General features: G+C 23.0%; 2 protein-coding genes across 2 annotated transcripts in view; both read left to right on the forward strand.

Moving 5' to 3' along the window:
* The first annotated feature begins 16,971 nt into the window (after positions 1–16,971).
* Positions 16,972–25,709, forward strand: LOC145836375 (modulator of macroautophagy TMEM150B-like). Its single transcript, XM_082944184.1, has 8 exons — positions 16,972–16,979; positions 18,313–18,387; positions 18,696–18,752; positions 19,323–19,390; positions 19,663–19,790; positions 20,817–20,957; positions 25,183–25,344; positions 25,542–25,709. Exons 1-8 carry the CDS (start codon positions 16,972–16,974, stop codon positions 25,707–25,709), a joined length of 807 nt encoding a protein of 268 aa, XP_082800310.1.
* Positions 25,710–71,003: 45,294 nt separating this feature from the next.
* The window catches only part of LOC145836376 (transmembrane protein 150A-like), a 5,813-nt gene continuing 4,727 nt past the window's right edge, over positions 71,004–72,089 (forward strand). The window contains exon 1 of the mRNA XM_082944185.1: positions 71,004–71,011. Within this exon, the coding sequence (XP_082800311.1) occupies positions 71,004–71,011 (8 nt within the window). The remainder of the gene's footprint in view (positions 71,012–72,089) is intronic.

The raw sequence follows: 72,089 nt of genomic DNA on the forward strand, positions 1-72,089 counted from the left end.
ATGGTAAGTTTATTAAAGCATCATTTATTTTTTTTTACTTGAAATTAAATTGTAGCTAATAAAGCTGATTGTTTAAAACAGTCATTGTCTGCTAAAATTATATTAGCTTTAAGTTTGCAGGTTTTTGAGTATTTGTACGTACACGTTATACGTTAAAAAAACCATAAGGTTTCAAAACAATTTTGGTTTAATGTTCGCACTTAATTTTCATTAAAAATTTCTTTGATTTTGTAAGTTTACGGAAAATATTTAATCAAAAAATAGTTGTAATTGCTTGAATAGTTTAAATATATTTTTTTCAATTCTCGAAATTTTAATAGAATATTGCTTATACACTAGCTAGTTCTAAAATGATTAAAATTTATTTAAGCTGTTAACGGGCAACTAGTTAAAAAATTTAATTAACATAAATAAAGTTGCTTAAAACATATTACAAAACATTTACAATGATCCATAGATTTAAGTCAACGTCATTTTAAAAAGTTTTTAAGTCTTAATCAATTCTAATATACAAAATATTTTAAATTTTTTTACTATAACAAGAAATTTGTTTAAAAAAATAGCTAAACTAAAAAAAATAAAAGTCGTTTACTCCCTAGAAGTTGTTCAAACTTTTTATGATTGTTAAAAACTTATAGATTTTATCATAAATATACAACCATGTTTTAATTTGTTTTATATAAAGTTCTTATAATTAAAATAGATTATTCAATATAAAAAGTTAAAAATACATTAACCTGAGCAAAATCTATAAATATACTATGTTTGTTAGTGAATAAACATTTTTGTAACTAAATATAATTACTTTTTATCATTAGATTACATTAGTATATTATTAGAGCTACTTAAAAAATCATAAAAATAAGTATAAGTGTTTTAACCACTTCAAAACAATTTTATAAAGTATTTCTATGTCAAAATGCTAATTTAATCTAAAAATTATTTTTATTCTTTTTTGATTATAAGTTAGGTTTTCGGAAATACTATTTGAAACACTTTACATGTGCATAATTAACCTTTCTTTGAAGTATTCGTAATGCAAACACTTTATAGGTCACTTTAAACATAAGTCAAACAATAAAGTTTGATAGAAAAATTAATAATTATTGAAAATCATATACCGATTGGCATGTTGTAAAGTTTAACAGCATTTATAGTAGTGTTTTACTTTTTACAGTTGTTGTTTTTGCATCTAAAATTAAAAATCAAAGCATGCAAAATTTTTTTAGCAAGTACTAGACACATTAGGTTCATTTTAATAAATATTATAAGATTAATAATATTCAACAACTAAAACAGCTGATTGCTAATATAATAATTAAAGTAAATACAAAATATAAATTAAACAATGGTTGACTAAAACTAACTGCTTAATAAAATTACTAAAACTTTTCAGCATTAAAAAAATTAAATATGATTAAAAAGTCATTAAAAACGATGTTATCTTGTTCTGTCTCAGTGGTTTTTTGTAACGTTTGGTTTATGAAAAAAAAACCTCATTTTTATATTTTATATATGATAAAATCAGTTTAATCAGTTTTGTTTAAAGCATTAGTGTAGTTAAATCCTTTGAAATTGCAAAACTTTTAAGAAATGTTTACAAATATTTAAACTAAATCATTTTTTTTGGAGTATTAAATGATAAAAAATTACACTGACATAAATAGACCTAGACTTTTTAAGTTTTGTTTAAGATTATTGATTTAGATGTTTAAAAATGTACAAGAGCATAATACATTTTTGTCTAAAAAGCGTAAAGCAAAATGATATTCTACTTAACAATAAACTTCTTAATAAGTATTAATATAGTTTTATTAATTATAAAATCTATATCAAAGAAAATAACTTTAAAATAGTGACGTAAGATTGTTTTAGCTTTGGCTAGAGCTGTAAATTTAAAATCACAAATTTGAACAAGCAACAAAGGTAAAAAGTTTTGTTTTCTAATACTGATTTTCGTAATCTTTGTTTACATAAAATATTTTTCATACGAGTTCTGTTTTTTAAGTAACAAATAATATGTTTTCAATCTATATCTAATTAGAAAATAAAGTGTTACCTTTTAAATTTCAATAGGTCATAATTATTATTGACATTAACATTTTACTTTAAAAAAAATCTATCTTTTTTACCTCATTTAGTTGTGAATGTAACAACAACACCTTATATCTGTATGCACATATGAAAACATACAATTGACTTATACTTTTTTAGTTCAAGTTTGAGTAAAGTATATTATCATTAACTTTAGTTTTTTAAGTTCATAATATTAGCATTAAAGTTTTAATGATTAATAAATGAAACTTTTATAAAATCTCTAACCAATTTTGCTTTTAAATAACTAAACTATTAAAAAAAAAATTAGTTGTAAACAGAAAACATGATGTAAGTTTGATGTAAAAATTATAAGAAGTAAGTTTGTAATCAATAACACAATTAATCAATTAAATTTTTTAAAAAAAATGCATAAAAAACGCAACTTACAATATGATCAAAGTCAAACGTTAAAGTTATAAATAAAATACTTTCAATAGGTTATAAATTTTAATTATAACGGTAATTAATTAAAACTGATTTTATAACCTAGGACTTACGACTCTTTTAGTTAAACGCTTATGATTGAATATAAAATACAAAACATAAAAATGTAAAAGGTAGATAAACTCCTTAAATTTCTTTAAAAGTTATGAAATCGGAACAAAAAATATTTTTATTTAAAAAAGTTAGTGCAGTGTTGAAACAATTTTCGAAACAGAAAATTTTAACTATTATACTACTTAACAGCAAATTAAATCTAAAACAAATTGTAAAATTAAAAATAGAATTGCTCCTAGAAAATATGTTTATAGTTAAAATAGTATAAAACAAAATAAGATTAAAAATAATAACTATTGTATTAAGAGGTTTTTTAATAAAAAATGTTATTTAAGAAATATTAAAATGTACCAATAAAAATAAAAACAGTTGAGTAAGTTTTAAACTAACACTAAGAAAAAAATTACAATTTTAATGATAGTTTCAATTAAAACTCTACTTAAATTTAATTTAAACTAAAAGGTTGTATATAGTATACAACATTAGGTATATATTTAGTCAAACTAGTAATACAAAAACCATGTAAAGATTTCGAAAGTTTTTATTAAATCTTTACCTATTAAAGATTTTTTTAAATTTAAGATAGCTTTGTGGTAAATCATCGATAGTTTAAAATTCTATTTAACTTCTAGGAAACAGTGAGTCTAAAAACTCACTAATATTCTAAGAACAAAATGTTTACTTGCTAGAAAATAAGTGTTGAAACATTAAATTTTTAATAAATACTTATTCTACACGATATTTAATTAATTCAAAGTAAATATTTTGTAACAACTTTTTTAGTCAAAAAAAGAAGAATTTTTTCTTAAAAAATTAATCTTACAAAACTTAGTTACGTAATTATTATTTTATTTTAAGTAAAAACAAAAAAACTTAGTTTTTGTATGCATACTTACTTTTATGTTTTTAAGATGGTCGCTTTTTTTAAAGTGTCAAAAAGTAAACAAGCAAATATTAATTTAGTTACTGACCTTGATTTAATTCTATGATGCTAAGATAATGAAAAAGCCAATATTAACTTTTTTCAAACATTTTACAGACTAGATTAAAGTTTAAATAAACATTTTTTTGTTTTCATAAAAAGACATATATTTAAAACAACTTAGATAAAATAAATTTAAGTACACAAAAAAACTGTTTTATAATGTTTAGTATTGTAGAATAAAAATAAAAATAAGTAAATCTAATTTTATACGCTTTGATATACGCTTAACTTGTTCAAACTATTTATTGCTTAATTTTAAAAAGTATTGAGTCAAAAAAATCTATAAAATCTAAATATGTAATAAAATATTCAATGATGTACAAACAGTGTTTTTAGAGCTTAACAATACTTTTAAAATAAAAAAATTAAAATGAAAACCTTTACCTAGTTTTAAAATTAAGATTGTTATAAAAAACTTTCAGTTTTAATTAACATATAATTTTTTGCTTATTCAACTTAAAAAAGTACATGAATTGTACTTAACAATCAATCAATCGTTTTTTTTTTATTAGTATATAACTACGTTAAACGTAATATATAATCTTGTAAGCATATAAGCTAAACTAATACAAGCTATATTTTAACATTGTTTCTTAAAGTTATAAGTTTGTCATTTAAATTGGCTGTAATCATTGTTAACTTTTTATAAATAAATTAAGCAGATTTATAAAATTTAAAATTAATTTTCTCAAATAAATTTTATTTATGCAATTTTAATATCATAGACTAGATTTTCTAATAAAGTTTGATTATTTCAATTTGTTTATAACCACAACCAGACACGAAAATAGACATGTTATTTTTAAAACCTACGGTATCACAGCATTACTGCATTTATTTAAGTGTAATTAAGTACGAAAATAAAAATCGAATTAAATAAATCTGAAATCTTTTAAAAATCAAAAGTTAGGTTATTTTTTAAAGTGATTGTAGAGGATACCAGTCACGTTTATTAAAAACTAGGTAAAATAAACTTAAAAATATAAGCTTAAAGTGATAGTTAAAAAGTTAAAACAAAATACTTTAAATTACTAATTTTACCATTGATACTGATTTACAAAGTGAACTTTCCTAGAGAAGTAGAAAAAAAACGTAATTCGTTTTTACTGTTATCTTATCTTGTTAAAAACCAAAAGTATCTTAAAGTCATTTTTCGAATTGACAAGCTCACAAGCGCATTGCATCACCATAACATATACAACTACAATTGTACTTCACCATATGCCTGTGTAGATCAGTGCGTAGCCGACAGACTTACGAGCGAAAAATACCTAGATCAAAAATCTGATGTGATACTTAGAGAAAAATTTTAGACACAGGACAGATATAGCTTATAAAGCTTTTTTATAACAAAAAGAGTTCTTTTAGAATTAGGCGAAATATTTTGCATTGTTATGAAACTTCGTTACTAATACAATGGAACATTTTTTACTTAAAATTTACTTACTTGAAACATTTTAAGTTAACTTTAAAAGTAGTTTTAAACCTTTTTATAAAGCAATAGAATTAGTTCATTAATTAACTTGTATACAGTAAGTTATTGTATATTTTGCTGAAGTTGTTATTTAAATCTAATATTTGGTTTCAACATGTGAAAAACATGCAAAGTAAATTCAATTCAAACAAAAGTTAAAACAGCAAAAATATATTTAAACTATTTTTTATTTAACAGTTTTTTTTCAAATAAAGCAAGCTAAAGTTAGGTGATTTTTTTTGAAGTTTTATTTTAAAAATTTTGATAAGCAGTATCTTATCCACATACAAAAAGTTTTCTATATAAGCAAATATTTAAAACGTTGTATAAAGTGTATAGCAAACATTAATTATTTACATAAACTCAGATGCACTCTAAATATCGCTTTAAGTTTAGGTTGTTTGCTTAAATTCTTAAATTAGATTGTTAAATGATAGTTTTGATACCTTGAATTTAAAAGTCTGATTCATTTTATTAAACTTTTTGTGTTATACTTATATTGTTAACACAACATTCTAGTTTAATTGAGAATGAAACTTAATTTATAGATATATATTGATAACATTTTGTATCGCTAACTTTTAGTTAGATTCTTTACTGTCTAGATAGTTATATTTTTATATTACTAAACCTTATAGTATACCCAGATCTAAGTTAAACGTAAGTGTTACAGTTCCTTAATGCAAAATGATAAATAAAAAAGATCATAATTAGTATTTTCTGCGATTTCTTAAAGTCTTCAGCAATATTTAAGAAAATTTTTAGAAAATGTTTATCTACAATAGAAAAAACTTAAAGGTAGTAAAAATAAGTATACTAAAAAGAAAAAAAAAATGAGTATCATAATTTTTAGTTAATATACATAACTAACTAAACAACATCTGATTTTGTAAATATTTTTTGTGCTTTAAAAATTTTGTTACATTCAGTTTTACAAAAGCGTTATAGTGCTGAGCAAGTTTTAATTTGATAGAAAATAGTAAAAAAGTACTATACTTTTTTATTCTCCTTTTTTCGTCTTCTTACTCAGACTTTGTTTAGTTCACTTTAGTTTACTTAGCTTGTAAGTGCCGTTTAGTCTAAAGATAAAAATAATTGTTTAAACAACAACAATCAGTAGAAGTGTTTTAAGTAAATTTAGAAAATCAATTATATGTTATCTTCAACGATCTTTTTTACACAATTGTAATAAAAACAAAAACATTTGTTGATGTGAGCAGTTGTGTTATATTTGTTACCATCAGAATTTTTAAATTACTTTAAGTCTTTTGAATTTAGTTTTACTTTTTGTTTATTTCATTAGTAAAAGCTATATCATATAAGACAAAATTATAAGGTAAAATTAGTTTTAATAAATATGTACATATACTTGTCAATCAAGTTTTGTAAAATTAATTACAAAGATTTTAAGTTTTTAACCAAGATTTAAACTTATCATAAAAAATTTCTTTTAAAATAAATTTCTAAATGTTGGATTACAATAGTATCGATTTCAAATACTTATGATAAAAGCTGAAAACTTATGATAAAAGTAAATATAAGCAAAGTAGTTATATCTTTTAGAGGAAAACAAACATTGCTATCAAATTATTAACTAATCTTAGCTACAAGTTATTTTAAAAAGTTAAATTGTCACTTTGATTACTTTTGGAATTTTTTTTTTATATAATAATTCTAATACTTTAAAGTTTCGTTTTATGTCATTCCGGCTTTCAAATGATGGCCTCTGCTAATATATACTTCAGTTTTTCAGGTCAAAATAAGTACAAACAAGTTATATAACATTAAAACAAACTTTAAGTATAAACGTGAACTCAGCACAAAAACAGGCTAAATACTAAAGTATGGCTTTTAATTTTAACAGTTAGTTTTAAATTTCAATAGGTGTTAAGACAGTTTTGTTTTACTTTTTTATAAGAACAGTCACGTAACTATCACTTGTTTTAGATCTATTTTTTGTCTTTAGGTACTTTAAAAGTGTAGCTTAAAAACATCTAAATAACTATGTTTATTTAAAGTCTTTAAGTTTTTATAACTTATAGATTTTTTTTTCTAATTTACATTTAAAACAAACATAAGTGGTTTTTGTATTAATTTTTAAGCAAGGGGTTTGATAACTATAACATTATAAGCTAGTATTAAAATGGTTAACCTTCTATAAATTTTACTAAAGATAACATTTTTATTTATAAATTGAGACTTTTTTTATGTGACAACAAAGTATTTAAAAATCTTTAGCTAGTTTATTAAATTTAAAACTATTTGGCTTTATTCTTTAAAGTAACGACTATGCCAAGGTTTGTTGTTAACTTTTGATCTTTAGCTAATATTAAACACAACACCAAGTTATATAGTTTTTAATCATATTTGCAATTAGAATACGCAACACAAGCTTATCAACAATCATAATTAAAACGAGTTTGTTGTTTTATGCTTAGTCAAAACATTTAATAAAAATACAAAATATGTACCTATCTAACAATTTTAGTCCACCCCTAAAGGTGTTACTAAGTTTAAAATTGTTTTGTGTTTTGATATTAGCAACACCTCAAATGGTGTTTGAACATAATTTAATGTTTAAGTTTCAATATGTGTTTTGTTGAATACAACTTAGTTATTTATTCAATAAAGATTTTGAAAATTTTAACTGTTTTTGTTAAAACACTTAAAAGAACTAATACATTTATTATTTTTGTATTAAAATGTAAATCTATAAATTTAATCTTGACAGTTAAAACTAGCAAAAATAGCAATTTTATCTTAAAAAACCTTTGAATTTAGAAAAAAACAAGCTTTACGTACAATACTCTGCAAAAGCAGTAAAAATCATTTTTTTTACAAATTCAACTTTTAAAAGTTGTGAAGAAAACTTCGCGAGTATTTATAAAACTTGTTGATTTATACAGCTGCAATTCAAATGGTGCATAACAAATCGTAACTTGATATGAAGGTTTAGATTTTCGTTTGAAGTTTTCATTACATATATTTTGTTATTTATCCTAAACTGTTAAAAGATTTACACAATACATATGCACAAATAAAAAAACGCTTTAGTTTTAAGAAGCAAACACCTGTTAAGATTGTTGTTTTCAACTAAACTGTTAAACTTCTTACGTTTTATTTGCGTATTAAAACTGTATAAATACACATATCGCTAGCATTTATTTAAGCGCTTTTAAAAAATGTTTTTTTTTTTAATTTACACTCTATAAGAACCGAAAATAATATCTACTAATTTAATAAAGTTTGTCTAAAATTTATTTAAAATAAATAAGTCTATATTTACTACATATAAGTTTAAATGCACAATTAAAGATTTTACAAGCATTTTTCTAATATAGTCTAACAAGTTTTATTTATAAAATTTATAAAAAAACTAAAATAACTTTAAGAAATCAATTCTAAAGACGAAGTTTGTATATAAATAATAACTTACCAACTAATAATTTTAACAGGTAAATTACAGTATAGGAGTTCATTATTTTAGTGAATTTTTAGCTTTTATACCTGGAACTTTATACACTATACTTAATGCTAAACTCAGTATAAAAACATCCAGTTTATCTAAAGTGAAAAATATCAACAGAATTAAAACCATCAGGATTTCATTGGCTATTGTCATGTTTATATCATCGATTTCTCGTTAGTTTATTTTTCAACTCACTACAAAATTTAAGCTTAACTAAAGTATTAATTTAAAATAAAATTTTCAAGTAAAACTTAATTAAATTATTTTTCATAATTTATTCTTTAAAAGAACCCTTGTTCGACGTTTTTTAATAAATCATCTCTACTCTTTCATTAATTAAAAAAGCTCCAGATAGTAATTTTGTTAAGTAAATATACTGAAGACTTATAGTTCTACGTTAAGAAATAAATTAATTAAATCCTTTTAAAGTTTGATTTTACATTTTTTGGTTTTGTGTTTTGGTATTTTCAAGAAAATCATCAGTCACTACTACAAAAAGGTATGTAATTATAATTGTCTTTTTTAGTAATAAAACGAATATCAAAAAATAAATTGATATATGTTACAAAAGTTTACATATAAGTAGAAATCTTATTGTTCAATTTAGAAAGAAGCATCTTATAAATGTATCTACATAAGGCCTAGCTAATAAATTAAGATATGACTCAAAAGCAAGTTTAAATATGTAGATAATCTCTAAAAAGAAATATCAAAAAGGGTTGCGTAATGTTTTTTTTAATAAACAATTTTATCAAATAAATAGTGTAGAATATTATAAAACTATTGAATTTTTTTAATTAAGAGACATATAAATTAAACAAAAATCGCATTAAAATGTAATGCTTATGTCTATACGCTTTATTAAAAAATTTGATTATAAGTATTAACTTGTTTCACATAAGGAAAACATAGACGAAACACAATTGCTGACACAACTAGAAAACGGAGAATGTCCCTTTTATCTGAATACAACCCGATAAATGGATCTATTTGGGGCTTTAGTAGAATATATTTTGACAATTTGGATCCTTATTTGTTTAGCTCTTTACTATTACGAGTTTCAGGTTTTGATAGTTACTAACAATTAAAACATGTCAATAAATAAAAATCATTGATTATTGAGTTGTATTTTACTTTAACTAAACATTTTACGCAATTTCATACATAAATGGTATACTTAAAATTTCTTAATTAAAACAAAAATATGTTGTACATTTTCTAATTGTTTTATACCAAATGCTTAATAATTTATTACCAACAGGAGTTTTCGGCAGTAAAAGTAGTTCTAAAGCAAAAAAACAGAAACATTTTGATGAATAAGAATTCCGAAAAAACTTAAATTTTAGAACAGTATATTGACAATAGAAGTGATTTATACAATCATGACAATAATACTTTTTAAAATGTTTTGCATAAATATTATTTTAAAAGTACAGAACTTAATATGAAAACTAAAGAAATTATTTTGGTTTAATAAAAAAAAACCTGAAGAGTTTTTATTTTATAGTGATTAAAATATAGTTTTGAATTTTTTTAAACGTTGACTTTTACAAATTATTATTTATTATTATTTTATAATTGGGAAAAATTGTTTTTTAAAAGAAGTTTACTAGTGTTTAATTATCATTTTATTCTATCTTGCTATCACTGCCACTATAAAACATTTTATTTAAAGTATTAAGAATATTTTTATACAAGTACTTATATATTTCACTACTTTATAATATATTTATTGCGCGCTTTCGAAAATTTTATATAAAGTTACTATTGTTTTTATAATTATTGAAAAAATTAAAAATTTTGTATATTGTATTTGAGTAAACAAAAAAAGTTAGTGTTTTCGTCTACTTAACGCTAAAAAAATTTGTATAATATTACAGTGAATTTATATTTGAACCATCTGAAACTTTTAAATTACATATTTTGAAACTTTTCTGTTTAATACGTTACTGAAAAAAAAAGAAAAGAAAAAAGAAAAAATGTTTTTAGAATATCACTAAAAACGTTGTTAATTGACTTTGTTTTGGTTATTTGGTAAAAGTATGAATAATTAATGTTGAATTTATAACACTGTAAGATTATAATTTTCCGTAACAACAAATACTCGTTTTTGCCCAGCTGAAATAGATTCTAAATAAAATTTTAAATGTGACGTGATAGTAGGTAAAAGTTTTAAAGTAACATTTTTTCTGGAAACTTTTTACTAAGTTGCTTTTAGTTCCCGTTATAAATTGTTACTTAGTGTAAAAAAACTTTTGAATAAGTATTGTTTTTAAACTATTAAGTACAATTTTACTTAAAAGATGTCTAATACAACCATTAAAGTTTTATTTTACTTAGTTAATTGTATATAATAATGGGTTATGCTTGACTTTAGGTGAGCACCAATATCAAACTGAAATTATAATACATTAGATGTCTTTTTTAACCATGACATTTTTTAACTAAGCTAAAAATTAAACTTGATTATCATAAGTTAACAAAATTTTGATATTTGATCGCTTTATTTTACCTACAGTATAAAGTGATTATATGAATACAATAGTTTATATTGATGATGAGATTGTATAATAAAATTGGTTAATCTTTTAGTTTATAATATATAAATTTAGTTCTTACTATGTATTTATTCAGCTTGTTTAAAACAAAGTATCAGTTTTTTAGCTTAAAATTGTGGTTAAGTAAGATATCGAATGTATTATAATTTCAGCTTGATATTGGTGCTCACCTAAAGTTAAGCATAACCTAAAAATGTTGTCTGAAGCTTTTAAACGTTGAAAAATTCAATTCAGTGAGTTTTCAAAATTATCTTTAGACCATTACATAACCTAGCAATTTATTCTTTTATCATTTAATGGTATTTTTATATTTCCATTCAAGTTAATTTATTTTTGTATATCTGTTAGCCACAAAGTTTTTTCTTGATTTTTTGAAATTTTCAACTCAGAGAGATTTCAAAACACCATTAGAATGTCTGCACCATCAGGCAAAAATTTAATTATACTTTAAAGATATTTAAATTTTATTAGTCTACAGATTCTTTAGCAAAATTTCAAATTTTGTTGAAGTTTTTTTAATTTTGTATGTCTGTTGGCCACAAAACTTATACATTTTAATTTTTATAGATTAAATCAGGGGTCGGCAAACTGCGGCCCGCGGGCCAATTGCGGCCCGCGAAGGGTAAATCTGCGGCCCGCGAGCATGTTATTTTTTTGAATGGAATGCGGCCCGCGAAAGAAATTTTTGTGGCCCGCGAGCATGTAAATGTGGCCCGCTGAGCAAAATTATATTTTTAGTTAAATTTTTTGGTAATTCGACTTAATTTGATTAGTTTGATTTTAAGTCTCTCTATAAAATTTTAAAATAATTTCAAGAAATTACTGCTTTAGTTTAAAAATGTGAAAAAGACAGATTAGGGTTCTAACAGGATATGTTTCTCAGTTTCATAATTACTTCTTTTTTACAGCAGTAAGTAATTATCTGAAAAAAGAGTGTCAAGAGTGCTTGGATTTAATAAGTCGGTTATATAATACCTATTTTTAAATAAACTTAATGCAAATATTTTCCATTTTGTACAAAAGTAATGCACAGTAATTAACTAAAGTGTTATTTCTTTACAGCTTAGATATTCTTTTTCAAAAATTTTTTATACCTCAGTTTCTTTTATAATTTTTTAATTTGTAAATGTTATATTAATGTTATATTTTAACATTTAAAATAACATAGTAATAAGAAATAAGGTTCATTTGATTTTTGTTTTGACACATTTTAATTTTTTATAAGTTTTCTATGCACACCAACTTCAAAAAATGCTCATACTTTAAACCACTTTTTGTTTAATACTTTAGTTAGTTTAAGTTTAGTTTATGCATACTTTTCTAACATTTTTATTTATACATGTCATATCTAAATTTGTACAGACACATTTAAAACAATATATATGACATAAGTTAAGATAATTTTTGTTAGGTATACATTCCATTTTTTAAACATTGTTTTTTTCAAGCTAAGTTAATTTTTATGCTTTGCATATCAATACACACAATTGCTGTTTTTTGGAGCTACCTATTTAATATAAACTAGATATAGGGATTGTAAATTTATAAAGTTTGTACATTGTTAATCAAAATAGTTCAAATTCAAGCAAATAAACAACTAAACATTGCCACACATCACTACTTGAAGACTTCAAATCTCAGGCCAACTAAGCCATTTTTTAAGTTTTTGGCTAGAATTGCTTTTTGTATACAAAAATATATGGAAAGTTTTTAATGACTCAGGCTGGCTTTTTTGCTTGAAAGAATGGCAAATTAAACTTATGATGTATGTTTTGCTCAATCCACAGTGTTAGTTTGAGTTTTAATATATGTAAAATTTTAAGTCTTGCAGCTGATATAATTCAAAATATTATTTACATTATTGTGTACATTAAAGAATGAACAATCAGTGTTGCCAAAAAAGTTGAATCCCGGAAAAGCTTTGAATTTGTAAATTTACGGTTAAAAATTCTAGAAAAAAACTTGAATTTAAGAATTTTTGAAAAAACTTGGGATTTCAAACAATTTTTACATAAAAAGTAATGAAATTTCGATTTGACTCAAAAAAAAATTACCAAATAAATGTTTTTTTATTAAAAAATATATTATAGTAGCTTAACATTATTTTTTAATATTGATAAATGTTATAAGACATTTTTTTAAACTTTATACCAAAAAAAAAAAAAGAAATTGTACTTCCAAAAACTCCGTATTGGTACATTGCACCTTTACTTGAAAAATTTCACCTATTGTTGTGCTTCGCGTTGGAACTAAACCAAGAAATTCTACTAAAATGTCAAAGTTAGTAAAAATATCTCTAATAAAAATTCTCAGATGACCAATAGTTTTTCTATCAGTGCTCTCATGTTAACAGTTTAATTAAAGTCCTAGTTGGATTTATGCAACTTTATAACCTTAATGCATTTCCTAAACACGACTTCATGTTGTCATCGAAGAAATAAACAAAAGTTTTTCATTACCGCCAACATCAATTCTTTATAAAAGTCTTTAATTATAAACGATATCTCATTTTAGGTAATAAATTTTGCTACTTTTTTACTTGCCTTAACAATTTTTCTGATTATTCTGTAGTTACTGAAGATAATAATGTGCTCAGTCGATAATGCCTTTGGTGATTTTTTTATTATTTCTCGCAATAACTCCTAACTAACGCTTTTTTTATTCTTGTAGCTCGTCTTATATTTTACAATTAATATTTTAAAATGCAATATTCTTATTGCAAATAAAGAATTGCTATCATGATTAATAAAAAAAAAGTTTTACTTTGCTAATGACTCAATAAAATTTTATACTTTTGTTAAACTTGTTTAAGAAACTTAATTGTCCATTCCAGCTGACTTATATATTTTTGGCATGTAATTTATTTACTGTTAATAACCTTTGTTATTTCTTTATGTAGTGAACTTTATATTAAACTGGGTTGCTACACAAACAGGCTTTTTTAAAAGCTTGAAAACTCAGGTGTGTGTGAAGCTTTTATTTCAAACACTTTGAAGAAATCTTCCAATTCTCAGAATAGGTTTTATGACTGTTGTGTATACTACTGTTGTGTATAGTAAACTGTAGTTTACTAATTGCATTTTTTTCTTGTTTTTTACACTTTGTGTACTTTTTGATAATGATAATATTTTAACTAGGTATTTAAGCTTGATTAACAACTATTTATTAGCTTTTTAAAATTTTAATAAATTTGAGCTGGTTTGATGCATCTCAGACATTTTTGCTTTTTAAGTGGAAACCATGTAAAAGTCTAATTACTAATAAAATATTTAATTATTAAAGTATTTGAGAATAAATTATGTTAAATCAAGTGTTTCAGCTTTCTGGAATACTAACAAAGATTAATTTTATTATGTTAACTAATTACTAAATTTCTTAATGAGTGTAAATTATTTAACTCGCAAAAACTTTTTTCGGAGTAAATATTCTTAGAAATATGAAAAAGTGTTGATGATATAACAAATGTATAAAAGTAACCCATGAATTATCTTTCAAGTTAGGTTTTTATAGAGAGTTAGGTTGTAAGTAAAATTAAAAAAGTATTAAGTTTAACTTATTAAGTGCTTATGAAAGTACATACTTTATTAAAAATATTAGTACATATTTATTAAAGTATATTAGTCAATGTGAATCATAATCAATATTATTTTAAATAGGCATTCTATGTAAAGCTAAAAGTCATTTTAAATAATAAGGTGAATAAAAGTAAAAGTTTTCTATAGTGTGACTAAAACTAAAACCATAAGATTATTGAAATGTCACTAAAACTAAAACTGCGGCCCGCGAAGACTTTAGAAACTTGAAATTTGGCCCGCGACCACCAACTGCCTGCCGACCTCTGGATTAAATACTTGAAAAAAATATTTTTGTTATAAATAGATATATAAATGTAAAGAGTTAAAATTTGAAAAAAAAAATGTAAGTAGTTTGCTAAATATTGCGCAGTACGCACAATGAGTACTTAACTGGCAGTGCATACTTAAGATTATCGTACTAAAGTGGCAAATTAAGAACAAAAAAAATTGAGAAACCCCTTTGAAAAAATGTCTAGACAGGCCCCTGATTAATATTTATACTGATTAATACTTTTAAAGTAAAGTAAACTATAATAAAAAAAAAACTTAAACTAGTTACTTAATCAGATATCTTTTTATAGGGCTGAAACAAGTAGGGCAAGATATTTCCAAAGATAAACTTATAGTTTTATTCATAAAATATGTTCAACACATTAAAATATTAAACTAATTTATATGTTTTAAAATATAACTATAAGGGTCTAAAAAACAATCTAGTTATTTATCAAGCTTAACTAGAAAACGAAAATTAAAAGCTTGTATTTGAACACTTTCAACTAACTTTCACACCTTTATTTTTTTTTTGCTAACATTTTTTTATTAAAAAAAAAAGTTTAGGTTCAAAAGCATTCTTTACCATAAAAACAAATTAAGCTTGTTTTAAAAAGGTACAGTTAGTTAAATAATAAAACTTAAATTATTTAAGATTCAAACATTAAGGTTAAAAGTTTAATATAATTTATTTTTTTGATTAGCAGCTATTCTTTTCTAATTTAAAAAACACAGCTAGGGTAAATAAAATTAAGAACTAGTGGTACTTATTTAAAACTATATCTTTGAAACATATTTTAAATAATTTTGATTAAAACCAACTCACTTAATTAGAAAAAATATGTTATAGATGTCAATGTACATCTTTTTTAGTTTAGACTAGTTGTTTATGAATGTAAATATTAAAAAAAAACTTTAAAGTTAATATTTAAAATATACTTAAGTTTAAAAAATCAAGTTTGTACAGCATTCACATCAACCAAAGGACTATCATTTAAAACCAAGTGTAACTCTATAATTTTTTCTCGTTTGCCTGTTAAGGAGAAAGAGCTTGCATTTTTTCCTTGTTTGTTTTATTCTCTTTTCGTGTTATACACTAAGACTTTGTTGTTTAAATCATTTTGAAAAGGTTGCAGGCGCAAAAGTGACTAAATATTCTAAAATATAAGTTGTTTAAATTTTTTAATTTAATTAGCATACTATAGATGAAACTATAAGCAACTTTAGTTAGCAGTTCTGAGAAAAATTATCAATTTTCGTATATTTTATAAAAGTTGAATTTTTATAATGATTGATTTACACCTAGTTAATACTAATAAAATTATTTTAAGTGAAAGTTATTTGTAACATTGTTTGAATAGTGTTTTTATACAGTTTTTCGTGTAATGAAAATAATTTGCTTATTTAGGTTTTTTTTTCTGTGACAATCTAATAAGTAAAACAAGGTATATAATGAATTTATAGATTAAACAAACTTAAAAACTGTACACTTAAAAAATTTAACAATTAAAAGTAGAAAGAAGTTATTCCTAAGGACTAATCCTAGCTTGTTGCTTAGTGATTATTTTAAAGAATTGAAAAACAATCTTATAATATTATAAAAAACAAACTTTTCCAAATTAAGCTTAAGTATAAACTTTATATCCAAATTCAATATGAAAAGTTTTGTAAATATTAAACAAAGTTTGTTAGCTTGTATCTTTGAGTTTTTTTCTTCTTTTCTTTTTTAAGCTTTGTTTAACTTGTTTTTTTAGCAGTGATAACTAGACTTTTATATTATAAAAAAGTTTTTACAGTTGTATTAGTAAAAAAAAACAAACTACAAAAAACCTTGCTTAAAATTAAAATACTACACTAAATTTAAACTATAGTTTTATAAGCTTATATTGTGTATAATAATTTTTATTTTGGTATTTTGTTTGTATTCTACACTTTACTTTTTTAAGAACTCTTTCAGAGTATGTTAAAATAAAGTGTTTATTTAATTTTACAGCTAGTTCATAACTTTTAAATTATTAGTTTTATTTCATAGAAGGAACACAAGAATGCCAAGGTATGAATTTTTTATACTAAACTTTGAGTTTAAAATAATATATTATTCTTTAAAAGATGGTTAATACATAAAGTAGCTTAGAAAATTGTATATAAAAGCTATACAGGAATATTGCTAACAAAATATTATTAAACAAAGAATTTGTTATTTTTTAGTTAACTTAAAAGATATTTTAGACAACAAAAATGTATATTTTGTAAATATGGGGATTATCTTAAATTGTACTTAAAAGTACTATTTATTACTGTGCTAATCAAATAAGTATAAATAAGTTGTATACATTTATAACCTTATAATTGAATTTAATAGGTCTATAAGTGTTTACCTATTTCATAACAATTATTAGTAATGAAAACGAATAAGTAATTAGCATAAATTGAACTCTAAAGTTGTTTTCTATTTTCATGCTGTTAAAATTAACCTGTACTGTAAAAAAAAAATATTGATTAAACTTTTATTTATATTTTATAAACCTTAAAGATAAAGAATATAAGCATTAGCATTTATTAAAAATTCTTAAATATATTACACTTAAAATATTTCAATTTATACCAAGCTACTGGGTTTTGTAAACATAAATTACATCTGATTTTAGCTTAATAATGTAGTTTAAGAGATTAAACAAGTTTTGAATTTACAAACATTAACAACAATTAAAGTATTTAGTAAATAACACATAAAATAGTTGATGTAATTATAATTAAAACATTAGAAATTTACAATTTTTTATGATTATTTCAATTATTTAAAAGTCTTAAAAAAAAAAAATTGAAAATATAATAGCTAAGCTTTTAGCAATGTTTTATTTTCATTTAAGGTGTCAATATGTATAAAAAATGTTATATTTTATGTTGATAAATTTAAACATATAGCATATACAGTTTGTAATTGTTTTATGTTGTACTGAAAAAGTATTATTTACTATACACATAAATACAGTACTTAATTAAAAAGCTCAAAACAATTTGGTATGAAAGACAAATTAAAATGTATAAATTGTTGTGACATGGCAAGGTTCAAAATTTCTGAATATTTAGTTGAATCTTCAGAAAACTATAAACTGTTGTATATATATATATATATATATTTCAATAACACTAGTTCAGATTAAATATTCAGAAATTAGTATATTTCTTAAATTACAACAAGCTGTTTAAGACAGTTTTATTAAATTAAAAAAAATACATTGAACAACTACATGTCACTGTTAATCTGAAAACTACCTGTATAAAAATGAAAAAGCCTAGATTATAAATTTTTGCTGTATAAGTATAAGTATTAAAGGTTCTTGAGTAGTCTAGAAATTGACAGTAATTATTATTTGTTTCAATAGTAAGAAAGGACCACTTCAATGGAAATTTCTTCCATTAATAGCTGGTATTGTACCTATGATTGGACTTGCTATTACGTTAGTATTAATTGTTTTCATATGAGTTAGTCTTTATACTGGCAAAAGAAGAATGGTTGTTTACTTATTTTTTTTAGTTTTTTAACTTAGTTAAAAATTGCATAACAAGCTATACTGTATAACAATAAAATGACAATACGTGAATTGTTTTTTAAAACCGTGTGCTAAACATAAATTTTTATTAGTTTTAAGTTAAAAGAGATACTAGAGTAAATAAAGTAATATAATATATTATATAAATAAGTAATTTTGAAATCTTTGTGTTTAGTAAAATATACACTTCAAATTTTATTCACATATTACTTTAGGTATACGATTGCAAAGACAAGTTGCCACGTGGAAAAATGGTATTTTCCAATGGTAAGGTAATATAGTTTTTAATATTTTATTTAAAACAAGCTTTAAGCCTTCTAAAAATATTTTTTTTTGTCTTACTTTCCTTAAGTAAGACAACAAATTGGTGATAACCAAACTTGATACTAAAATAATGTTAGTTATAGTAATTTCTAAAAAAAAAAACTTTTACTACTTGTAATATAAAAAAAAAGTTTTTTTCTACTAGAAGTAGTTACTTATAAAACAAAATAAAAGTAAACATCATCGATTTCCATTTAATTTAGTACAAAATATAAGCCACCAGCAGGGTTTCCTAAAGTTGGCAATGATCACCAAACCAGCTAAAGTGAGAAAGGAGGGAATAAGCAATTAAGGGGCTACAGGTCGATAATAAGGTCTTAATTCGAAACTTACACTAGGTATTCTGCAGTTGTTGATGATGAAAAAAGGTGTTAGGCGTTTTTTGAGAAACTTTCTTGGAGGGGAAAAACTTTTTAAATTTCTTTAAAGGGGGCATTTTGAAAAAAAAAAACTTGGATATCCTGGCATAGACAGAAAAGATTTAAAAATTAAATAAACGTTCAGAATATTTTTTTCAGCTACACTGGAACAAGATTTCCAGAGCTGATGTACTTTGGACTGATTCTGAACCTAGAAGGATTTTTAGGTTAGAGTTTCTACAATAATTAGTTAAACAGCACAGCTTAAAATCACTAAACATGAAAGAAATATTTTAAAAGTTGTTTTTTTAATTCAATAAGTTCTTACTAACTGTTAGAGTTCAACGGTATTATACAATATAAAGAAACAAAAAAACAAACAAGAAACAAAATGTTATTAAGGATAAACTTATGTTAAATAAAATTATATACAGTTTTAATTTTCTTAAATAAATTAAATCTTTTATTTTCAAAAAAAATTTTAACCTTAACTTAACAGGATTGATGGTAGTATTTCTTGCATGGAGGTATTACCGGCATTTAGGAGAAAAATCAAAACTCAATAATATAACTTTGATAATTGGTTTCGTTAGCAGTTTTGGTATAATCATTGTTGGCAATTTTCCTGTAAGTTGTTTGTACGTGTTTGTTTATTTTGTTATTATTGTTTAAAACGCTAGTGCTAAAAGACTATATTACCAAAGTAAAATCTATAAAAAATTAGTTTTTTTTTTTTAAACAAACAAAAAGTTTATGTAACTTAAATATTTTCAAATAGTTGTGAAGAAAATTTGGCAAGTAAATTAAAATGTATCAAGTTAAACAGCTGTATTTCAAATGGTGCATAACATTACGTAACTTGATATCAGCGTTAATAGTTTGGTTAAACATTTCATCATACATTTTGTCGTGCCTTAGGGGCTGTTTATACAAAATACACACGCAGAACTCACATACGTGCGAGTCTCAAGTAGCAAACAAAACCTGTTTATTTTTGTAAAACATATAAATTCAATCGTTTAATTTCACACGTTTTTTGTCAATGAACTGTCAAAAAAATACAATTTCTGTAGCATATTTTTGTAGCGTTTGTGACGGTTTTAGTTCTTAACAATGTATATTTCAAATAGAACTCAATAAAAGTTTTTTGTGGCTATCTAACACATTCTTAACAAGCTTATAACTAATATAAGTTAGTATAAATATGAAATTATTCAATTTTTTACACTACTAAACTTTAGTGCTACGCACTTATACATGTAAATAAAGCTGTATAACTCACAAAGTTGAATGTTAAAGTATAGTACATAGTCAAGTTGGTAGCACAGAAACTTAGTAGAGTGAATGTTTAAGATAAGATTAACTAAGTTTTTTTTACCAGCAGGAGACTTTACTTATGTTTAAAGGTCTGAAGTTTCTTACCAAATATACTACTATATCTCAACTAATTATTTTTCAATTGGTATATTTTAAGAAAATTTGTTAGAATAGTACGTACTTTTTTGTTTTGTCTGATGTTTAAGTGGTTTACTATTCTTTCGTTTATAAACATATTTAAAAAAACAACAAATTTTACCTTTATATTTTTGATGTAAAATCCTATTTAAAACACGAAATGTAATCATCTAACACAAGTAAATAAAATATATTTAGGTAATTTTCAGTAAAGTAGTACATTATGTTGGTGCGGGTTTAGCATTTGTACCCGGGACTTTATACACAATGCTTACTGCTAAATTGAGTAGAAAAACATCAAGCTCATCTAAAGTGAAAAGTATCGACAGAATTAAAATCGTCAGAATGTTCTTAGCAGCTATCATGCTTGTTGCGTTCTTTTATTGTTAGTTTTTATTGTTTTTTCACTCAATCAACTAGTTATAAATATCTAAAAATTGAGTTTTATCATAATATAGAAATTTTGTTGAATTACACTAAAACGTATAAATTCTAATTTTTTATCAAAATATTACTGATTTTAAAGTATGTTTAACAATATATAACCATTTTTCATACATTTTAAGGTGTAAAATAAACGAGTTTTATATACTTGGTGTAAAAACAATTCAACTAAATTTAAAAAAATCTCTAGAACTTAAAATATACAATTATAAAGTAATTTTGAAAATTATCTGTAGTTAGAAAAATACAGTTAGTATCGTTTTTGAAAATATTACTTAAAAGATGATTAGATAAACTTATTTCAGTTTGCTGTTTCGGTTTTTTCAAAACATTTCTCAGTCATCTTCCCAAAAAGGTAAATAATGATTTTTGTTTTTTTTTGCTGCATAAAATATTATTTTATCACATAGTTAAGTTGTAAGAGTATTGATATCTACTACTTTCAAATTGAAACTAGAAATTTAAAACTCAAACATTTATTTTTTTATTTGTCCAAAAACAGTATATATAAGTATTTAGTTGAGCAAAGTAAAACAAAGTAAGTGAAAAAATATGTTTTATATTGCTTAAATTAATTTTTTTTTAAGCTATACTTAAAATGAAAAATAAGCTAGAACATTTTCATTAAATACTCTTTAATTTAAAATAACTTAAACCTAATTTATTGTAAGAAAAGTCATTGTAAGATTTTTTTAACTTTAGCTATGAATTTTACAGAAGTAAAATAAAGCTCTTGCAGTTAATACAAAATATGAAAATATAAAACGTTCATGACTTTTCTGAAATTAAACCAGGGGTCGGCAAACTGCGGCCCGCGGGCCAATTGCGGCCCGCGAAGGGTAAATCTGCGGCCCGCGAGCTTGTTATTTTTTTGAATGGAATGCGGCCCGCGAAAGAAAATTTTGTGGCCCGCGAGCATGTAAATGTGGCCCGCTAAGCAAAATTATATTTCTAGTTAAATTTTTCTGGTAATTCGACTTAACTTGATTAGTTTGATTTTAAGTCTCTCTATAACATTTTAAAATAATTTCAAGTAATTACTGCTTTAGTTTAAAAATGTGAAAAAGACAGATTAACGTTCTAACAGGATATGTTTCTCAGTTTCATAATTACTTCTTTTTTACAATAGTAAGTAATTATCTGAAAAAAGATTGTCAAGAGTGCTTTGATTAGATTTAATAAGCTGGTTATATAATACCTATAATTAAATAAACTAAATGCAAATATTTTCCATTTTGTAGAAATGTAATGCACAGTAATTAACTTAAGTGTCATTTCTTTATAGCTTAGATATACTTTTTTAATATTTTTTATACCTCAGTTTCTTTTATAATTTTTTATTTGTAAATGTTTTTTTTTAGTTTGAATACATTTAAAATAACATAGTAATAAGAATTAAGGTTCATTTGATTTTGGTTTGACACATATTAATTTTTTATAAGTTTTCTATGCACACAAACTTAAAAAAATGCTCATATTTTAAACAAATTTTTATTTAATACTTTAGTTTGTTTAAGTTTAGTTTATGCATACTTTTCTTACATTGTTATTTATACATGTCATATCTCAATTTGTACAGACACATTTATAATAATATATATGACATAAGTTAATATAGTTTTTGTTAGGTATACAGTCCATTTTTCAAACATAGTTTTTTTCAAGCTATGTTAATTTTTATGCCTTGCATATCAATACACACAATTGCTGTTTTTTCGAGCTACCTATTTAATATAAACTAGATATAGGGATGGTAAATTTATAAAGTTTGTACATTGTTAATCAAAATAGTTCAAATTCAAGCAAATAAACAACTAAACATTGCCACACACTCGGGCTATCACTTTTTGAAGACTTCAAATCTCAGGCCAACTAAGCCATTTTTTAAGTTTTTAGTTAGAATTGTTTTTTGTATACAAAAATATCAGGAATGTGTTTGTTGACTCAGGCTGGCTTTTTTGCTTGAAAAAGTGTCAAATTAAACTTATGATGTATGTTTTGCTCAATCCACAGTGTTAGTTAAAGTTTTAATATATCTTAAGTTTTAAGTCTTGCAGCTGATATAATTCAAAATATTATTTAAATTATTGTGTACATTAAAGAATGAACAATCAGTGTTGTTAAAAAATTTGAATCCCGGAAAAGCTTTGAATTAGTGAATTTACGGGTAAAAATTCTATAAAAAAACTTGTACTTGAGAATTTTTGAAAAAACCTGGAATTTCAAACAATTTTTACATTTAAAGTAATGAAATTTCGATATAACTCAAAAAAAATTACCAAATAAATATTTTTTTATTAAAAAGAATATTATAGTAGCTTAACATTATTTTTTAATATTGATAAATGTTTTAAGACATTTTTTTAAACTTTAATTAAACTTTATACTAAAAATAAAAGAAGGAATTGTACTTCCAAAAACTCCGTATTGGTACATTGCACTTTTACTTGAAAAATTTCAACGATTGTTGTGCTTCGCATTGGAACTAAACAAAGAAATTCTACTAAATTGTCAAAGTTAGTAAAAACATCTCTAATAAAAATTCTCAGAAGAGCAATAGTTTTTCTATCAGTGCTCTCATGTTAACAGTTTGATTAAAGTCCTAATTTGATTTATGCGACTTTATAACCTTAATGCATTTCCTAAACACGACTTCATGTTGTCATTGAAGAAATAAACAAAAGTTTTTCATTACCGCCAACATCAATTCTTTATAAAATTTTCAATTATAAACGATAACTCGTTTTAGGTAATAAATTTTGCTACTTTGTTATTTGCCTTAACAATTTTTTCTGATTATTCTGTAGTTACTGAAGATAATAATGTGCTTTGTCGGAAATAACTTTGGTGATTTTTGTTTATTTTTTCTCGCAATAACTCCTAACTAAAGCTTTTTTTATTTTTGTAGCTCGTCTTATATTTTACAATTAATATTTTTAAATGCAATATTCTTATTGGAAATAAAGAATTGCTATCATGCTTAATAAAAAAAAATCTACTTCGCTAATGACTAAATAAAATTTTATACTTTTGTTAAACTTGTTTAAGTAACTCAATTGTCCATTCCAGCTGACTTATATATTTTTGGAATGTAGTTTATTTACTGTTAATAACCTTTGTTATTTCTTAATGTAGTGAATTTTATACTAACTGAATTGCTACACAAACAGGCTATTTTAAAAGCTTGAAAACTCAGGTGTGTGTGAAGCTTTTATTTCAAACATTTTTAAGAAATCTTCCAATTCTCAGAAATTTTTTTTTGACTGTTGTGTAGTTTACTTATTGCATTTTTTTCTTGTTTTCTTACACTTTGTGTACTTTTTGATAATGATGATATTTTAACTAGGTATTTAGGCTTGATTAACAACTATTTATTAGCTTTTTCAAGTTTTAATAAATTTAAGCTGGTTAGATACATCTCAGACATTTTTGCTTTTTAGTGGCAACCATGTAAAAGTCTAATTACTAATAAAGTATATTATTAAAGTATTTTAGAATTAGTTATGTTAAATCATTTATTTTAGCTTTCTGGAATACAAACATGACATTACTAAATTTATTAATAAGTGTAAATTATTTATCTCGTAAAAACTTTTTTCGAAGTAAATATTCTTAGAGATATGAAAAAGTGTTGATGATATAACAAATGTATAGAAGTAATTTATAAATTGTCTTTCAAGTTAGGTTTTTATAGAGAGTTAGGTTGTAAGTAAAAATAAAAAAGTATTAAGTTTAACTTATTAAGTGCTTATGGAAGTACATATTTATTAAAGTACATTACTCAATGTAAATCATAATCTTATGAATATTAATTTGAAAAGGCATTCTATGTGTAGCTATAATTCATTTTAAATAATAAGGTTAATAAAAGTAAAACTTTTCTCTAGTGTGACTAAAACTAAAACCATAAGATTATTCAAATGTCACTAAAACTAAAACTGCGGCCCGCGAAGACTTTGGAAACTTGAAATTTGGCCCGCGACCACCAACTGCTTGCCGACCCCTGAATTAAACCATACAATAATACAAACAAGTCTTAGTTAAAAACTTATTGTATTTAAAGATGTACTAAAGTTATATATCTTTTTGAAATAAACATTGACTTAAAATAAAACTATAGGAGAAAATTGACGAAATAGATCTGCTTAAACCACTAGAAAACGGGGATTGTCCTTTTTATCCGAATAATACGCGGGGAATCGACCTTTTTGGCGCTTTAATGGAATGGATTATGACATTTTGCATGATGATTTGTCTCGTACTCTACTACTTTGAATTTAAAGTTTGTTTATTTCTAGATTTCTACTACTTTATAGAAACATAAAAATCATAGAAATAAATTTTACATTTTAATTGTGGTTAAGGTGTCAATACTGTTTTTATACAACTGTAACTTGTGCTTCACACGAATTGATGAAAAAAAAATTATTAGAAGTTCACATTTATCTGAAGTTTTTAGAAAAACAACTTAAAAAACAGGAATTTTCTTCAGTGAAAGTCGTTCTTAAGCAAAAAGACGAAAACATATTGACTAGTAACAATTCAGAAACAACTGAAGTTTATGAAGATAATATTAACAGTAGAAGAGATTCTTACTATGATGATAACAATATAAAAAATATTTACTGCGAACAAAATATCATATGATAAATCTTCTGCAAAAGAACAACTTAGAATATAACAATTGAGATTTCTTTTAGATTAATATAAACATTAAATGCTACAAAAGGTTTCTAGTGAATTAATTTGAAGAAAACTTTAGTTTTAAGTACTTTAAAAAGCTTGTTCTGGAAGTTAAAGTTTTTTTAATAAATTATCACTGCCGCCTTCAAACGAAGCATTCTCTTACTTAAAATAAAATAAAAAACTTTTAAACAAATATATTTAATTTACTTTTAGATTGAATTTAAGTCCTTTTTTTCTTTAAAAGAGGTTTAGTTATAACTGTAAAAAATTGTTCGTTAAAAAAATTAGAAAAATAGTTTAATCTTTTGTTAAAATTATTACGATAGTTCAGTAAATATTTAAAATCTTGTAACGGTAGTAAACTGTTATATAACAAATAAAAATTTTTCATTAATAATTTTGTAAACTATAAACAAAAATATAATTTAGCCCCTGAGTTTACTCATACTTGATTTATAATGAATAAAACTAATTTTTACTTGACCGATAAAGCTTTTAGCTAGGTCATATTTATTTTATTACAATGAACATCTTTTCAATCTACACCCTTAACATTTGTTTTAAAAGCGTATAAAGTTTTTTTGTCTTAATATTACTTTTGTCAAATGTCTAAATAAAAGTTTAAAAAGAAGTTTAAATATTGTAAAACGACAAAAAAGCGCTAAAAATAATTGTCCTAGGACCTGGTACACGGAAAAACCTTTCGGTTATCGAATCGCACACAACGGATACCTCTTAACGTTTTGTCTAGGACTGAGCAAATGATATCTTTGTGAATCTTAAAAAAGTATATAATAATTAAAAAAAAATACAGTTTAACTTTTGTAAAAACAAGCTATTTATAAAACAACCAATTTTAATTATAGCGCTTATGTTATTTTTATTACATAATACCTCATCAAATAAATATAATTAATAATATGTTTGTATCATTTAGTAAACGAAAATTTATATTACATTATTAGATATAAAAATATATTACAAACTGCTATGAAAACTTTTACTTTTTGTTTTTTTTGACCTGTTTCGCTTTAAGTTCAAGTTAAATTTTCTGTCATTGTACGAATATTATTTTATAAGTGACGAAAATTCGTCATTCCCAATTGTTCTAATTTGAAAAAAAATAGCGTTTTTTAACCAAAAGTTTATTTTTGTTGGTATAAAGTTAAAAAAATATTATGATACATTATAAACAACAGTTTTACGTTTATACCGATTTTAACTTAAAATAAATAATTTTAATAAGAGCAATAAGCTTTGTTTGAGACCATGAATAAATGGCAAAGTATTATGGGTTTTTTTAAACGGGAAGAAAATTTTGTCTAAAAGTTATATTTGTTTTTTAAAACTTTAAAACTATGTCAGTCTAAATTGTTAACAGTAATTGCATACATTTTTATTAAGGGTTGCATGACAATTAAAATTCTAATAACTCAAATTCTGACTATTCAAAATCTTAAAAAATATTTAAAAGGCTATAGCCCAAAAAAAATTATGAATTAGAGTATTAGACAAATAAAATACAAATATAATATCTACAGGCCACTTTTTTTTCGCAAAATCTTAAACACTTTTACTATGTTTTTTGGGGTAGCTGTCTAAATTGCGCGAGTGTACAAAATTGCACGAGGGGACAAAATTGCACGAAAACACAAAAATGCAAGAAGATACTTTTGCACGAAGACTAATTTGCGCGAGATCAAAAAGTTGCACGAAGATAAAACTGCACTTAGACAAAATTGCACGAAGGTTCACTTTTGCACGAGGGTATATTTTTGCACGAGCAGACAGTTTGGCACGCAGACACTTTTGCACGAAGGGTCTTTTTTGCACGAGTGACAATTAAGCACAGAGGGTCAACTTTTCACGGGCTTTGTTTCCTTCCCAGGGACGGGTCAAAATTGCGCGTAGAAATTTTTGCACGAGGGTACAAAATCGCACGAGAAGACTCTTTTGCACGAAAAATTTTATAAAGTATTTAAGAAAGTAAAAAAATCAGAATTAAAAAATTTAATAACTAAATAATAGAAAAATACAAAAACAATTATAAAATATTTAAAAATATATATAATCTGATTTATAAAATTTATTAACTAAATAGTAGAAAAGTAAAAAAAAAAATTAAGTAAAAAATTTAAAGTAAAAAATAACAAATCAATTAAAAATAAAAGAAAAATTATAAATAAATATTAAGTAAAAAGTATAAAATCAATTAATAGTAAAAAAAATAATAACTAAATAAATAGAATACATAAATATATATTTTAAAGTAAAAGAAAAAATGTTCAAAAGATTAAAATAGATAATAAAAAACGTCAGATTTAAAACATCAAGTAATTAAATAATATTTAAATTTCATAACGATCAAAAATCAATAAAGATTTAAAAAAAATAGAAGTTAATATATTAATTAATAAATACATTAAATAAAAGTCAAAAAAAAAAGTTAATAAAATTAATAATAAAAGTCGAAATAAATGAAATAAATAATTAAATAAATTCAACTAAAAAAGTCAAAATGAACAAGTTGTATAATAAAAAAAAAAAAAAAACAAAAGAAAATTGTATAAATAAAAATAAAATCTACATTTTACAATCAGATTCTAACAGTTATTAAAATATAATTACCAAAAAGATATTTGTTTATACTATTAATTTTTTTTTGTTAAAAATAGAAATTAATTAATTGTAGCTGTTGTATTATTTTGTTTCTAGGATTTTAGTCAAAAGCTTTTATCTCCTTTTTTTTTAAAGTAGAAAGAAAATTGTTTCTGACAGTGCTTTGTCGCAAGTCTGGGTTAAATAAAGAGAAAAAACAGAGCAGGAGAAACTTAAAAGCTAATTAGAGAAAAACGCGTGCAAATAGTGATGAAACTAAGATTAAGTTCAGACAAGTAGAAAATAATGATACATAAATTATGTTTTAAAGTTTTATGTAAAAAAAAAAAATAAGTATAATTTACGAAAGTACACAGCTATAACAGAACTTTCTGTACAATGCACAATAGAAAATTAATCAGACAGAGATTCTCCTTTTTAAATTTATTTAATTTTCTCACTATTTTGCAAGCTCGTTTTTATCTGTGCAAAAGTATCGTCGTGCATTTTTTCCCCTTGTGCAATTTTGTACACTCGTGCAATTTTAACACCTTCCCATGTAAATATTATTTATTTATTTTTATTTGTAAATTTGTTTTATTTAATATTGAAGTTTAGTATGATTTTAATTCAATTTAAGTTTACATCAATACACGCTTATTCTTTAAAAAGGGATGTTTTTCTTAAAGAAAAATTCTAGTTTTATTATTTGAAAAAAACTTTTTAAACTTTTATTAGTTTTTAAACACAATAATTTACTTTCTATAAAAAAAAAACTAAATAAATTTAACAAAAAAAAAGTTAACATAATACTAATTAAATTAAGATTAATTACACTAATACATGCTTTTTTTTTTAATATAAAGGTTTTAATATATTATTTATTTATTTTAAGTTAGTATTTTTCTTGCAAAATTGACCCCCATGCAAAACTGTCTGTCGTGCAAAATTGACCTTTCGTGCAAAATTGTAACTCGTGCTAATTTGCGCTTCCGTGCAAAATAGTCTTCGTGCAATTTTTTCGCCTCATGCAATTTTGTTCTGGTGCAATTAAGTCCCCACGTGCAATTTAGTAACCTCGTGCAATTTTGTCTTCGCGCAATTTAGACCTGTTCCCTGTTTTTTGATTGGTAAAAATAGGAATATTTTTTTTACTTTATATAAGCCGTATCTCGAAAAATATTTAATGTTTTTCAAAAAGTAAAAAATCACTTTTAGATAGATATTAATGGACCTACATATATATTTTTCGGTCGGGTGTCACTTTTGCACGAGGGGACACTTTTGCACGGCGAATCTTTTGCACGACCGTCACTTTAGCACGAAGGGACACTTTTGCACGAGGGCACACTTTTGCACGGCGTCAATTTTGCCCGAGGGGAATTTTTTACACGGCTTCACTTTTGCAAGGAGTGTCACTTTTGTACATCGTAACTTTTGCACGAGGAGACACTTTTGCAAGGTCGTGACTTTTGCACGCAAGGTCATTTTTACACGTTAAAACTTTTGCACGATGTTACATTTGCATTTATTCTTTATATTTGCATTTTATTCGTTATATTTTCAAGTATTCTTATGAACTGCGAAAACTTTAAATAATGAGTAGCTTTTGAACGGAGCTACACTTTTGCACCTTCGAATTTTTATTTTCTCAAAAAAAAATTAAATAAATTAAAAAAATTTCAGTCAACTTAATTAATATTCGCTTTCAAACGTACGTTGTTTTGAATAAGTAAAATGTGGTATTTTTCTGATGAAATTTTAATGTAAACATTTTATTTTAAGTTTTACGTAAAACAATATAATAACGTACCACAATTCATTAGTTTGTATTTATAATCTTAATTTGAACAAAGTAGATGAATACAGGTTTTTTAAATTTTTAATTAAAGCATTTTTGAATATTTTAAATAAAAATAAACTGAATTTCATTAGTTTTTAAACAGAAAGATAAACCTAATTTAATAGGGCTTTTAAAACGATCTTGACACTAATTTTTAACTTATATTCTCTTGATGTTAAAGTTAGCATTATATAGTTGTTTAACAAATATTTTAAACTTATTTTAGTTTCAAACAATTGTAAAATAAATAAAAAAATAGTTAATTTATGAAGTGTAAAGGTATTTCAAACTTTACTTGATGTTTATTTTCTAGTTTTGTTTTTTGTTTAGAAAGAGAATAAAAAAGAAACAAAATAGCGCTTTTATATAGTTTAAACTAGGATTATTTCATTACTATGATGTTGTATAATCATAAACTAAGCCAATGAAAGAGTATCATTCGGAAGTTTGAACGTATGTTTATAAAAAGTATCAAGAGTACTCACACCAGACTGCTTGATCATGAATTAACCAATGAGAGAGTAACATTTTTAAGTTTAAACTTATGTACATTCAAAGTTTCTGGAGATATTAACACCTAGCAAAAATTACCTTGCGTGCATAAGTGACGCCGTGCAGAAGTGTCCCCTCGTGCGAAAGTGACGCTCGTGCAAAAGAGTCGCCTTGTAAAAGTGTCCAGTCGTGCAAAACTGACGCTGATGAAAAAGTGACCCGTTTCTATATGTTTTCATATTTGACAAGTATACATTTCTTTTTTAGTTGTGGCCTTTTCAATTTTGTTTTAAGAATTTAAAATGTCGAAACTTAAATCGTCCGAATTTGAATAGTCGTGCACCCTTATCAAATATCTCCCGATATTTAATTAAACGTTTTTAAGTATATCACTTTAGTAATTCATTGTAAAAAAAGCGTTTCGTGTTTTATTATTTTCAAACTAAAAAATGTTTATTTTTTAGTAAAATATTTTACCTTGATTTTTAAAATAATATATTTTAAAGTTTTAGATTATATTAAAGTTTTTAATAAGTATTGTTATGTAAGTAAAAATTTTAAAGCATTTTTAGATAATTTAGAAGTATAACATTTTGTTTGTACTTGCTGTTAAGTAATATGAGTAAAGAAAGTTATATACATATATATATGTATATATATATATATATATATATGTAAAGATACACTACATTTGAAATTAACTTCATTGAAAACTATCAATTATGTATTGTAGAAACTAAAAGCAATATTGTTATACGCTTTAAGTAAACAAAATATTACATCCAAAAATTGTAATAATTGTTTTTATATATATTTAAAACTATTCAATATATTTAGTCTATATACTTTAAGAATTCATTTTATATAAAGTCAATCATCAGTTAAACTGAAGCTTACAAAATAAAGGCAAAAAAAAAACATATATATTTGTTGAATTTTCTTAACTTAAAATATACTATCCAAAATATACCTTATTTTTAGATATATGCTTATCCGTAAGGAAGTTTCCGAAATTATTAACTAAATAGTTCTTTAACATTAATTACATGTAGCACTAGTTTAAATATATTTTCAAATGAGATACAGTACTGTACAACTAGACGTCTTTAAAGTTTTGCTTTAGTATACATTAAACGAAACTATATATACACAACTTACTAGATAAGTTAAATGTTTTATAGATATTAAGCTGTTATAAAACATATAACTAAAATGATGACAAAGTAAAAATGTGTAAAGTAACATTAATTAAATTTATATCTTTAGATTATAAACACAGAATATAGATATAAAAATCTTTAAACAATAAAATTGAAAGTTAAAAATAAAAGTATAATTAGAGAAATATATATACTCTTTTAAATTTAATTCAACCTAATTTTCAAGTAAACTAATTCTTAAGTAAGACCAGAAACTTCTATGTTACCTTTAGTTGAAATAAGATCAAAAAATTCGTGTAGTTTATAAGCTAAATAAAACGTCTGATTTTATAAAAGGTTGCCATTGTGTAAGATTAATCCAACGTATCTATCAAATTTGTCGACGTGTTATATAAGTGCAATAAAGCGTTGTTATTTAAATTCAGGTTTTCCCTTACAATCGCTTGAAACGGAACTAAACACGTATAAAAGCATACTTTAAGTTTCAAGTTTAACTTTGAAGCGGCCATTGTTTAAAAAAGATTACGACAAAATTAACTTATCGGAAAAACTCACGTCTTAAATCAAAAAATTTTGAAGTTAAAATATAAACAAAGATATAAGATTGTGTTACTTTGTTTTTTATCCTAACTTGCTTGTAAGAAATTGTATAGATATTAATAAAAAAAAATTAAATACAGTTTTTTTTTTCTAATTTTAAATATAAATAGTTTTTATTTTCGTACTCAAGTAACTTTTTCGGTTTACAAATAACAAAATTAAACTAATAATACCTACAATATCAAAATATTCGGTTACGTATTTTAAAAATATTAATGTTTAGGATTGTATTAATAATAAAAAATATTAAAACACACAACAAAATATTTTTAATTATATCAAAGCTTGTTGAACATTATACATTTTTATTTATTTACTTTATCATAATTAATAAGTGTTCTTTCAATTATAAATTGCTACTAGAACTCGAAACAAAGTTGTCAAATAAAAACAACTAAACAAACGTAAAATAAAAGCTTTCATAACTTATTAAAGTTTTAATTTTTTAAACGGCTTTATTTAAATGTTCAATTTAAATGAAATCTATTAGTGTACTAGTTAATAAAAATTTGTAAAATTTATTATTTAAATCTAAATGCAACTTGTTGTATTATGTTTTTTTTTTTATTTTAGCACACTATCACACAAGTCATATTATGCTTTTTTATTTCAAAAGATTTTAGAATGTAATAGTTTAAATATTAAACTATTGGCTAAGTATATTGTGTTCTTATTTAATAATATTAATTATTTATAATATAAGATTTTTAATAAAAAAAATTAGATAAATTTCTGTTTTCAGTTTTAAGTCATATTATTTTAAAACTAGGCTTAAAATGTTTTGAAATGTCAATCAAAATGTCAACTTTTAACATAAAATTTAATCAATTATAAACGGTAAGGAATTAAATTAAGTAAATTACAGATAAAAGTATTTCAAAAAAGTTTTCTTTGCTCGTAAGAAAACTTATAAATAACAAATAACAATAAAAAACATTTATGCTAATAATTGATTGCATACTTAAAAGAGTAATATAAAGCAAACAATTGGCATAAATAGTTTGTAACTTTAAATATAATTTAAGGCTTAAAAAAACATTGTCTAAAAGCTTTTAAACAATAAATCGTAAATGAACTTAAAATTTAAAAAAACTAAAAACAAATGGAGTAAAATCAAATATATCAAAACATTTAAAATTTATTAAACCGTAGTAGGTTTAGCTTTAAACGTATAGTTAAATTTTTTTAATACTTATAGTAAGTAGTAGGTGTATATATCAATGTAACAAGGTCTTTTTATGATCCAGGTTCTTTAACTGAAATATTTGAGTGAGATATTTTATTCTCTTCAACAAATCTAGGTACAACATATATACTTTTATTAGTTACTTTTAAGTTATCCATTACAAAATTTTACTACACGTTTAACCCTTTCTCTATGCTAAAATTGTTTTGACGGACTTTAATTTGATTTAATAATAGTTTGTTAATTTAAATTTTATAAAATCTAATAACCGCTGACAATATATATTTTTTTAACTCAGAAAACAACGATTCGTTTGAGTGTAGTTTCAAATCGAAAGTATAGATAATATTTAAGCTATATTTTTGTACTGATAAAAGGTAAACTGCTGTCATATTAAAACAAAAAACCTTGAATTGACAGCTTACAATGAACTATTAACTTAAATCTGCAGTTTAAAATAGTTGATTATAATGTGTTCGAACAACAGTGCTTACGGTTTAAACTTTTAAGGGTCAATAATTTTACAATTATTTACAATTGTCATTATACAGTTTGAAAATTAAAAATATATTGTTACAATTTATTTATTTGTTTCTTTGTATTAAATTACAAACAAAAACTAGTTGACTATGAAGTTTTTTATTTCAAAACTAGTTAATAGAAAACAAATGTGTTTATACTTTGATGTTTTCATATTAAGTATGAGTAGATAAAAAAACATCAATTTGTCAACATTCAGACCAAGTAGTGTGTGAATAAATTCACTGAAATATTTGTTGTTAGTAAAAATACAAACGTACTTTTCATGACTTTGAACTTTAGTTTGGCCCTTTAAATTTTTTTCTTGTTGTTGTTGTTTTGAAATAAAGTATAAAATTTGTCAAACGATATTTATGAAAATACTATATATATAAACAAATACAACTAACTTATATTTTAGACAACTTAATTTATGGTTAATCCCCAAAGCCCTAAATACCAACAGTGTATCAATTTTATAAATTCACTAAAGTTTCTATTTGTCTTGGAGTTTAACTTTATTTTTCAAACATACAAAGACTTGTTAAAACTTAAATAAGTTCAGCTCACAAAATAATTCTAAAAGTATAAAATACAAGTTATCATTTTCGAAAATAAATCCGAGGTATAAATTTTGTTAACGGAAATATAGTAGTTAATCAAAATCAAACTAATAAAAAAATTGACGGTAAATTTTTATTATGAAAGTTGTTCAAAGGAAGGCTTCAGATAGTTGTTATTTTAAAAACTTGGACATTGAAACTGGCATTTTTAATTAGTTGTAGTATAACAAAAATACAAATAACAGGAATGAAAACAAATTTCTAGTACAAAAATTAATATCAATTAAACTTCGTAGGCATTTGTTAACTAGTGCAGTGGTCGTGAAGCTAATCAAACTCTGTGTACACCAAGCTGCAAAAAAAATCGGTGCACCCCAAAATATAATTTTAACAAGAGCCGCTAGTAATGAGGCTACGTAAACACTTTTATTGGTGCATTTCAACTTAGAATTCATAACTCAGTTTGTATTTACATGTAATACATTTAACAACTGAATCTGAGTTTTTTTAATTGACCTCTTTATTGTTTTACCTTATTTTCACAATGATATTTTAGTTATATGGCTTTATCTTTTATACTAATTAACTGAACACTTCTCCGCAATTACTACAAATCCCAAGTTCAGTATTCTTTAACTGAATTATTGTATATTAACTATATACTTAATCTAACTCTATGTATTTTTGTGTAACCTCGAAATTTCGTGCACCCCTAAATGAGTTTCGTGTATTCAAAAATTTCGTGCACCCAAAAAAAAAATTTGTGTTCACTAGTGTGCACCAGTATACACTTTAACGACCACTGAACTAGTTTGTTTAAAAATATTCATTGAAATAGTTTAAACTTACTTCCTACACCGAGACGGTTTGACTAAACAATGGTTCGCTGGTAAAAATTCCACTTAATGATTAGCTTGCGACTAAAGTTTGACAAATGACGGATTAAATTACAGTTATTACTGTCTCACGAAATTCTTTTGAACTTTCATAAATCTACCAAAGTTAATATAAACGTTAAAATAAATCATTGTATTGTACAACACTATTCTGTTTTAACATTGTTTAGAGCAAAAAAGTATTTGATATACTCGATATGTTTTTTTTTTTAATTTTGAAAACTTTCTTTATAACAACGATAAAATAGTTTTAATTTAACAAAGGTTTAATAAATGATTAGTAAAAAAAATTGCCATTAAAACTTTTTTTCTATTTAATCTTAATTTAAAAAAAAAAACAATTTGTACGCATATAGTCAAACAAAACAAGGCATATAAGAAATTTAGTGTTTATTTGTGATAGAAACACCAAGCTGACTGTAAACAGTATTTATTGTTTTTAATCAAAAATTTTAGTTTGATAGTAAATTGACAATTATCTTTGAATTATTACTAATAAATAATGTTTTTTAATATTTCGAACTTTCGGTCTATTATCACCATCAAAGTTTACTAACAACTAGTTCGAGCCAAATCTTTTTCAAGTTATTGTTTTTAGGTTTGTTTAAAATTTTTTTTTTTTTTAAAGGGTAGATATTCCTTAAAAAATCATATATTTTAACTTGTTCAAAATAAACATTTAATGTTTTTTAAATCTTTTTTTGTGGCATTTTATACAAAATCAGTTTGCAGTTTCATGTTAAAGCTAAATAAAACAAAAACATAAGGTTATGATTTAATCGGTAAAATAGTTTTGTAATCACTGACCCAAGACTTTGAAATGATAACAACAGTTTCGTTTTTATTGTCTTAGTTGCTACTAACTATTAACTAGCTGCTAACACGTAGTAACTACTAAGTTAATCAACTACATAAGAAACTACTACATAGTAAGCACTTAAATAGAAATTTAAGAAATTCAGTTCTTATTATCTAACTTTTACCGAACTCTATTAATACAAATCCTTCGTGGTACAAATCTTTCGACTTTACTCAACGAAAACTTTTTTAACTCGTTATAATTTTAAACTTTAAACATATACTAACTTTATTTACAAAAAAGTGTTTGCTGTTTTTTAAAAACATACAATAACAGTTTTTTACAAGTTATTCTAGTTATCATAAAGTTAAATATTTTCAATCTTTATGTAAACTACAATTAAGTATTGAAGCAAAAACGTAAGTGAGGATAACGTTATTTTTTGCAGTTTCCTAATAATCGCCTACTTTTATTAATCTGTTAAAATAATATAGAAATAGTTGAAATATAAAGGTTACATTTATGCTGCTTCATTGAAATTATCCATTTTAAATTATTTTTAGATATGATAGCTATTAGTAATATTATAGTTTATTTTATTTAGTAGTTTTAACAAAAAAATACTTATAAAAAAATGAAAAACAACAACTACTTCAAATTTATTTTAATTTACATAGCTGTTTTAGTGTTCTAGCAATGTAAAATAGAAAAAGATATATCTGCTGGTATCATTTTTTTTTAAATTAAAATTGTAGAGTTTTCTAAAGTTAATTAGTAAGTATGTTTTAAAGCATAGGAAAAATTAAAATGTGGTTTGATTTGTAAAGGCGATCAGCTATTGATTAATATTATACTTAAGGTGTATCATTTGATTTAATATCATAGTAGTATTAGTTTTAAGCACAATGTAAGTTAATAAAGTAAAACGGTTACAGTATTTTAGTAGACTTTACCTTTGTTTTTAATCTTTGTTTTATTTGTCTACTTTTTACCGTGAAAACCTAGAAAATAATGTTTAATTAACAAAAGTTAACCTAACTAATGAAATAAACTCTAAGTAGAAAAAAAACTATTTCGTAATGCATCAAAAGCGTTGTGTATACTAGCATAAGATTTTTGTTTTTTATGAAGTGAAAGCTAATTTTATAATAAAAAAAAGTTTATAAAACATGTTTATGTGTATATGTACCAATAGAGTTATATTAATTTTAGAAAGGTGCCTTAAATCATTATTTGAAAGTGAAAAAAGTTTTTTTTAAGTATTTCGGCTAATCATTTTTTAATTTATTTTATCTGTTTTTTAATTATTTTTATTAAAAAAGTCTAAACAAAGAGTAAAATATCATTATTTGTTTTAAAAGTTGTTATTTTATAGTACTGATGCTTTGTAAATGGTATTTTTTATAAGTTAAGTATTTATCATTATATTCAATATACTTTCTCTTAATTTAAGAATCATGTAGTAGGTAATAATAAAATGAAAAAAATAACTAACAATGTTTTAATCAAATGTTGTGTTATTTCGAGAAAAGCAAAAGTATTTTGCACAAAAAAATGTACTGTGTAGTCATTAAAACCATAAGTATAAAAATAATATTTCATTTTTAAAATTAAAATCAATTTAGTTAAACATTTAAAACTTCATTTAGTTTCCATGGTTTGCATTCTAACTAAACTAAACATATCCTTAATTAATAAAGTAAAAAAAAAAACTTTAGTTGTAAACTTAGTTTTAACCAAACTTGACAAGCACTAGACTTTTTGTTAGTTTTAACTATTTCACAGATAGAAATGTTTTTCAACAGATCTTTAATATGGTTTAATTACAACTTTATAGCTCTAAAAATAGTAATAATCTTTAACTAAACTGTTGTTTTCTAGGTATACTATTTTTTTTGATTTTTTGCGTTATTGAATAAAAAAGTTAACTGTTACCTGTGCATACCGTATACATAATAATTACCCGCTAAGAAATATTTACAGTAGTAGAACTATAATAACTGTCTGACATGGTGCTTTGTGCAGTTATAAAATTATAACATAATTATTTCTATATTTAAAGTTTCTCGATAAAATCATTAAATATAGTGTATGAACACTAGCACAGTGTGAGTTAAGAATAAAGTTAAGAATAAGGAAAAATGATATTATATTAATTTTTTTTTAAACTTAGAATAATTTAAAGTAAGTTTTTAAATCTAATTAATTAAAACTTAAAACTATTTATTTTGTTTTAAAATTATGATAGTCATATTAAAAAGGTACTTTCCAAATGGTAACGTTTTTTTTTTACTTGTGACTAACCAAAAATATTGTTTCAGTTTTTTCAACCACTAAAACTTAAACTATTTAATAAAATGTTATCTAGTTTAAAAAAAAATGCTTTAGTTAAACGATTATTGTTTCGATAGGCTTTTACTTAATCATAATCAACATTTAATTAGTACGAAACCTTAATTTTACAAGTAGAATCTTTAAGCTTGTAACTTAAAATATATCTTACGAATTTGAATAACACTAGCTCTAATAATAGTTATCATCTGCGCACAAAAACCTTTTGAACTTTTGAAGCTTCCCATCGTTCAATGTCAATGTTTGCTCAATTTTATATCGAATAATCTAATTTGTTTTATACTTCTCAGCGGCATTATTTTAACGTAATAATAGCTTTTATAAGAACATATTTCTAGCGTAAAGTAACGTAGAAAAATAAGTTAAAATTATATATTTATTGTTAACTAACGTAAATATTTTCTATACATTTCGTTCGACAATTTAGTTACATCATTTCTTTATGGGCTTTTGTTATCGTTTGTTGCATCTTTTACATTGATACAAAATAGAAAACAACAAAAGAGACTTTTTTAACTTAATAAAAAACATAAAATACTGTTAAACGTTTATGGTAATTTGAATTAAAGTAGACTTTATTATTAACTTATAAAAAAATACCTTACTTTAAAAGTTATCTAAATTTCTTTTATAGATTTTTTTAAACTACAACTGCCGCCTTCAAAAAAAATTTTGTTGTTAAAATTCAAAAAAAAAATTAAAAGCAAGTTAGTTAGCTTACATTTAGATTGGAAAATATGTTTTTTTAATTCTAGAAGGTTTATTAAAATTTTTGAAGATACCGTTTTATTTAAAAACGTTAAAACTGTTTTTTTTTATAACTTGTTAAGATTGTCAGGTAAATCTATCGGAAATTGTAAAAAAATGAATAGATTTAATTGGTTTGTTTAAGAATTAATAAACACTCAGTTTGACATAAACCAAGAATATGGTTTCTTAGACTTTAATAAATTTTGTTCATTTTTTAGTCATTTGCAATATTTTGTATAAAATTTACTTTTGTTTTACTTTTTATGAACAAAGTTAAAAAAATTGTTAACATATACTTTTTTTTTGTTTATACTACTGTTCTAAAAATTTTGAAGAAAATTAATAAAAATAATTTTCAATGTTATAAAAAAGGGTTGATTAATCATTACATTTATATATTTGTGATACTTAATTTAAGTTAACTACAGCTTATGAATTACAAGATAAAATATGCAACTATTGTAAAAACAAGCTTTTGGGCAAAGCTGCTATCTTCAAATATAATGCTTCTTTTATTATTGAAATATTTGTAATTTATTTATACATATACCTATTGAATAACTAGTATACGAATATTCTGTTACGACTTATTAGGTAAGAAGTCATTCTAGGAACTGTTATGCAAACTTTTCCTTTTTCTGTTTTTGTTTAACTTAAAAAAAGGTTAATGTTTTAAATCAAAATAGTTTTTTTATTTTATTAAATCATAAAAATAAGATAATCCATTACAATAATATAATTCATATAAACCAAAGACAGGTATACGATTAAATTTATTTTAACTAAAAAATATGTTTTTTAATAAAAGCAATAAAAATTGTTTGAAGCCATCAATCCTAGGCAAAGTGTTTTAACGTTTTTTAAGCCGGAAATAAACGAAACTTTATAGAAAAATCTTGTTTATTTATTGTAACTTTCGAACTATGTCAATCTACATTAGCAATGGTAATAACGAGCATATTTGGCATACCATCTACTGCTATTTAAAGTAATACAATAACTCATTGTTAAAAGCATTTTTTTATGTTCCCATTAATTTCATGAATTTATTTTTTTTTCTATGTAAAATTTTTTACTCTGATTTTTAACGTAACATATTACAAAGCTTTAGATTATTTTTAAATTTAAATAAGTATTACAGCGTAAACAAAGAACGTAAAGCATTTTAAGACAACTTAAATTTAGTTTCTACTTACTGTCAAGTATTATGAGATAAACAAAAAAATTAACATTTTTTAAAGTTAATTTTATTACAAACAAACAATCATTGTCAAAAGTAAAAGTAATATAGTTTTGTTAGAGTAAATGAAGAAAATATGATACATTCATTTAAAACTATAACTGTGAATCCTTTTATCAATCGTGACTTTATTTATACTTGACACAGTATTTACATATATCTGAACACATTTAAACAGTTTGTAATAATAATTTACAAATATTTCGAATAATTTGTTGTTAAAATTATTCAATATTCAAGTCTTTCTACTTTAACAACTCATTGATAACAAAATCAATTATAAATTGAAATCAAGCTTAAAAACTTAAAGCATAAAAAATAGCAATTGTACACGTTGAACTTAACCTAAATAATACGAACAAAAATTTACTTAATTTTTAAATATATACTTATACGTAAGCAAGTTTCCCTAACAACTAACCAAATAATTCCATAACATTTATCGCAAGTAGTATTGGTTTAAATATCATTATAAATGAGGTAGATTCTTACCATACAACTAGACGTCTTTCAAGTTTTGCTTTGGTGTATCTAAAACGAAACTATAGATGCACAACTTACTATAAAAAATTAAAGTTTTAGAGATATTAAACGGCTATAAAACAAATAACTAATTGACTAAAAAAAACTTCTACCGAAAACAATTATTATATTTATTTATTTCAGACAGAATGAGGATGTGAAAGTCTTTAATCGTTAAAACTAAGAAGTTAGCAATAACGTTTTGAAAAGACAAATTATATATATTTTTATCTTTTATTCAACGAAATATTAATTTATACTAGTTGTTAAGTAAGTTCAAAAGCTTCTATGTTATTGGTAGATAAAATAAGACCAACAAAATTGTGTAGTTTTTGAACATAACAATCTGTCTGATTTAATAAAAGGTTGCCATTGTGTAAAATTTATCCGATATAGTCTTTAAAATTTGTCGGTTTTGTTTTTAAAGTGCAATAAAAAGTTACAATTTGAATGCAGGTTTTACCTTACAACCGTTTGAAAAAAAAAATGTTCAAAAGCATACATTAAGTTTCAGGTTTTATTTTAAAGCGGTCATTGTCTAAAACGAACCACGACAAAATTAAATTATCGGAAAAAATCACGTCTCAAATAAACACTTTATGAGGTTTTTTTTTTAATATAAGTTATACTTTTATCTCTAAAGTAACTTTTTCGGTTTACAACTAGATAGACAAAAAGTAAATAAATTGAAAATACCTTTAAAATCTAAATAACCTGTTGTGTACATAAAAAATAATGTTTATAATTTTCTTAGTTATCAAAAATGTTAAAACACACTACAAAAAGTTACTTTTGTTATACGATACTTTATTAAATATGTTAAACTTTTGAGTATTTTTATAAAACTAGCCCTCATGAAACTAAAATAAACTTAGGATTTTATCCTAGTAATTAAGATTTCTACTAACTCAAAATTTATACTAGAGCTCTTAACGAAAATGTCCAAAAAAACAGCAACAAACTAAAAATCAATTATTTCATCATTTATCGAAATCTACAATGATTTAAACGGCTTCACTGTTTGAATTGAAAGTTATTAGTGAAGCAATCAATAAAAACATTGTAAAATTTTACTATATGAAGTTAAAACTGTATACAACTTGTTGTATTAGGTTTTACTATACTAATTTTTTTAGCAGTTTTCCTTATAGTTCGTGTTTTGTTTTTTTAATTTTTTAAATTACTTTCTTTAACAGGTTATAGCTCGAACGAGATGTTGAAACATAATAGTATAAATTTCCAACTTTTGGCTAAATATATTGTATTCTAAAATAAGTAATTTTACTTATAAGTTTAAAGAAAAAAATTCTGTTTACATTTTAAGTAGTTTTCTTTTAAAACTAAGCTTAAAATGTCAATTTTTTTACCATTAAGCTATAATCAATTATAAACCGTAAACAACATAAAATAATAAATTTAGAGATAAAAATATTTTAACAAAACTTCAGAGCTCGTTATAAAACTTATAAAAAAAAAAGTTACATAAAACATACATTTTATGCTGGTAATCAATTTCATTAAAATTTTAGCTTTTAGTTAGATATACTTTTTAGTTTTCAACACACTTAAGGGATAAAAAACTTTATAACACCATTTTTACTAATAAATAATAAGTAACCTTCGTAATTTACGAAGAATAAATTAGAAGAACAAAAGAAAGTTATATTTTAAGTTAGGTTTAAAGGTTAAAAGAAATAATTTATAACAAAATTTTGAATAATAAATAAACTTCGTAATTTACAAGGTCAAGCTTAATCAAGTAAATGAAAACTTTTAATATTTACTAAATCGTTTTAGTTTAGGTTAAAACTATAGCTATTTTATTTTTTGTGAATAAAGTAAGTAATTGGTAAATGTTTCAAAAAAAAAGTATTTCTTCACCTCATGTTTTATGACAAATATTCTTAAATGAGATTTTTTATGCTTTTAGTAAATCCAATTACAACTTTTAAACTTCAGTTAAAAGTAATGTAGTATTGATCATATCCCTTGCTTAAACAAAAAATATTTGTTACATTCTTATTATAAAGGTATATACTTCTGTCTTATACATTATAAAGTTCTACTAAATTTTACCCCTTAATCTTAATTAAAAACATTTTTACACACTATCATTTGATTTAACAATAATTTTTCAAATTTTCATTTTTTTATTTCATATCACCTAAAATTATCTATTTTGAAAATCGGAAAACAACAAATCGTTTTAGTATTGTTTCAAATCGAAAACTTAAATAGTACTTAGTTATACATTTATACTAAAAAATGAACTGATGTCAAAGTAAAACAAAAGAATTGAGTTTGTAGCTTAAATATGAACTGTTAAACTTCCATGTGTAATTTAAAAATAATTATTTACATTATGTCCGATAAACAATGCTTAAGTTTAGTTTTTTAAGGGTCATTGATTTAATAAATATCTAAATGTGTAAATAAATAGTTGAAAAGTTAAAAATAAACCATTGCAACTTTTTTGTTTGCTTTTAAGATAAAATTACAAATAAAAAATAGTTGACCGTTAACTTTTATTTTGAAGTTAGTTTTTATTCAAAACAAATATTTTTATATTTTGATGTTTTATATTTTTATATAAATTAGAATTTGTCTACATTTAGACCAAGTAATGTGTTAATAATTTCATTGGATTATTTTTCGTTAATCAAAATATAAAAGTACGTTTTACGACTTTGAACTTTAACTTGGCTCGTTAATAAAATGTTATTGTGTTAAAGGAAAGTATGATAATTATCAAATAAAATTTAGAACAATACTATAGAAAAAGACAAATATTTATATTAAAGATAGCTAAATTTATGATTAACAAACAACAACCTAAATGCCAACAGTCTTTCGACTATAGTAAATGTAGTTAAAACTTTAGTTTTCTTAAAGTTCTAACAGTTTTTTAAATAGAAAAACTTTTTAAAACTTTAATAAGTTTAGCTAACAGTATAAACCTAAATAGAAATTTTTCTAAAACTAAAAATTTTTAAAAGTTATTATTTGATAACAAAATTTCTGCAGTAAAAATTTTTTTAACGAAAGATTACTATATAATCAAATTTCAACTTATAAAAAAAATTAAGTTAAGTTTTTATTTTAAAATTGTTTAAACTTAAAAGCTAGATAATTTTAGTTTAATACCTCGACAACAAAACTGTCATTTGTAATCAGTTGTAATTTGTCATATGAGAACACAGATGGATATGAAACAAAAATTATAAGCAATTTAACCTTCGTAAGTATTTCATTTCTAGATTATTTTAAAATAGTCATTAAAATAGTTCAAACTAAAGTTTTTTACATCAAGACATGAATAGAATTCATTTGTGTACATTAGATCAATTGTCAAACTAATTCTTTATGATTAGCTTGCGACTTAAGTTTGACAAATGGGAGATTAAATTACAGTTATTACTGCCTCATGAATTCTTTTGAACTTTTAAGAAATCTACCAAAGTATTTATATATGTCCAAATCAATGATTTTTATTGTACAAAATCATTATTTTGTACACTCTTGAAAAAACAGCTCGTTCTTCTACCATTAAAATTTTTTAATTTTTTTTTTCTATAAATAACAAACTTGCACAAAAATTATTATTAAAAATAAATAGTTATAAACTTTTTAACAGTATTATCTTAGCTTTATGAATACAAGTTGATTCAAATCGGTCAGAAAAAGCAGGACATGACAAATAAGTTAGTTTTTTTTTTAATTACCGTAAACAGTAAATTTCTATCATGTTGTTCAAAATTATCTGAAATATTAATTTTGAATTATTAAATAAAAATAATTATTTAAATCATTTTAATTTTTAATATAGTTACAAAAACAAACAATTAGAGTCAGATATTTTTAAATTATCTTATATATAATATACATATTTTTTGAATTTTAACTTATCACGAAGATAATCCTAAAAAATTTTTTTATACTAATCATAACAAATATTTAATGTTTTTTATAGCTTATTTAGTGTTTTTTATAAAAAAGTTCAATTTGACAGTTTCATACTAAAGTTGTATATAAATAATATAAAATTATAATTGTAAAATATTGATAGGAATAATATTAAAACTACGTAAAATATTGAAAAAAATTGTATCGATTATCTCAAAACTTTAATTTTAAAAAATAAATAAATTTCGAATTTTATAAAAATCCAAAGAAAAGTTAAGTTTATTTTAATAAATCAAAACTTTCGAAGTTTATTAAACCGTCGTAGGTTTATGTAAAACTTATAGTTAGTTTGTTTTTAATAGTTAAAGTAAGTAGTTGGTCTGGTGAAAAAGGACTTTCTTTATACCAGGATTTTTTTTACAAAATCATTTTAGTGAATTTATTTTAAGTCTTTCAGCAAACCTATTTACAGCTGCTGTGTTTTAATTAAGATTTATTTAGATTTGATCGTAACCCTTGCTGTAACAAAACAATACTTGTTACAATGTTGTTATAAAAATATATACTTTTATGTTATACATAATAAAATGTAAGGAAAATTGTATCCCTTAATCATAATTGAAAATAGCGTGACTCTTTTTTATATACTTTAAACAAAGTTTTTAATTTAACATGTTTTTGGTTTGATAACAGCTTACATTAGTTGTTTAGTAAAACCAAATAATAACAAATTGTTATAGTATTGTTTTAAAAGTAAAATATAAACAATAATTAAGTTTGTACTATTAACTATACTAATTTTTTGTACTAAAAAAACTAAAGTGCTATCAAATTAAAACAGTTTGCGAAATCTAATGACTTATTAAACTTATATGTGAACTTTTCAGATAATTAATTAATTATGTTCGATCACCATTACTTTTTTTTTTAAGTTATTAAGGGTCAATGATTTAATAATTATTTACTTTTGTACTTAAAGAGTTTGACCATTAAAAATTTATTGTGCCATTCGTTTTTTTGGTTTTAATAACAAATTACAAACAAAAACTAGTTAACCGTGAACTTTTATTTTAAAACTAGTAACATCAAAAAAAATTTGTTTATATTTTAGTGTTTTTGAAACTAACAAGTAACAATTTGTCAATTAATAGACCAAGTAGTGTGTGAATAATTGGATTGAAATATTTGTTGTTAGTTAAAATAGAAGTACATTTTTTATGACTCTGAACTTTAACTTGGCCTTTTTAAATATTTTTATTGTTTTTAAATAGATTATAAAAATTATCAAACAAAATTTAGGACAATACTCTAGAAATAGACATATACAGTTATCTTATATTTAAGACAACTAAATTTGTGGTTAAAAACCAAAACCTTTATGCCAACAGTTTATCGATTAAAGTAAATCTAGTTAAAATTCTAGTTGTCTTTGAGTTCTAAAATAAAAAAAATGAGTCGTTTAAGTTTAAAACATTTAAACTTACAATACATAATTAACAATAAAACCATATATTTTTTATTTGATAACAAAATTTTCGCCTTAAAAGTATTTTCAACGTGTTTAATAAAAATCAATAAAAACAACGGCGAAAGTCAGCAGAACAAAAGCCTGGACTTTCGTATGCCGTGAGACAAGTTTAAGTGGAAACCTTATTTTTTAAAGCAAAAAATGATTTTCTTCATATTTTTTGTCATGTAAGTATCTATTGAAAGTTATTAAGAGTGTCAATTTAATTTTTCAAAGATTAAATTATTTTTGATATAGTTTATTCCTTAAAATATACATTACTGGTATGAAAGCACTTGGTACTTGAAAATTGATTCAAATATATAATTAATAGCTTCTTTGAAGTAATTACAATGCAAACATATTAATCTATCTAGTTAAAAAGGATCAACTCGAAAATAAGGAAATCATAATATTTAAGTACTATTTCAAAATTTACTAGCACATATTTAGTATTTTTGCATTAAACTATAGTTGCTAAAACAATAAAAACATCAGTAAGCTACGAACTTATTTGTACGTTATAAGGTATGCACTAAATACTTTTTCTTAGAAATTCAGAAAACGCATATTCTAGAAAAAAAAGTTTATTTTTTAGAACACCAACAAAGCATATTAGCCATTTAAAATGTGCTTTAATGCTTAAAAAACATTTACGAAAACAATTATGACGTAATAATCTAACGGTGGCCAAAAATTCATCATTTAAAACAACAAAAACAGTATAAATCGTAAACAAACACCGAAATTAGATTATAACGCGTTTTTAAAACTCGCCGGTTTAAAATTGATTAAATTTTTACCAGGTGTTGTTTCCTAGGCAACATTTCGTTCCAATTGCTAATTTCAATTGACTGATGATCTCGCACTTCTAATCAATTTTCTTTATTCAAAGGCTAAAAGTCAAGGTTTTGAAATATATCATTTTTGACTTAATTTAAGCTAGATAGGATTATATTACTTAAAAATTGTTTATTGTGTAATTAAAATATTAGTTTTCTTTTATGGTTAGTATCTCTGTTCTTGATTTTGAGGTATCTCAGTTTATCTATTAAATATTATTTGAATTTAATTTAAGTTCTATCTTTTTTTTTATATGTTTATAATTACATTTAATGTTTTGAACAATTGCTGTAAAATATTAAATATGCTTACCTTAAAACAACAACAAAAAAATACACTGAACACAAATTAAATGTTTTATTAATTGAAGTAAAGCAGTATTTCTCATTTGAATAATAACAACGATACGAAACTTTTTAAAACTAGAAACTTGACAATTATCTTTTAATTCTAATCGTAGCATCCTTTTTAAAATATTGTAGACAGTTTATAATGTTGTTCATACATCAATTTTGTAAAGATTTAAGATCAATGTTTGTTGTAAACAGATTTCAGTATATTTTTATATTTATTAAACAGCAAGTTTTAATTTCTTGATAAATAGATTGTGTAAAACTAATGAACTAGGTAAACATTTTTTAAATATTCAAATTTTTTAACATATTGCTTTTTCTTTTTCGATAAAACAACAAATAAGTTGGTTTGTTTTCTCACTATAATAGATTGATTATTTTAAGTCAACAAAACAATTTATCTTATAACACTTGAAGTTTAGTGTTACATCATGTGTATTTGAAGTGATTGTGAACAAATATAGAAACTAGTTTCATAATTAATCAAGTTGTAAATTATTGTCAGCAGATACTACAGAGAATGAATAAAAAAGACTTAGTTTTAAATTTTCTTAAATAATTTTATAACGTTGAAGATGTGCATCGACGGTTATTATGTGACAACAAAAATGTTTTTTTTTAAGAAATTAGTAATAGGTTTTTTAAATATGAGAATAAACTTAATATTTGCTTATTTGATCTAAAACTCTCGAAATATGACTTTAAAACAGTAAAACAAAATATAAAATCTACAAGTAGAGTTTCTGTAAGATAAATGACTAACACCTATTGAGCAATAGCAAGTTTGATTATCATCAATAATTTAAACATTTACTGCTTTTCTTTTTATTTTTTAAACAAACCTTAAACAAATACAGGGATACCAATTTAAATACACTTTTGTTTACATATAAGTATTATTTCAATGACATACCGGAAACTGTTATCTTAATTGTTGAACAAATAATGTTTCCGACAAAAATTTTGAATAGACAATTTGGCGTCTACTGAGTAAAAGTATAAGAAACTGTGTTAAGTTAAAACAAGACAAATAAAAAGTGAGCAAGTTTTTTTATTAAAAGAACACCAAGGAAAATGTTAGTCATAAAAAATTGATGTCATGGCAACGAGTATTTGGTAAAATGCAATATGACGTAATAATTAAGCGGCCGGGAAGAATTGATCATTTTAGAAACAAAAAAGGACAACATAATCCTAAAATAGGGGTGGGCAACGTACGGCCCGCGGGCCGGATCCGGCCCGCAGAGTGAAAATGACCGGCCCCCAAACCTTTTTTAATTTTAAATGGAATCCGGCCCGCGGACAACATTGATCCGGCCCACTAAGTATTTTTAAAATTTATATAAAATCCGGCCAGCCAATTTAATTATCACAAAACTTGTACAAAACCTTTTATGAACTATTTCATTAAACAAAACTGTAAAACTTTGACCCTGAAAGCGTTTATTAAAATGGCTTATTATTTTGTGGTGATAAAACACTATTTTGTTATAATATTTGTTCTGTTTCAAGTCAGTTGAAGTAATACTTTCTCAAATTATCCCAAAGCAATCGTTTGCTGAAGTAACTTTGATGATCTTACCTACCATAATGTTTTCATAAAAAATAGACGTGTAAAAAATTGCTGTCTTTTCCAGATAAATATTAAGTTCTTTTTTAAATGTTTAAAAAAGTAAAAAAAATATCTTTTTAAACATCGACAAATTTTTTAAGTCAAACTGCTCAAATTTAAATTTTTGTCAAATGTTTTAAGTTTAGACTACAATTTGCACTTTTTCTGCTATTGTTTTTTGATTAAGGACTTTTTGATTAAATATAGGATTAAGTTTAGTGATTACCAATTGATGACAATAGTTTCACTTGATAATAAGTTTGGTCGTCGTTTTGCAGACTTTTAACAATTAAGTTAAGAATTCGACATTATTTCATCACCGTCGACGTTTGACACCGAAAATGTACTTAGTGATTTTATTAGAACTGTTGAACTTCAATGTGGCAGTACACAAAAAGAAAAGTTCAAAACTGAAAAATTGACAGATTTTATGAATTACTTAACAAGTCAAAATTTGTAAATTTAAAAAAGATGACAATGAAGTTATTTGTTCTGTTTTGGTCTACAAATTTTTTATGTTTTGTTATTTTGCAAACAAACATTCTTAACCATGTATATAAACAAAAGTAAGCTGCGTTCAAATCTTACTGATACCAATTTGCAGTCATTACTAAGAATATCTACTTCAAATAAACTTCCAGATTTTAAACAACTTGTTAAAAACTTTTATGATCGAAAAAAGTTTCATTGACTTCTTTTTAGTGTAATGATTCTTGCTAAGTTCTTTAAACTTAACATTTAAAGTATAATGTGACAATTTTATGCTTTAGTTTTTCGTTTAGTAATATTTTCACTTGTAAAATCGATCTTAATCTAAAAGTCTATTAGACTAAAATGTTTGTTATGCTAAAAATACATATTAATTTCTTATTTTGTTTCAATATTTCGTTATTTTATGTTAGTACCCTTATTAAAGTATTTTAGGTGCACTATTTCATAATAATATTTTTAAAGTACAGAACTTAGTTAAACTTCGTAAATTAATTATAACTATTTGATATTTTGAAAGTAAAAGTGTTAAAGTTTCAAGCCAAAGTAATTTGTTATCTAAGCTTAACTGTTTTTTAAACAAGTTAATAATAAAATTTGAAATCAAACATATAATTTTTGTTAGTTTTATAAGATTTTTAGATAGATTTTAAATATAATTGATCAAGATAAAGTTTTCAACTTCTAAAGATGACCATGGAACTAGTTGTGTTGTTGAATACTTCATACATTTGAAAACAAACCTTTTTGACCATAAACATTAACAAGGATAAGCTAAGTTCAAACCTAATCGGTATTTCAGTGCAGTTGCAGATTTTCCAAAACTGTCATGCAACTAAATTTAAACAACTCTAATACATGATCAACCTTAAGTGTTTCATCGAGATCTTTTTTTTTTTTTTTTTTGCTTTTTATGGTAAAACTGTTTATTATATCAGAATTATTTTAGTTTTGTTTCTTTTATACATGCAAAAAATGTAAAGAATCTCCTTTAGCTTAATTATATTAAATAATAGTAGTTTAATATTGTGTTGTTTGTTAATTTTTGAACAAATATTATCAATATAAACTCCAGATAAGGATTTCCAAAATTGATTAATTTCGAATAGTTAGCAATTGTTTTACCTTGAAATGTTAGGCTCAAGTAACTTTTAATAAACAAATTATAATTTTTTAGGACAAACTAGTATTAATTCGGTCCAGAGTTATAATATATATAAAATTATGAATACTTAACTAAATTTAACATAAAATTCAATAAGCATCTAACCGGATCCAAATCTTTTTGAAATTAGCTTCCATTCGGATCTAGATCTTTGTTTAAAGTTAGTATTTAGCTGGACCCGGATAATATGTTTAAAATGGGATCCGGATCTAAAAAAAATCCAGCTGAATTTAAAAGATTACTAACTTGAAATGATCCGGCCCGCTGAGGACTATATTTATCTGGATCCGGCCCGTCAAATATTTACGTTGCCCACCCCTATCCTAAAACAAACAATTAAATTAGATTATTATTCATTTGCCGTTTTGAAAGTTTAACTTTTTAAACTTATATCCAGGTGTTACTATTTGTAAGAAACTTTAGAACTGAGTTTCAAAGTTTAGTTCATAGTTAAAAATTCTTAAGCCGATAATTTTCCTTTGTCTTTCAGCTTAATAGTGCGAGTTTAATATCCAACTATTTTTAATATAATACTCATACTATTAGTTATATTGTAGATTAAGCAATTATTGTTTGGATAAAAATAAAACAATTTTTTTTTTGAATAATAAAAACAATAATTTTTTTAGCAAAACAGTTTTTTGTTGTATGATGTCAATTTACTGATAAAGTTTATGTTTAACGTAAAAAAAATTCTTACAGTAAACTAACCTAAATTTCAGAAAAGAGTTTTTCTTTTTTTCTAAAATAAATACTTAAGTAATCTACATTAGTATAAGAATTTATACTTAATTAGATTGCATCTTATAACGTATAAATAACCTTTGAAATAATAATCATGGTTTTTACTCATTTTAGAGATCAAAACAATATCTTGCAGTTTGTTTCTATATTGTTCCTTTTTTATCAACTAAAAAAGAAACTTTTTTATCAACTAAATTTCGTGAAACAGAATGCAATAATCTTACGTTTTTATAACTTTCTTAAAATACTATATTTCACCTTTTTGAATTGATATAATCTACATACGTTGAAAACATTATTTTTAAGTCGAAAAGAGTCGTTTCAAGATTACGAAGTATGAAAAAAAAAAGAAGGTTTTTTTCTTACGTAAAAAACATTTTCTACGAAGAACTATATATGTTGATAATAACACACTTGAATCTTAAACAGTTTAAGTTTGTACAAATTTTGCTGTAGTTCATGTAATAGCAATGCAAACAAAAAATCATGTTGATAGTTAATCAAACACCAAAGCGTTAAAAACAATTTTTAAACAATTTTTTTAATTAAATAAAACAACTCGACAGCTTTAAATAACACTTAGTCATAATACAATTTTTTTTTCTTGTACCTGATGTTTAATATGAAAAATTACATAAAGTTTTATGACATTTACAGAAGTAGGTCTTATAAAATTATATTGTATAACAGTTTAAAAATCAATGGGTTTTTATCAAAAAAACTATCATAGTGTGTTCAATGGGCGAAAAGTACAAATGTTTTGTAAAACACTTTCTAACAAGTTTAAGTTTTGTTTTATATCACTTGTAAACGAGTTTTTTGTTGTTTGATAACAAAAAGTATAGCTACTTTAGCAAACGATATTTTTTATAGTAAGAGAATTTTAGGTTTTTCCATTTTAAACATCAAACTTTATACTTATTAGTTACATTTGATACGTAGAAACTGTTTTTTTTTTCTGTAAACTTTTTTATGTGCTTTTCATAAAACACTTGAAACTTAATTTGTTTTAGATTTGTAAATTTTATGCCGCCTTTAAAATAATTTCAAAATAAATAGAAAATCAAGTTATTATTAAAACCCGCTTAGTAACAAATAAAGCAAGCCGATTTTGGATCAACTCATTATAAACAAGAAATATTCATGTTTTCATCATTTTCTCTTCACCTACTGAATGATGAATATTATAAATTGTATGAAGATTTACGACATCAAAAATTCACTATAAAACAACTGCAAGTCATCAAGTCAATAAACAGTTAAGTAACCCTTTAAAAATGCTTTGTTCAATAAGAGAAAAAGCTTGTCTTAATAAATTTTACGTATTTATACTTTGTTTAGTTAATATCGTTTTACAGTCCGAATAAAAAACAAACAATACTTCAACATACGAAGCAAGTTGTAAATAAAATTAACTTATTTAGTTCTAATTATTTTTCTCATTTTGTAAACTATTTCAGATATATACCAAAAAAATAAAACATATTGTTTATCCAAAATATTACATATGTATTTTAACCTAATTTGCGAAAAATTGTGATTTAAAAATGCTAATTCAATACCCTTTGGAACGTCAGAAAACCTTGTTTTAAAGAATTTATTTAAATTCAAATTCAGTTTCCCAAAAACATTATCGTCTTGTGAGAAATATAATTAATAAAACATTTTCCCACAAATTTTTCTCATTTCAATTTCTTTTAATCATAATGTTAACATATACTATCTTTTTGCAATATGTTGTAAAACTTTAAAAGTGTGTAATTAATTTCTTTATTAATTTTGATAGGTCAAGATATAAGAAGTTTATAAGTATAATTATTTGCTAAAACTTTATTCAAAACATTATATCTAATAAACTTGAAAATATTTACAGAGAAGTAAGTTTAATTATTATTAGTCAATCAAGTAGGACGTAAAGTTATAAAAATAGTAAATTATAACAAACAATATAAAAGTTGTGACGTTTGATTAAAAGTTTTATTTTTAATCCGTGAGTCGATATTAAATTTTGTTTTTAACAACCTCTGATAAAATTTTATATCTTCCCAAACAATAGATATTGTTTTAAAGCGGTCATTTTCTCAGAAAACCACGTGAAAATTAAATTAGCGTAAAAGTTCTCGTCTCAAATACACACTTAATTAATTTAAAGACAGAAAAAAAATGTTGTTTTTTGAAAAGTTTCTCACACTTATTGTCCAGTGAACGTGAAAATACGTATGTTTTAACAGTATATATTCGCTCAATAAGTACTTTAAACTTTTTTTTTATAGTTTTGTATAACAAATCAAAAGCGTTCTTTTTAATGGAAAGTTTGTAACCTTACATCTATCTTTGAAATAGATCTTTTTTTGTGAAATATGTTCAGTTTTATGTTTATAATTACGCTGTCCGTATTTTAAAAGTGCACGTACCCTGCAAAACTTCGTGAATTTTCAAATATCAAAACACATCTAGAAACACATCTGTGCAAAGTTTAAAACAATAGACTCGTATCACTTTTTTTTATTATAGCCTTTTGTTTTTACTTAATTGATTTTTTACTTAATTTCACATAGCAACTGTTTTCGATATGCTTTGTTATAGTTGTGCTAGCATTAATTGCAACCGATGTTACATAATTCTCAAATAGTTAGCTGATTGAATTGGTTATTTTTAAGTTATTGTTTGTTTTTAATTTGTAATGTCGCATTTAAATTTTGTTAATAAAAAGAAGAAACTAACTATTGAATATTTTTTGCCCCTTATATTAATTACGGATAAAATAAATGATAAAACCATATAAGAAAATCTAAAAAACAAAAAAAAAAACTTGGTCTTTGTTAAATTTTAAATTTAAACTAAAAGTTAAATGCATAAATGTTTTGTATTTTTTTGTATATAATTACATTACAATAATTCCGGAAGTTGTTTAAATTTTTTATGTTGTTGAAAGTTATAAAACTCATCAAACAATTTAGACACTTTACAAAGTTCACTCATTATTATTTTTAATTTCAACAACCAAGGGAAATATAAAAAACTTTACTAACGATTTAAGTTATGTAAAGGTTTTCAGTGTAATTTAAGTTATTCTAAAGTTTTTTTGAATCAACTTATTTATAGTAATTAAAAATGTAAGCCGTGTACTTCACTTTAAATAAATCATTACAACTTAAGTACTTATAATTTAAGATTAGATATATCAGAAAGTAATAAAAGTTTGAATTTTTTATACCATTAAAATCCTTTGTTTGCTTATATATAAAATTATTTATAGAGAACAAAATAAGTTTTACAACAACTCTTATTCAAAAATAAAATCAGAGTCAAGCTTTTGATTCAACTTTGACAGATATAAGCTTTAATAACAGTTATTATTTGCGCATGGATTCATTTTGACCTGTAAGGTCAACTCTAGTAGATGTTATCAATCATTGTCGGTGTTTTAGGCTATAGAAATCTATAATCAAATTTGTTTTTACGAACACAGTACATACTTGTTTTAAAAACGACGTATTAATCTTTGTGTGAATCTTACTACTATTCTATTGTTCAAAAATACTGGTTAAAATTAATTTTTAGTTTGCTTAAAACTTAAAACATACAAGTTATACAAATTTGTATAAAACTTTCGTATAATTTTTTTACTTCTACTTATTTAAAAAAAATCTATAGACAGTTCGAAGTTTTATGTTACAAAATGTTTTATATTGTCAACTATGACATTTAAGACTTAAATCAATAATGTTAATAAAAAAACTCCTTATTCTATAAGCACTATAAAGCATTTACAACTCGTTATTCTTCTTTACTAAATTTAAACAGATACTAAAAGTGTTAAAATAACGCCTCTCATGGTTACATGACAATTCAAATTCTTAATAAATGTTTTAAGGGCCACAACTAAAAGTAATACACTTCTAAGAAAATTAAAAATACGTATATGGATCTTAAAAATATCAAAAAATACTTTTTTCTTGTTTTTTAAAAAGTAGTAGGTAAAAGAAAATTTTAACAACTACTAAAATAATTTTATTTTAAAACTTTTGTTAAGCAATATCTATAAAAAAACAAATTTTGCTGAAAAAAAAGAGTTTAGTAGGTATTGATCTAAATAAATACGAGTTTTCTATTTGTTCAAACATATATTGCACTTTGAACTGTGGCCCTGGAGAATTTTGAATTGTTAAAACTTGAATTTTCCGAGTTTAAAGTTCATGTGCATGCCTCCTTAAAGTTTGAATTTTGATTGATTGCCAACTATTAAATTACGTAATAAAAAAATTACGAAAGTGTAAATCCATTAATACAAATTAAACATGAGATAGTATGATGAAAAAAGAGTATTCAAACTCAATTCTCCATAAAATAAACATCTGAACTTTTTTACAAACTTTAAGACGTTCAAAAAACCAATTGAATGATACTTTTTAAATATTATTTTAAATAAATTACTTATATGTTTTGAATTTAATCGTGTTATAAATGTATATTTATATACGCTCTTTTTTTATAAATTTAAAGTTACTTAAAAACTAAATTAAGGAGTAAATAACTTTAAAACTTTTCAACTGATTGCTGCTTTTAAGAATTTATTTTTTTTATTTTATGGTTATTATGTATATGAAAAATACTTGATAATATTTTATTTAATTTATTCATATTTAGAAAAAAAATTATGTCGAATATATGCTTGTTTACCACTGTGAAAATTTAAACGGCATATAAATGAATGATAAATTATGACAAAAACCAAATTACAAGTCCTGTCAAGTTGTTTTGCTGTCATAATTATTAGTCGCGTTATTTGAAAAGTTTTATCAAGTTCTCAAAATGATTCCATTAAAGTTTAAACTTTAGTTATTTATTTTATCCTGTAGTGTTTTTATAAACTACAAAGAATTGCTAATTACCTTCATATATTGAATTAATTAACTATAAATGACCTAAAAAAACAGTTTTTAAGAATATTTTTATTGAGATTTTAGTTTTACAAACTATTATTGTGTATGGATATAGTCAAATTATCCACAATAAGTTTTATAATGATTGAAACAAATTACATGTATAAAACGAGTTCCATAATTTTTTATCGGAAATTTACCTTCTTTTAAATAGTGTTTGCGATTTAAAACCAAAATATAAAAGCTTAAGTAGTTTTCTTAGACATTGATTAACGTGTTTTTAGAAGATAACAAACATAAGGTATTAGTCATGAAAAAATGTAAAATCATAAAAACTAATATTTGCCACAATGTTGTGTGAGTAATGATCGAAAAAAGAGTCATCTTAAAATTGCTTAAAATGTGTTAAAATTGAAAAGAAAACACGTTAGTTAAATTGTATAAGTATCCTGTTTAAAAGATGCTCTAAATGAAACGGATTAAAACTTTTCCAGACGTAAATGTTTCAAGTTGGTTACTCTCGATGAAAATTTGTAAGCAAACGCCTCAAAAAATGTTCGTGTGCTTAAATGTACATCACAATGCAAAAACTGTTTAGTTAAAATAATAGTAAAATTTATAGTCAAATATGTATTTAGTTTATTAACTTTTGCTTGATATGGGTGAAAAATTTGTCAGGTGTAAACCAATGAAAAACTTGTAAGTAAATGTGAAAAATACGTATATTACAATGTAGAATATTGTAAAACAAAAAAAATGTTAAAATTATTATGTTTAATATGTATTCAGCTTATCAAATTAAAAAAAATCAATAATTTTTTAATCTTTTGACTTTTCAACTTGCATATTAGTCTAAACAGTTAAATATACAGAAAAAACTTTTACCGATGAAAATTTTTCAACTTTTTAAAGTAACATTTTTTGATATTATCTAAACATTTCTAAAATTAAATGTATAACGTTTTACAAAAAAAACATGCATATATAATTTGCATTATAAGATCTAGGTTTGTGTGAAGTAAGTAGTTTTTGATCAAATGGCATGTATAAACTGATATAAGTTTAGACTGATGGTATAAAAAAGAAAAGACAATTTATTATTGTTTTCAAAGTGTAAAATATTTTTCATTGCTTTTAAACATATATTTATATATCCATTTTTAAAAGAAAACTGCTTTTAATATAACTTGTAATTTATTTTTAGTTTTATTTTATCTTTGCCTATTAACCTAAAATTGCTATAAATACTTAAGTGCCCGTAATAAATTAATGTAATTAAAATTTACTTATTTTCAGTTAATTAACTAGATGTTAATTTAGTTTTAAATTACCCTTAGTTCAATTTAAAAATATAATTAAAAATATATTTACAATATATATGAATACTTTTTGCTAAGATAGTTAAAAACTAAAATATAATGAACTTTACGGAGCTTGAACCAACATATGCTTATTTACTTTTAAATGAATTTTATACTTGTCCTAAGCATTACGTTAAACTGTCTCTAATTGGCGTACAACTCGAAAAACAAATAGTTTTTATATGCATCATGTCCTAGGAAAAAATGTTTTGATAAGTTTGCAAACAAATTGTCTTAGACTTGGAAATATATCGAGTACTAAATCTAAAAATAGTATTTTCGTACTTCAGTAAGTTATTTACTAATTAAGTAATTTCATAACTATTTTTATGTATTAAACACTAACTTTATATTTTATGCAGACTAAAATTACTTTTTACGATTGTAGTAATTAAGAAGAAAAATGTTTGATATAAAAATCAAAGTTTTCTGTTGAAACTAAATGGATTTACACGAACTTTGACGAGAAGCATGATTTAAATTAAAATATTCTTTTGCAACAGAATGTGAGCAATATTCTTTTAGACTATCATATTTGTTTTACACAAAAAGTCAAAATTAACTTTATTTTAATTTTTCAAAACAACTTTAACATTTTTGTCCTTTAGACTTTATTGTTACGTTTATAACGTCACAACTTTATTTTAATCGTTAAAGGCATGCTCATTTAAATATAGTTTATAATTGTATACAACAACTTACTTTTCTAATCTAAACAATTTAATTTGAACTTTTAATTTATGTGAAAAATATATTTGAGTTCCTCATCAACTTTAATCTTTACTTACTTTCTAAACATTTACATAGCAACAACATTAACCTAAAAGCGCCTTAAAAATCTACTAGTATAATTCTGTACTCGTTTTTGTACCGTTTTGTAATGTTATGCCGATTGCGACAATGAAATATACAAAGGCAATTAAAAATTTTAACATAATTGTTTTATCTATGCAGTACTTTAAAAACAAACATTTTTATTAAAGTTTGTCTTTGTAAATACTGTTTTCTCTTTTGTTAAGTAAGTGAAGTAGTAAGTTTTATTAATTTTTTAAATAAGCTTATTTCTATTCTTTTATAATGAAATTCCTAAACGAGTTTTTTATCAAAATTTTTATAAATATTTATGTTAAACGGTCGGCTTGATAACTTTTTGTTATAAGGTGTTACAAATTAAATAGTTTTAAAACTACCACTACTTTTATTGTTTTAGTTAAAAAATACAAACAACCTAAAACGAAGTTCACACAATTATTTTTTCTATTTATATGAGTCAAACTATATTATACCCTAAATGAATACTTCTTAATTGTTTAGTAAACAGTTTTTAAAGATTGATTTCATGTATTTCATTATTATTTGATTTATTTTATTGTTTTCGAAAAATGTTTTTAGAGACAACTTTGGGTCAATGCTGTCAAAAAATTACAAAACATAAATCTAATATAAATGAAAAAATTTTCTTTTGCAAGAACATTAACAACGAGAATTAGTCATAAAAACAAACATAAAAACCAATGATATATTACGAAACAACCTAACAGCCGTTAAAAATTTAACCATTAAAAAAAAGCTCAGAATAACTCGTAAACCAACACTAAAATTAGATTATAATCCTATTCAAACGTAAAAGTTAAAAATAAATTTATTTGTTGCCAGCTGTTGCCAAGTGCTTTTTGAAAAAAAATTTCTGCGCCAAACTACTGAGTTTTGTTTGTTATTGATAATTTTAAAGTTTTATCTTTGTTTTATTTTTTGTTTCTAAGAGTTATAAGCTAAATTAAAAAGAAAACCTATTATAGTTTTACTTTACACAGTTAATATTTACTTTTTTTTTGTTGTTAGAAGTCCATTTGTAGATAAAGTACACATTCTGATACGGTTTTATGAGTCTGTACTTCTTATACTTAAACTTTGATATAAAAAAATCCAAAACTATTTTTTTATGTTTTTACGCTGTATTTTATGAGCGTCGAAAATAAATTCGAGCTAAATATTTATTTAGAAATAATTAGTTTGTTTTGCTAACTATATGCGTTTTATTTTAAATGTTTATTTAGTTTAAAATAATGTTTTAAATGCATTATTTTATGTTAAACAACCATAAACTTAAAAGTCAGTTGAATTTTAGACTCAAACGTTTAGTAGTAAAAACAAAAGAACTAATTAAGAAATGCAAAAAATTTAATAAATAATAATTTAATAATAAAATTTATATATTGTTTTTAATACTGTTTAAAGTTCTAACAAAGATACAGTTTTATTTTTACATTAAGAACCTAGCAAAGAAATCTTATGTTAAGTATAATAAAAAAAATGAAATTATAAATAAAATGTTTAAATGTGTTATTGTTTAGTTTAACAACTTATGTGTTCTATAATAGTAATGTTTTATAATTAAATTTTGCAGCAATTTTGTGTTGAAAAAAACATTAGTGATACTTAACTACAAGAATAGAAAAATTACTTAATCATTCCAATTTTTTTGAGATATTACATCAACTTTTTTTATTTTACGAAATTCCAGCAGTATTAATTTATCATATATAGTTAATTTTGAAAACTTTATCTAACAAAACAATCATAAAATATGTTTTTTTTTTAAATTTAATTTAAGTTATTAAATGTCATCAACATTGTAAACGTTACGGATTTTTTTTATTTAATAAGTTTGTATGTTGTATAACTGAAACTTTATGACTAAGTTTACAACAACTTTGTGTTTGAACAAGCATTACTGATACAAATAATTTAAAAATTACTTCTATTATTGACACTTATTTGGCACATTACAGTCAATTTTCACTTTTTTAGTAGTTTAAACGATATTAGTCTTCATTTTTTCAGCTAATTTTAAAAACTTCATCACCATAAATATTTTCAAACCAGTCTACACATATATAACTTTAGATAAGTTTTTTAAACTTTTCAGTTGCTTGGTTGTAAAAAATTACACATTTGATGTAAAGAGTTTGTCTGAATATAATGTGTACATATATATCAAAAAAAGCTAACATACAACTACTTTACTCATTTTGTACTTGTGTTGTTTGTGTAATAAAAACTTGATTTAATTCTAAGTATTTTGGACATTTTAGAACGTTTCGAATGTAGAAAATCTTATGATGGGGTAGGTATCAAACTTGCACGAGCGTAATAACGTACTAAGCAGGCTAATTATTTTGGCACTGATGTACCCCTTTGTTGGTACAGTAATAAACAAGTCAAAAATTTACTCTTTCATTCAATCAGTTGGTATAAAAAGATTTATTTTGTAGTTTTTAGAAATAGTATGATAAATTAGATAGACTAAACAAGTAAAGTTCATAAGCATTGTAGACAAAATAAAACTAATTTACTTTATTTACTTCTTTAAAGTTAATAAACTGAAATATAGATTTTATACTCTTTATGATTTTATAGTACAGGAATTTTTGAAACTGTATCACAAAATATGTGCTAAATCGAAAACCTAGAACAAAAATATATTTGTTTGTACATAAAAAAAAATACAGTTATTACTAACCGAACGTGAATTTTTTATTTTTAATAAATCTACTATTTATTGCTATACCTAAACATTTGTTTTACTACATAAGGTCAAAAAATAAGAAAAATTGTTTTGAACTTGTAAGCTTAAAGGTGTGTTAGTTTAAAACTTTTCTAATCACTTATTACTTTTTTTAATTAAGTTCAGAATACTTACAAACTTTTTTTTCTTTTTTCTGCTTACAAACTTTTTTTATATATTTTATTTTTTTTTTTGTTGCATGAAAATGTAAAAAGAATAGTTATAGATGTCTTCATTTTAGCAGAAAATGAAGTATTTAAAAAGCAAGCTAAGATAACTGTTTCAAGCAAATTTATGTTAAAAAAAACCTTTTTTTGAGCAAAGCAATATTCTTCTTTTTATGTTTGCAAATGTTGTTTTCTTTTTATTATTTCAGTTAAGACTTAGACAAGTTTTTCAAAGAGAAATTTTTTTTTCAAATGATTTAATGGAAAGAAATTTTTTGTCGTTAATATCATTGTTGTTATTGTTTTTTTTTTACGTAAAACACGTATCTTCATATTTTCATTTATAAAATTTAAGTTTAATTAATGTGAAAATCACTTCTTTAAAATTCTTAAAATTTTTTTACAGTAGTTTATTTAACTATTCAAATGTGAAGTATTTTTATTTTCAACTTAAATTATTAAATAAAAAAAAAATACCTTTTTCGCACAAATACTTAATTAAAATGATATATTTATTCTATATTTATTGTTTAGTTTAAGCAATTTTTTTCATTGATACAGTTTTATTTTACTTTTTTGAATAATGTAGCTTTACTTTTTTTTTTCAATGTTTTAGCTTTTTTTTACTGCTCAAATAAAAAAAGAAAATAACTTAATATTTTTTTTTCTCTTTTTAAATCATATAAAAGGGTAATTTATTTGCAAAGTTCTATATAAATTTCAAAATTAAAACTTCAGATAAAAAATAACCTTTTAACGTAAAGTTAAATATATATTAATGTGTATATAATGTTAGATATATGTGTGTTAAAATTCTTTAATTTTTTTAGAAACTTCTTATTTATTTATTTATTTATTTTTTAGAAAAATATTTAATGTCATAAAATTAAATAGTGTCATTTTTCATAGAGCTTTTCGTTTTAGAGTTTAAATTTTCTTTATTTTTCATTTTTAGCTTATTATAATTTTGATTAAGTTTTGGTATGCAACTCGATGACCGAGAGGTCTTTTTGCTATCCAGGTCATTAAACCAAAGAATTTTTTGAGCAAAAATTTTTGTTTTTTTTTCGCTTTTTGTTCAATAAACTAACTAGTAATCAAATTAAATTGCTTGTTGTTGGTATAATGTTGCATCGCAGTTGAAAGTTATGTTGAGTTTTATATTACAATTTATTAAAATTCAATATGTATTTAAGTGTTTGCTTCATCATTGAACGTACAAAAAAATTCAAAAATTTTAGTCTTTAGTTTAAAAAAATGCTATATTTAGTTGTTCAACTAGTAAAAAAGACGTATAATTAAAATACATAAACTCTTTTACTTCCTAACTTAACTTGTATTTTATTGGATATAAATTTACATAACTTGTTTTTTACATATCATTAAATGTTTTTGTTTTATTAAAAATATGTTTTTACTGTCAAAACTAAAGTTTATTTATTTGTTTGACGTCAAAAATTTGGAAACAAAGACGAAAGAATTTTTTGAAGTTGTATAAAGTTTATACGTAAAATTGTATTTTTGTTTTAAAGTACAAATTTTTCATTTATTCCCGTTTGATACAATTGTGTAAATTTTGATTCTATTGAAATAAAATACACAATCTCTGTTTAGATGATACATTTGTAACAAATATTAACACTTTTTTTTAAACAAAAATAACTAAAAAAAACGTATACTATTTTCAGTGAGACAGTGTAAAAAAACATAATTAAAACTTTAAATTGTATTTTATTCAATTTCTCAAAATTCCTTTTATACTAAGCTACACGATATTAAAATAAAACAACTAAACTATAAACATAAGTTGAGTAGTTTAAAGAACAGAAATAAATATCTAAAACTTTGTTATGAGTTATTAAATATAGGAGTTTCCGAGCATACTAATGATTAATAAAACGTTTGTTGTTTCTGCATAGTCCTACTTAAGTTTTTTTTACAAACTCACGTACATTATTATAAACAAAACTTTGAGGATTATATTTATCTAAATATTTGAAAAATTTAAAAAGTCTAAATGTTGTATTCAAAAGGAAAGTACAGCACAATTTATACTCTATATGCCTAAAAAGCCTCATTTTATATCAAACTGTTCCTAGTTTGACACTTCGAGGTATTAATTGTCTATAAGTACACATTATACGTGTTATTTGATAAAAACGTTCTGAATTAATTTAGATTTTCGTTTTACACTGAATGTTTTTAAAGAAACATTTTGGTTTTGTAATTTTACAGCCAAATATCTTTTTAAATAGTTGTGACTACTAAAAAGTTTTGAAATTCTTTTATGTTATTCGAAAAGTTAATAAAGTATTCCAACTATATCAAATGCTTAAAACATATAAACTGTAACTAAGGTAAATATAACAACGTCCAAACGATTAGCTGCTTCAAAAGTTTTTTTATATTTTTTAATGCCTTTTAAACACTTATGAGTTTAATTAGGCGTAGAAAAAAGATGTACTACACATATAAACATATATTATGAAGTAGAAATATTCTTCAAAATACAATCATATTTCAAAATAATAATTATATTAAAGGGTTTAAGTTTGAAAACAAAAAAAAATTATAAAATGATAAAACTATTTACATCAAAGAAATTAAATATTTGTTTTTAATTCTAAAAATCTTCAAAAACTAAAATTAAACAACTGATAATAAATAAATTGCATCTTGCAGAGTTAATTGAAATACTATAAAAATGAATTTGAGGGTTTTAACCACTTTAAACATTTTTATAAAATTTCTGTGTTCAAAAGTTAATCTTTAATATAGTTTTTATCTTAATTTCCTTTTATGGTTTTAGGCTAACTTTTTGGAAAGACTTTAGAATTAGCTTGTCAGTTTAATTTTAAAACGCTTTTTAGGTGTTTGAATAACATTTCTTTGAAGTATTTGTAATTTAAACAGTTTAACGTCAGTCAAGCTATAATGTAGCAGTAAAAATGCTCAATTAAAAAATAAAAACCGTAAACTAGTTTACTCATTACAGACTTTTAAATATATAGTTTTAATTATTTATTTATTAATTTATTAAGTATTAAAGTAAAAACATAACTTTTATACAACATGTAACTTTTTGTTTTTAACAATAAAGTATTTTAGTCTAAAAATTATATATGTTTTAAACGTTTTTTAAAGTCGTTTTAAAATTGATTTAAATAATTTTAATCTAAATAAAAGTATAACAAGCTCTAAAGCAGCAACTATTTAAATGGAATATTTTAATAAAAATTTCAATTTTTTTTACTTTAAAATTAAGGAACAAGATGTGCCTAGAACAAGAAACAAAACCATGTTTTCTAATACTATAATTTATTTTGACAATTTTTATCGCTTAAATTTAAGTAAAAAAGGCATATTTTATTTGATTAGTTGATTTAAACTTAAATTATTATTATTAAAATAATAAAGTCTAATGATAAAATCTTATTGTTAAATGTCTGCTCTTGCATAAAAATGCATTAAACCATCTGTTGGTATTTTTTAAATCTTTAATAAGTTTTAGAATGATTTTTTATTACCGTTTAAATACAAGTTATTAAATTTTAAACACGAATGCTTCGAATTTATTTAAAGCGCTCATTGCCTGGAGAAACAACACAAAACATTAAACTGTCTTCAAAAATGACGTATTAAATGTTTCCTTGTTTGAAATTTCAAATTTGACAAAAGTTCAGTTTTTACAAAGATTGTGACGTTTATTTGTAGGTTAACAATAAAATAAATACTAGATATGTAATATTATTTATAATGTTGAACATAAGTTACAATTTAAAATGGGTAAATGTTTGTTTTTTTTTTGCATGTTTATATAACTAAATGTTTTAGTTTATATATGTACTATTTGGTAATCAATAACTTAAACTCTAACCTCCTTTTTTTTGTAGAAAATATGTTTTAGTTTTATGTCAAATATTCGTAACAGTCAATTTAGAACCTTTTAAACAAATACTAAAATAAACCAACATTGTATAAATTTAATGATTAGAGTCATAAAAAATGTAAAGAACTACAATAAAACTTTTATTACTTTGTTATGAACTTATAACTTATCAGCCGCTAAAAGGCATATTTCATAAACTAAGAAAATTAGTTAACAGTTTTATTTGATTTACTAAATTAGGTTTTAAAAAATTTGCTTTTTTTAAAGATTTGGTTAATATTAGTAAGTTAAGTTTTACTAGGGATTGTTGTTTGCAATAGTTTTATTTCGATTACTAATACATATTAACTTATTTGAAAAAAAAAAACACAAACAGTATCTGTCCTTGTAAGTAAATTTTTATTTGTAAAAGTTTGTTAATATTTTTTAACTTTCATTTGTCAGATGAACAATTATATAGAAGTAATAGTTCTAACTTAGACACCTTTATTAGTTGGTGCACTAGATTTTGTTTTTAAGTTTATAAAATCTCATTTTAAGCTAATTTATAAGTTATCTCTAAAAGATTAAGATATTTTTTTTATTATGTGATGTAATATTAAGAAGAACTAGTTATCTAAATTATAACTAAAAAAACTTAAAGCTTAATTTAAAAATTTAGTATTATTACTTTTCATAGTTTGAAAAAAAAACTTTTAGTTCTTAAGTATAATGTGCATAGTATTTATTGTTTAAGAGGCCTGTACCTGTTTTTATTTTTATATTTAAATATTTGACAGTTTCGAGACAATAGTTATAAAATTTTCTTAACTGTTAGATTATATATTTGACATAAAATGTAAAAAAAAGTTTATTATTTATAATAATTACGTTTAGGGTATTTAAAAGTTTGTAAATGTTGATATACGATAGTGATATAAATGTAAAAATAGCTAAACATGTAAATCAGAAGTTACATAACTTTAGCAGCCAGTATAAGTGTTAGTTTAAAATGGTTTATTTAAATAATACTTACGGAGAAATTCCTTCAAAATAAAAAGTTTTTGGTCAATAAAAGTAAACATGTTACCTAATCAAGTTTTATTAGCATAGGGTAAATATCCGTCATGGCTTAATTTATATTGATTTTAAAACTTTACACAACGAATAAAAACAAATTTCCATCTCAACACTACTCAGCTTTTAACACAAGAACAAGATTTTGTTTTAATAATACAAAAGATGCTTGTAAAATATTAGATGTATATTCTTTAAGTTATTACGATTTACTTTTTAGTTATACTTATATTAGTTTGATAATTTAGATTGTTTAGGTCTAGTTATTATTAATTTCAGTAGTAGTTTTGTTAGAATTAACTTATTGGTCAAACAAAAATGCGTGAAAAGTTTTTTGAAGAAGGTGTAATATAAAAATCGTAAAAGGGTAGTTATTTAATTAAACAATAAATCAATTAACATTAGTATAAAGACATATATAGGCGAAAACTTACAATATATTTAAATGTAAACATTAAACATACTACCAAATAGTTTCAATAGGTAATAAATTTGATAAAAAATCTCTAATAAATTATATACCTTTATAAGTAGGAACCTAATTTAACTAGTTAATTAAACTTAGTTAAACAATATTTACGATGAAAATTCTTCTAAAAAAATTTGGGGTAGAAAAGTAAACTTGTTATCCAATCAAGTCTTATTAGGATAGATTCAGTATCTGTCATGTCATATTTTACGTTGACTTAAAAACTTTACTCAAAGAACAAAAGTTAATTTTTATCTTACACCACAATCAGCTTTCAACACAAAAACAAAATCATATATTCAAAGAAGAAAAGGTACTAGTTAAGTATTAGATGTATAGACTTTATGTTATCACGATTAATACTCTGGTAATTTTTATCATAATTAAATTTATTTATATCTAATTTTGAAACTCTTTCGATAGCTAGGCCTATTAGAACTAGCTTAGAACTTGAAACTAAAAAAACTGCTAAAAAAGTTCTTTGAAGAAAGTGCAATTAAAAAACCTTAAAAGGGAAGTTAGTCAATAAAGCAATAAATCAGTTTGCTTTAATAAAAAAGTCATAAAAAAGCGATACTTAACAGTTTTGGCAAAACTAACATCAAATTCACTTCAAAATAGATTCTGTAAGTAATGAAAAAATCTAAATAAAACTCTAAAAAGAAAGAAAAAACATATTAAGTTTTATTTAAACAGTAATGATACAAAAAACTCTTAGCTAAGGATTTAGCTTTATAGATTAAAAGCAGTTATCTTATTTATTTTGTTGTTCTGAAAGGTATCTTGATACAAATATAAAAATAAGCTGGTTTACTAAAAACAGTTACAAAAAAAAATTGATACGTTTTTAAAGAATAAGTTTTATAAAAGATTTTGCGTTTGCAAAAAAAAAAATTTGAAATATAAATTAATTATAAAATATCTGATTTATTTATTAGAAATTTATCAATGTCCATTCTGTAAAAGTATATTTATGATTGATAAATATTCCATTTTATACGTGAAACTACATTTTAGATCTACTATTATAATATTGTGTAGCGATTGAAAGAAATAAATTAAACATAATAAAACAGTAAAGATTTTGAAAGTTTATGCAACTATAACTACTGTTCGACAGTTAAAAAAAAATTAAAAAAGACGTATATAAAAAACCTTTTTGAATAATACTAATATCGAAAAAGAATTACTAGTTTAATTTGAAGTATTATGAATAATCTTTTTAAATTAAATTAAAAACAATCTTAACTTTTCAGAAATTTTATCAGTTTCAGTGACTTAAAAAATGTTTTTTTTCTCTTAAGTATATTTTATCTTCAGTATTTTTTCTTTTGAGTTTACATAGCATACTGTTTTGTAAACAAAAAAATTATCAATAATAGTTTTTTGTTTTGGTATGTCAACCTACTGATAAAAATATGTTTTACTTTACTTAATAACAACTTTAAAATATTGAATTAAGTTATGCTGCTGTTAGTTATGTTACTGATAAATACTTATCTCGATATAAAACGACGAAGAAAAAACTCAAGTTATTTTTTCAGTCCTTTCTTGTTTTAAAAACATTTTTAGGTCAAAATTTTGTTTTCAGAAACTACCAAGCGTTTTGCAAGTCAGTGGAAAATTTTATTAATAGAAAAGCAAATTTCAATTTACAGAATGATAACTTTAAAATCTTAGTTTTTAGCAATAGTGTTTTACAAAAAGTAAGCAGTAATCAAATTTAAGACTTGATAAAACATGTTTTATAGTTTTAAATAATTTTAAAGATAATGTTTATGTAAAATTTTTTGTAATTTTAAAGCTAGCAACGACTTTCAATAATAGTTTTAAGAATCTTGTTAAGTTTTGTTAACCATTATACTAAATTATATATAGAAAAAAACTGTTTTAAATTAGGTAACTAGGTAAAACTAGTTTTTAACGAAGATATTTAGATTAATTTCTTTATTAAAGTGTTAAAAACATTGGAAGAATTGTGGGTAAATAAAAACAACAAAAAAACTATATTTTGAAATTGCAATGAATTTATGTATAATATGTTTATTTTGTTTTAGTTAAAGCATCAATAAAAATAGCCTTTTTATAGCTAAAGTATAACAGTTTTATAAGTAACAGTTGTTTTTACATAAGATTATGAAAACCTTGAGACGAAGCTAAATATTAACAAACTTGTAGTTCAATGAAAAGCAAACACTAATCATAAGGTAAACGAACTTAACTTAACTTCAAACTCTCTGAGTCAAATAAAACATGTCTAGGTTTTTGTGGTGTAAATCTGAAATTCAAAAAAAAGGAAAATAATGTTTAAAACATTTATAAAATATTCTAAAAATTTATACTTACGTTTAAAATAAAAATAAATCAGGAATATTTTTTTTCTAAGCAAATTTTATGTTTGTTATTTGGTGAAGGCGTAAGCTATGTTAATTACACTGTTCGTTATTATTTAAAATTGATACAGTTTTTCATTTAGTAAATTTTTTTATCATTACAAAAATATACTTATAGTTGTTTATACTATTGCTTTAAAGCAGAACAATGTTTTTTTAGGTAAAGTAAAGTACAAGTTTATTTAGAATGTAAATGTTTATGCTTAAATTTGTGAAACTGTAACTTTTTTTTTTTAAAGTTCGTACAGAAAGAAATGAATGAATTGAAATTAACTGTTTAATTATATTTAGGCATCAAAAAATTTTTTTTATTTTCAGTTTTTAAACAGTATTACGTTGGTAAACTCAAACTATATCACCAGAAAGAAGTCAAAAAAAACAACTTTTTTTTTTTTGAATTTTTCTTTCTCTCTCTATTTTTTTCCTCCTAAACTTCTTAAAATGATTTTTCTCTAGTCACAACTTTATAACTGCTTTGTAGATAATTGATAAACATGTTTAACAAAAAAAATCTTTATTTGCAAAAATTTTATTTCAGTACGAGCATTTCTTACAAACTTTTTTTACTAGTGCAGAGTTAGGTTTTTTATTTTCTTATTGAGAAAGTTCAGTTATCTTTATTTTTTTGTAAAACAGTTTTATGAAATAACATTTTTTTTATTTAGTTTTATTGTCTATTTATTTAACTGCAATTAGAAAAGTTTTTAGTATAAGTATACAAGGTAAAATTAACCAATTAGACTAGAACATAAACAGAACATTTTCAATTAGTAGTTATAAATATATCAAATAAAATTCGAGACTTAAAAGAATTTACCTTTATCATACGTTAAGTATTTTATATAAAACATCTACTAAGAATTTAATGAAAACCTTAGTAAGCTATGAACTCGGCTTAAGCCTAGTAAGCCTATTTACAAAAAAAAACCTTGAAAACTTAAGTAAATATTAGCATGCTTGTTATTTAGTAATAAAAACCTGGTGTTAAAACTATGATTACGGCTTAAATAAAGCTTTTTTATTAAACAAATTTGTAACTTATAAATTTGCTGAAATATGTTGGTGCCTGTGTTAAAATATGTGCTTTATATATATTAGTTTCCAAATGATAGGTTTTGCTAGAATAAACCTACGATTTTATGTTTAAGTTGTCATTGTGCAAATAAACTTTAAAAAAAAGAAAGACAAACATTAATCATAATCGCTAACTCAGCATAATAAGATAAAATATAACAAGTTAATACATCGTTCAAATGAGTTATAACAATAATAATATCTCTACTTTTCAGTTATTAATTCAAAACTTTTAATTTATTTTGGAGGAACGACTATGACAAGGTAATAATATTTTATTTCATAATTTCAATCTAAAGCTAATTTTAACGACTAAAATAAATTAATATTATTAATATAGTTTAAAATTTAAAGTAACTTATATTAAAATTTTATCAGGCTTATTAAATATCTTAAATAAAAAGTTATTTTATATTCTATCTAGAAAAATTTAACAACAAACTTAAAAATTTTTATTTTTTGCAAATTCAGTACAGGTTAAAAAGTAATGCTAAGTTCAAAATTTTTTTTAAAGAAAATTGTTAAATATAGTCATAACTTAATTATTATTTAAACATTAACTAAAATAAATGTTACGAATTTTTTTTGATCTAGTACGACTTGGTGATCTGAAGTATGTAACTTTTACAATGTAAGCGGTTTTTTAAGATGTTTAAAAAAAATGATTAAATTTTTGTTTTTATACTAAATTCTATAAGCTGCTTAAGATGTGTAGGTAACAAAAAAGCACTTAACAGTTATCAAATAGATACTAAGCTTGTTGTGAAATATTCAAAACCGCTCTACTTAATTAAATGACAAATTAAACTAGACTGTAATTATTAAAAATACTTTTTTAATTTTATTTGATTTGAAATTTAGATAGGTGTAATAACATATAAATGAACTTAATTATAAAAAATAATTAGACAACCTTTATGTTAAAAATATTTTTAACTATCATATGATAAATGGTTGAAATTTAAATAAATAATTTATGCTTTTATAACGAACGTAACTATACAATCGGCATTTAAATAAACTGTATTTTTTATTTACTTAAATGCGTTAGTGTTTTTTTTTTGTGTTTACTATATATCATGGCGTAGCGTGGTATTTTGGTCAGGCGGTGCGCAAATTTTTTATAACTGTTATTACAGTTTGTTACAACTTTGTAAAATAGTTAAAAGTATACTTTTTAAATTTAATTTATTTGATTGTATTTGTAAAAAATAAAAATCACAAACAAAGTTTATTTCTCATAGGCCGACACGCTTATCTTGTATGTTTACAAAAATAAAGTTCAGAAAATTAGCAGTAGTCTTAACAATGTAGCATAAAAAAAAATTGTAAAATTGTTTAA

This window comes from Thalia democratica, chromosome 5 (assembly GCF_965202585.1).
Source record: "Thalia democratica chromosome 5, ktThaDemo2.hap1.1, whole genome shotgun sequence".
NCBI lineage: Eukaryota > Metazoa > Chordata > Thaliacea > Salpida > Salpidae > Thalia > Thalia democratica.

Excerpts from the sequence above, each read along its gene's own strand:
- LOC145836375 (XM_082944184.1), top strand. Across the intron at positions 18,388-18,695 it reads ATGATTGGACTTGCTATTAC|GTATACGATTGCAAAGACAA; the intron begins GTTAGTATTAAT and ends ATATTACTTTAG. Across the intron at positions 19,391-19,662 it reads GAACCTAGAAGGATTTTTAG|GATTGATGGTAGTATTTCTT; the intron begins GTTAGAGTTTCT and ends TTAACTTAACAG.